This window comes from Crocuta crocuta, unplaced genomic scaffold (genome assembly GCF_008692635.1).
Source record: "Crocuta crocuta isolate KB4526 unplaced genomic scaffold, BGI_CrCroc_1.0 scaffold437, whole genome shotgun sequence".
Taxonomy (NCBI): Eukaryota; Metazoa; Chordata; class Mammalia; order Carnivora; family Hyaenidae; genus Crocuta; species Crocuta crocuta.
Genome location: NW_027531906.1, coordinates 130,315 through 202,403, shown reverse-complemented (window position 1 = coordinate 202,403; position 72,089 = coordinate 130,315). Strand labels below are relative to the sequence as shown.

Here is a 72,089-nt window from a genome sequence, read left to right as displayed (position 1 = left end):
GAGCCGAAGTTGGACACTTAACCAACTGAGCCACCCAGGTGCCCATTTCAAGTTAATATTTTGAGTAATGTTTGATATGAATCCAGTTTCATTTTTTTACATAGGAATATATATCTTTCTGAGCACCATTAAAGAGATTTTTTTTTTTCCATTGAGTATTCTTCGCATTGTTGTTAAATAGAAGCTGAATGTACATGCTTGGGTTAATTTCTGGGCTCTTGATTCTGTTCCATTGGTCAATTTATGTATTTTACTGTTAGTGTCATACTGTTTTGATGACTTTGGCATGTTGATAGTATAGTAGAGCCTGAAATCAGGTGGTGTGCTGCCTTTTGCTTTTGTCTTTCAGGATAGCTTTGGCCATTCAGCATCTTTGTTGGATCTATATAAATATAAGGCATGTTTTCCTGTGTCTGTAAAAAAAATACCATTGGAATATTGATAGAGTTGCATTTAATCTGTAGATGGCTTTTGGTAAAATGCTGACATTTTAACAATATAAATTCTTCAACTCCACAAACATGGGATAACTTTCCATTCATTCATGTTGTCTTGATTCCTTTCACCCATGTCTTGTAGTTTTCAGAGGACAGATATTTCACCTTTGTGGTTGATTTTATTTCTAAATATTTTATTTTTGATGCTATTTTGGATGGGATAGACTTCTTTTCAGAGATTTCATTATTAGTAGCTTTACTGAATTTTTTGGTTTTATCTAACAGTTTATTTTGGTTGTATCTTTATGACTTTCTACATAACATCCTGTCATCTGAAATAGACAGTTTTACTTCTTTGTTTCTAATTCTGATAAATTTTATTTCTTTCTGATTGCTGTAGCTAGGAATTCCAGTACTAAGTTGAATAAAAGGACGAAAGTGTTGAGAATGGGCGCTCATGTATTTTTCCTGATCTTAGAGGAAAACCTTTTAACTTTTCATTACTAAGTATGATGTCAGCTCTAGGTTTGTCACATATCTATCTTTATTGTGTTGAGATATATGCCTAGTCTATTGCATTATACCTTGCATCCCAGGTATAAATCCCATTTGATCATGGTGCCTCATCCAACTGAATTAATTTGCTAGTACTTTATTAGAAAATAGTGCATTTAGATTTGTTAGGGATATGGTTCCATAGTGGTCTTTTCTTGCAGTGTCCTTTCCTTGTTTTGGTATCAGGATAATGCTGACTTTGCAAATGACTTTGGGGGTATTCCATTCTCTTTTAGTTTTTTGGAAGAGTAAGGGAAGGATTCGTGTCAATTCTTATTTATTTGTTTAATTGCAGTATATTAACATAGTATTAGTTTCAGGGGTACAGTTTGATTCTGTAATTCTGTACATTACTCCATGCTCATCATGTGTGCTCCTAATCCCCTTCATCTATCCTCCTACCCTCATTCCTTAACCATCAGTTTGTTTTCTATAATGAAGAGTCTGTTTCTTAGTTTGTCTCATTTGCCATTGTTTGATTTATTTCTTAAATTCCCCTAGGAGTGAAATTGATCTATCCTCCTACCCTCATTCCTTAACCATCAGTTTGTTTTCTATAATGAAGAGTCTGTTTCTTAGTTTGTCTCATTTGCCATTGTTTGATTTATTTCTTAAATTCCCCTAGGAGTGAAATTGTATGATATTTGTCTTTTTTTTTTTTTTTTTGGACTTTTCCATTTAGCATTAAATTCTAGTTCCATTCATCTTGTTGTAAATGGCTAGATTTTATTCTTTTGATGGCTGAATAATATTTCATTATGAACATACATACCACATCGTCTTTATACTTTCATCTGTCAGTGGACTCTTGGGCTGCTTCCATAATTTGGCATTGTAACTAATGCTGCCATAAACACAGGGACACATATACCTTTATGAATTAGTTTTTCATCTTTTTTGGGTAAATACCCAGTAGTGGGATTACTGGATCATATAGTAATTGTTTTTGTTTTTTTCAGGAATCTTCACACTGTTTTCTACACTGGTTGTACCAATTTGCATTACCGCCAGCAGTGCAGGAGGGTTCCTTTTTCTCCACATCCTCTCCAATACTTGTTGTCTTTTGTGTTTTTGAGTTGATCCATTCTGGCAGTTGTGAAGTGATAGCTCATTGCGGTTTTTATTTGCAGTTCCCTGATGATTAGTCATGTTGAGCATCTTTTCATGTATCTGTTAGCCACTTGTCTGTTTTCTTTGGAGAAATGTCTGTTTATGTCTTCTGCCCCTTTTTTAATCAAGTAAGTTTTTTTTTTTTTAATGTTGAGTTGTGTTAAATGTTTTATATAGTTTGGATACTAACCCCATATTGGATATATCATTTGCAAATACCTTCTCTAATTCAGTAGGCTGTATTTTAGTTTCATGATTGTTTCCTTTGCTGTTCAGAAGATTTTGATTTTGGTGTAGTCCCAATAGTTTATTTTTGCTTTTGTTTCCCTTGCTTTGGGAGACATAACTAGAAAAATGTTGCTATGGCTGATGTCAGAGAAATTACTGTGTTCTCTTCCAGGATTTTCATAGCTTTAGGGCTCGCATTAAGATATTTAATCCACCTTGAGTCAGGAACAACTTGTGTCTCCATCTTGGTCAAATTTTGTTTCTTTTGGCTTGAATATAACACATGATTATTTTTTTCTTTTTGCTTTCAGATTATTGTAGAACAATTCTCCACCTTATGCTTCAAAGAATAAGACAATTGTAGGCTTGATCTTAAATTGGCTGTGATTTCTATAAACTCTGACTTTCCTTTTCTTCCTTAAGGACCTTGTAGAACTGTCTAAAATTGGAGGAGTCTAGGAGTTAGGATAAGCACCTGGCAGAGACAAAACCGTTTTGAACTGAAGTAATGCACATAGCTTCCCACCTCTCCCTCCACCAAACTTGGATAATAAGAACTCTGCTCTGAAATTGATTGCTTCACTATGGATCTTCACTCTTTGGAATACACTTGAAGGACTTTATTATTGGAGAAATCAGAATGATCTCAGTACCAGACTCCTTCACTTACACCATGCCCCTTAAGTTAGGTGCCAGTTTATTCTGACAGTTCTGAACTGCTTTTTCAAGGACTGAACATTCCAGCTTCTAGGTGTTTGTCAGCACTTACACTCTCTTTCTTTAATTTCAGTATTTATCATGGTGATACTGCACCACAGCGGATCTGCTTTTCCACACTTCAGGTTGAAAGATAGTTGTGAAAATTTTCCCTAGTTGACAGTTAGCTGTGAGTTAAATATTTTTCTAGCCTAAATTATGCAAAGTGCAGATTATCTTTAGGCCTAAATATGGTTTATTACAGGTTTGTATTCCCTATTGGACCTCGTTGCTCATGCCATAATTGCTTTTCTTGCTAGAGTTATAGATTTGAATTATGGTCATAATACCTAGTTATTTACAGAAATGAAGATAAAGCATGAAAGTCTGATTATCTAAAAAGAAGATTCAATAATTAGGCTGTAGAAAAGCTGAGATTGTTTATAGAGGAACTTTTGCCCAAATAAGAACTCAAAAGTTAGTTACTATCTTTAAGGTTTTACTTATTCCTTTTAAGTTAAAAAGCAGCAACAGCAAAGCTCTGAGCACTGACTCTTCCTAGCTATTTGCTGTTTTAATAATTTACTTTATGTAGCCCTAGTGTCTGGAGAGAGCTCAGGACTGTGCAGCTGTTGCTGAACTAGTATGTCTAATTTGCAATAAAACAAAAACCTCTGTTAAAATTAAGTACAAAATGGAGACTGGACTTTAGAAAACCCTGAGCAGATAAAACCACTTAAGCCACATAAGCAAAACTAAATGTAACTTATTTCATGAACATAAGTGAAACTTATTTCTTATAAGTGCCTTTGCCAACTGTAAAGAAACTTAAGTCATTTTCCTAAAAATGGTATGAGATAATCACTTTAAACCAAGCCCGTGTCACCTGGATATTCCCATTATAAATAACCAATCATTGTAATGATTAACAGCTTCTTTGATTTTTTTGAGTCATCTTGTAACTTCATGCCCCTGGGCTTCATACCCATTTTTATTTTATTTTATTTTTATTATTAATTTTACTGTTTGTTTATTTTTTTTTGAAAGAGAAAGAGAGACAGAGTACAAGCAGGGGAGGGGCAGAGAGAGAAAGAGAGACATAGAATCTGAAGCAGGTTCTGGGCTTTGAGCTATCTGCACAGAGCCTGACATGGGGCTCGAACTCATAAATGGTGAGATCATGGCCAGAGCTGAAGTCAGAAGCTTAATAGACTGAGCCACCCAGGTGCCCCCATTTTTTAATTTTAAAATCTCCCAGTTTTTGAATTGTGTTATGTGCACAAAAATCTGTTACTACTATTTTTTATACTACTAATTCTAGATTTTTGACACCTTAAAATGAGGCAGCTTCTTAAGTAAAAGGGAAAGAAATTTTCCTTAAAATTTCATCCTGCTGAAATTTCTATTGATTCCTTCCTTTTCTTCTCTTACATTTTTCTTCCCAGTTTACCTCCTATAAAAAAATTCACAAAGTCATCGTATTAAAATCAATAATTTTATTATCGTTTAAATAAAATTCAAGGTGTTATACATACTTTTCATATCAGAAAATAAATAGGCAAATGAGACAGTGTCATTGCTACTAGAACAGAAAGCATTTAGGAGCAGAGTCCAATTAACTTGTCAAAAGTCACAAAGCCAATTACAACATCTCACATTATTCAATTAGCTTAGTCCAATTTCAGAACATGATTCTACTTAAACATGTTTTCTGTAAAGCATTTTGAATTGGCTAGCACTTTCCATTCCTGATAATCTGGAGTCACTCTTATTTCTTACTAAGTTTGAAAACTTAGTAAGAAGGTTCACAGAAAAGTCAGATTCATAAATTAATTCCAGAAATAAATAGCTTTTATTCTACAAGCAAATAATGCTGACCTCTAGCCATGTGCCAAGCACTTTTTGCAGGGCTGAGGATTTAAAGGTGAGCAAAATAGACCTGATCTGATCCAACCAAGAGCTGTATTATGGTGTGAACAATCAAATAATCTCATGAATAAGTAATATGATGATACAGTTTTAAAAATAAACAAACAAAGGTGCTTTCTAGGCTATGGAGTGAGGTTATGGTGCATGAAGTGATACATGAAAGGTTTAAGAATGAAAAGGTTGGAGGGGAGGAGGAAAACTGGGCAGATGAAACATTATACTCTCTTTCAAAAAGTGGGAGACAGACAGTATGGGAATTGAAGTGGTGAAAAGAAGGCAGAGTTGTTAGAAACGGAGACATATAAAAGTAGAGCATAATGAGGCAGAGAACAGCACATTTAGGTTTTTGAAGGCCATATTAGGGATGTTCACCTCTAGATTAAGAGTATTTATTGTAGGAGTAATGGAAAGGTTTTGAAGAGGTACAAACAGGAAAATGTCAAATAAGAATTTTGTTTGTTTAAAAAAGATGAAAATGAACTGGAAAGGAGCAAAAGGGAAGAGAGAAACTAGTTATACATGTAGGGTACATGTCAAGAGAGCTGACAGCAGCATGGACCAGGATGCGGATGGCAGGGAAGACAGAACAGTGGCAGAAATCAATGATATTTGGGTATTGAAATGTCATAGATTTTTGAACAGTTGAATACTTCTCATATTTTACATATTTATGATGAAAGAGGCACTATTAGAGGTATAAATTAATATCTATCTCCACCTGGGAACATAATTGGTACTGTGTCTCATGAGTGTGAAAAATGCTTAACCCTTTTGCCTAGTAGTTTCTCATCTGGGAAATCATTCAAAAGAAAAAACCCTGAAGTACCTAGGCTTCAATGGGCAAAAAGGTTTACTAACACCCTTTTTCCTTAGTAGTAAAGGTAATTACCTACATATTTGAATACAGATGAAAGGCTAACTTAATTTTGATGTCGTTTTCTCCATTATGCCTTTCTAATTTTTAAATAATTGTTTATGGTGAACATGTTTTACTTAATAGGAAAAATTAATTTTAAGAGCCCAGTAACTCAGCAACTACCCATAGTATTAGGTCTTATTCAAACATCACACTTAACTTTTAATGCTTTACCTTCAGTCTGCAATTTTCAAGGATTGGGTGGAGGGTAAAGGAAAGTGAAGACTTAAGTAAGAAACCCTGCTGAGAATGTTTCATAATTATAAAACAGTAAGCACTGATAAATGAGTATCTCAGTTTCATGGTCCAATGGCAAGGTCTAATATATGCAGTAAATGTGTGTAGAGTATTCATGAAGGTGTGTGATTACTTAATAGTACTTTGTAAATGACCATTTGTGTCTAAAAATTAACCTCCAGTACCTCCAGGGTCAACAAGGGTAAGTAGAGCAACAGTAAGAAGGTGAGGGATATAATATTGCACAGAACATACTGCATCCCATGCATATGGTATTGTCTATACTAGGCTTTTTTATATAAGACTAGGGAGAACCACAGAATTGAAGAGTGAGCTAATAAAGTGTTAACTAACATGCTCAGAGAAATCTGGTAGCTGTAAGATAAAGTCAAGAGAACTAGTCAAGAGAACTAGAAAAGAGAGTCATAAAGTGAACTAAGTTGATATTCTAGACATGTATCATGTCCAGTTTTACCCCTTAGAACCCAGAAGAGAATTTCCTCTTCCTACAGACTTAGGGCTTTCTTGGTGTTGGGAAAATGAGTTATATGAAGTCATTTCATCCCTAACTACTTCTCAACTCTACCACATCTAGCTGTTAGGGACACTGGGGTCAACAACCAAGGAGTTCAAATGGGAAAAGGTCCATTGTATTTGTTTGTTTTTCCTTTATAGCCCTTCCCTCAATTTGCAATTATATAATCATCTTTTTTATTGTCTGAATCCTCCATTTGAAAGTAAGGACCATGGGGTCAGATATGTTTTTTAGTTTACTACTCTGTGTCCCCTAGCCCGCAGAGTGGTGCTATACTATTAATTGAGGGAATAAATGGAGTACTAGCATGTGGGAAGGTAAGAGAACCTTAGCGAGGGAGTGGGGAGAGTCTGACCTTCAAGGTCATGCAACCATCTTTCCTTGCCTGCTCTCCTGCCAAAAGAAGTGGAAAGGTCCAGGCAAAATAAAGCCAGAATCCTCCGGGGATGTGAGGACCTGAGAACAATACTGCTCTCAGGATTAGCACATTGAGAAGACAAAGTCACAGAAAGCTAGCCTGTTTAGAAAGAAAAGAACACTTGGTAACAGTCTCTCAAAGGACCAAGAACAACCAGGAACCTGTTCTTGGTGGGGTCAGGTAGAAGACAGTTTTAAGTAAAGAAAAAGTTCATCTGAGCACATCTATGCCATATAACAATGAATGTGCATGTTAAAATTACCAAATTGAAATGGTCTGAGAGGCTTTTTATCCAAAATTATACCCTAATGATTAAACAAACAGACTATAATTACAATGGTTACAGAGATCTGTGCATGTATGTGTATAGCTAAAGTGCATTATAAATGGATGACGCTGAAAAACAATACCTCTTACTTTAAGTGTACTTTTCCTTTTCTCTCATCATATCTGTATGAGAGGTCTCTAGAAAAAACAAATCAGTAAGACCAATAGATCTACCTATTTAAGGAACTGTCTCATGTGATTATGGAAGAGTTTCTAGGTCTGCCGTTGGCAAACTGGAGACACAGGAGAGCCAGTGATACAAATTCCAGTCAGAGAAGACTCTCCTTTACTTATCTTATCTTATTCTATTCAGTCTTTTAACAGAGTAGATGAAGCCCACTTACAAATGGAAAAGGCAATCATTTTTACTAAGTCTACCGATTCAAATGCTAATCTCCTCCAGCAACACACAGCCATATCCCCAACATGTTTAACACAATACCGAGGCATCCTGTAGGCCAAATTGACACATAAAACTAACCATCACACAGAACATAAAGGAAATGACTAAGATCCACTGAAATCCTATCATTTTTACATCATTTTGTAGTTTTGGAATCAATAGTTGTATTCTTTATTAGTGCAGCAGGATAAATTAAAATGTCTAGATGCCAGCACCACTAAGTAAAATGCAGCAATCCAGCCAAGTAACATTTTATAGCTGTGATATCCACAAAAGGTGGTATTTCAGGATTTAGCCAGCCTACCAGAGAGGTTTAAATTTATAAAGGTTTGCAAAAGATGACATTTAATGTTAGGATACTTAGCATGATAAACCACTAGTTTATTCTATTCACAGTAGGGAAACATATTGTAATGATTAATATACTAAAAATAGTGATTACCTTTAAAGAATGAATTTAGTTTAAAACTGGGGTTTTATAATTCATTACATTCAAATATATAAGATCTCATTCAAAGCAGCACCTTTGGAGAAAAGGTACCCTAATGAACCTAAGTGAGGGGGTTAATAAAACATAAAAGAAAATATTTCTAGCTACTGAATAATTGTCTCTCTTCTCTCTCCATTTTGAAACCAACAAAAGTTTTCTGTGTAACTTTCCTTCTCATGTCTCTTGGTTCTAGTAACTTGTAGTCATTACTTAATAGAAAATTCACTCACAAAAGATGATTTACCTTTACTTAGGATGTCAAAATAGGGAACCACAGCTCTGAAGGCAATCTGAGAAGGTACCCGGCAAGAGCAGCGCCACTGACACACAGGTGCAGTTCTATCACCAACTTGAAGGCAGGTGCGGGGAAAGCAGGATCCATGGAATCAAAGTCTGATAATGTTGTCTCCAAAAATGCTCCTGCTTTCCTGGTGGATGGATATTCCTTTCTTTGCCCCAGTCCGGATTGTTTGCCACCTGCTGTGGGTATTTAAGAGATTGGAATTAAACCAGCTTACCACTTCTAAACCAACAAGTACATAATTGGGTTTTTTTTTTTTCTCCTTCTTTTTATGCTCAATAGACTCCTTCAGACTACAGAGAAGGGACTTTGCTCTTTTGAGGGGAAAGATAATCCTCTTTCCACTTTCCCACCTCTCCCAACCTAGGGAAGGATGCACGTTGCCCAGATTGGGGCTGGCAGCTTTGTTGTGTAGAAAAAATTAAAAATAAGAGGCTTAATCTTCCCTGCTGAAAATAAGGGAAGTGACTTTCCTACCTCCTTTTCCTAGAGCATTTACTTCAGGAACCTTATAAGTTTTTTCTCTCTCTCCTGGAGATGAATATAAATGCTTCTAAATACTAAAAAAGTCAGGTCAGCTTTGTAACCCCAGATGTCTTCTTCAAGGACCTGGGAGTTGAATCTTAGGTATGTGATCATTCTTGACAACGGTATCTCAACTTCCAGTTTACCTGAGTGAGTACAAGGCCAACTTCAGAAGTTTGCTTCTCTCCAAGTTGCAAAATTATTTGTTATCATAAAGATAGGTGAAGTTTGTTATTCCTCTGAATAAAGCTAATTTATTAACACAGTCACCCCAATTACCAAGTGAATTTAGGATGAACTCTACGAGGACATTGTCTTGATGGTCTGTAAGTGCTTGGCTATATAAAATGGTGAAATTTCTGTCCTCAATCTCTTAGTGATTGCCTATGACGCAGATCACATTCTGGTATAATGCTTATTATAATTCACCAGTAATTGTGACTATGAGGAAATCTAGTTTAAAGATGAGGCCAAAATGTGAGGGAGAAAGGAGCTTAGAGAATTACAGAAAAATGGAGCTGAAGACTTGGCTGAAATATTGTTGAACATTTACACTTCCTTTAGACTTAATTCTCTGAGCCATGACATTCCCTTAATGATTCATACCAGATTAAAATAGGTATATTGTTACTTATAATTGAAGGCATTCTGTGCATTTCCCTGTTGATTAGTGGTATTGAACATCTTTTTGTTATTGCTATTGACTTTTAAGAGTTCCTTATATATTTTGGGATAACTGCTTATCAGATATATAATTTGAAAATATTTTCTCTCATTTAGTAGATTGCTTTTTCATTTTGCTGACTTCCTCTGCTGTACAGAGGTGTTTTAGATTGAGGTAGTTCCCATTTGTTTTTTGCTTTTGTTGTCTTTGCTTTGCTGTCAAATAAAAAAAAAAATCCTCACTAAGACCCTTGTTAGGGAGGTTACTATCTATATTTTCTTCTACAAGGTTTATAGTTCCAGGTCTTAAATTCATTATTTATTCATTTGGTATGGTGTAAGGTAGTGTTCCAGTTTCATTCTTTTGCACATAGTTGTCCAGTTTTCCCAGCACTGCTTATTGAAGAGCCTGTCCTTTCCCATTATATATTCTTGGCATCTTTGTCATAAACTGAACAAATAAACATGAGTTTATTTGTGGGCTTTCTTTTCTTGTCTACTGATCCATCTGTCTTTGTTTAGGACAATGCCATATATGCCATACTGTTTTGATGACTTTGTCTTTGTAGTAGAATTTGAAATTGGGGAGCATTAGGCCTCCAGCTTTTTCTCTGTCAGAACTGCTTTGGTTATTTCAGATTTTGTTATTCTAAACAGATTTTAGGATTGTTCTATTTTTGTGAAAAGTGTGACTGGAATTTTTGTCAGGATTACATTGATTCTGTAAATGGCTTTGGCTAGTATGGACATTTTAACAACATTAACTCTTTCAATCCATAAGTATATAGAATTTTTCTATTTATTAACATCTTCAGCTGTGTTATTTCCTTGGTTGAATTTATTCCCAGGTATTTTTGAAAATTCTTCTGTATTTTTTATTTAATTATAAATAGGATTGTCTTCATTCTCCTTTCTAATAGTTTGTTAATACTATATAAAAACACTAGAGTTCTGTATATTCACTTTGTATCCTGCACCTTCACTAAATTTATTTATTTGATCAAAGTGTTTTTTTGGTGTAGTCTTCAGGGTTTTTTATGTAATGGATCATATCATCCACAGAGAGTGAAAGTTTAATTCTTCCTTTCCAAATACAATGACTTTTTTGTCTTTTTCTTGGGTATTTGCTGTGGCTGGCACTTCCAATGCAATGTTGAATAAAGGCTGTGGGACTGGGCATCCCAGTCTCATTCCTGATATTAGGGGAAAGTTCACTTCTGAGTATGTTAGCTTTGGACTTCTGATGATGGCCTTTATTATGTTGAGGTGCATTCCCTCTGTACCAACTTGTTGAGGGTTTTTATCAAAAATGAATGCTTTTGTCGCATGCTTTTTCTGTGACTACCGCAATAATCATGGCTTTTATACTTCGTTTTGTTAATGGGGTGTATCATATTAATTGACTTGCAGATACTGAATCATCCTTCAATCCCTGGAACACATGACACCTGTTCTTTTTAATGTATTGCAGAATTCATGTTGCAAATATTTTATGGAGAATTTTTGCATCTGTGATCATCAGAAATACCTGCCAGTAAGTTTTTTTTCTTGTGATATTCTTGTCTAGTTTTGAAATCATGGTAAGGATGGACTTAAGAAGGATTGGAATTAACTCTTTTTGAAATGTTTCATAGAATTCACTGGTGAAGCCATCTCCTCTTGGACTTTTGTTTGTTGCAAGGTTTTTGATTATTGATTCAATTTCCATAGTAGTAATTGGTCTGTTTACACTTTCTGTTCCTTCATGATTTTTGAAAGGTAGTAAGTTTCTAAGAATTACCTATTTCTGTAGGTTGTTCAAATTGTAGCCATAGAGTTCTTTATAGTTGCCTTTTATGATGGTTATACTTACATCAGTTGTGATCTCTCTTTCATTTCTAATTTTATTTGAGTCCTCTTTTTCTCTTGGTAAGTTTACCTACAAGTTAGTGGATTTTATCTGTCAGAGAACCAGCTGCAATTTTTGTTAGTGCCTTCCTTATACTAATGTTGAGCTTTCTTTTTACTTGAGGTATAAAATTAGGTTATTTGAAAAAATAATTTTTTAGGTAGGCATTTATTGTTGAGTTTCTCTCTGAGAACTGCTTTTGATGAATTCTATTAATTTTGGTATACTGGATTTCCATTTTCATTTATCTCAAGGTATTTTATTAGATTTTTTTGCTGACCCAATAATTGTTAAGTATCCATGTTGTTTAATTTTCACTTATTTGGGTATTTTCAAATTTATTTCATTTCTTATAATTGGTTTTTAGTTTCATAGCGTTCCAGCCTGCTTAAATTTAGTAAGACTTGCTTTGTGGCATAATGAATGAGTATACTAGAGAATGACTAGGCACTTGAAAGAATGTGTTCTGGTGTTTGTTTTTAAATGGAATGTTCTGCACATATCTTTTAAATCCATCTGATATAATGTGTTATTTAAAGCCATTGTTTCCTGATTGGTTTTCTATCTGGATGATCCATTTATTGAGGTAAGAGGGATATTAAAGTTCCCAACTATTATAACATTGCTATTTCCCCCTTGAAGTCTATTTATATTTACTTTATATATTTAGATGTCACTAGGTTGAATACATACATGTTTATAAATTCTTTCTTCTTCAGTTTAGGGAAGTTTTCAAACTACTTTTTAAAGTAAATTTCCTGCCCATTTTTCTATCTTCTTCTGTGGCTCCTGCAATGTGAATGCTGGTCTGCTTGATGTCGTCCTGGTAGATCCTGCTGCATCTAGTCTGGTGTTGAACCTTGTCGTATATTTTTCAGTTCATTTATTGTATTCTTGAGCTCTGTGACATCTTGTTTGTACTTGCTTCTGGTTTTTATCTCTTTGTTGAACTTTTTGCAGTTCATCCATAATTCTCCGTATTTGGTGAGCATCTTTATTTATGTTTTTTCCTTTTTTTTTTTAAATGTAAAACACATTTCTCTGTTTCTTTTTCTGTATTGGTCTATATTCATTAGAAGAAACTGCCTTCTCTCCCAGTCTTGAACCAGGAGCCTTGTGTAGGAAATGAACCTGATCATTCAACCCTGCCTGAGTTCCTGGCTGTCTTTCAAACCTTTTTACACATCCAAACAGCCAGTTTTATTTTTAATTTTAGCTCCCAGGAGTTGAGTTGAATGTGTGCTAAAACTAGTCAGTGTTCCAGAGGGGGGTGGGAAACTTAACTTCTAGATTGAGCTTGATTGGCATTCAGGCCCTGAGGCAGCGGCAGCTTTTAAAGACACAAAAATACATCCAATTCTGTAAGACCACGACTGAAACGCCACTGGCCTCCAGAAACAAGCAATTTAGAAGTACCCATGGGGTAACAGTCATAAGAATGGAACTCCAAACAAGTGTAAAAGTTTCTTTCTGGGAACTATGATGAGGCAGAGAGAGTGCAAATAAGTTTTTCACTGGCTTCTGTTCCCTGTGAGCACCTCCAGTGCTCCTAGATGTGTGCCAGTTCTGAAGCCTGCCCCAAGCCAAAGTTCCAGGACAGGCACTTAGGCCTCTTCCATAGGTCTGTGCAGTACCCTGTGGGTGGTAGCCTGCAAAAATTGTCTCTCCGATGGTTACACTGTCATGGGACCTAGTAACACAAACCCCTATAGCCATCAGATCCTGGAGAATAGGGGGTGTTCCTAGGGTGGCAGTGCCAAAAACCAGAACACCAGACAAATAACAATATTCCTTTTAAGAGATGCTGGTGCTAAGTGACAATGGGTGAATGTGAGGATTGTACCCACCTTGAAAAGTCTCTGGAAAATTTGTAGTCAGTTCTTAGATATATGTTTAGTTAGAAGCCTATCCCTCAGATCTCAGCTACGATGATAGGGTCATAAACATCTTTCACAGAAAGACTGTGTCCTTATATATGAAGGCCTGCAGCCTTCATTCCTGGAGAGTATGCAGACTTAGTTCACCAGAGACCCACAGGTTGTTTTTCAAAGCTAGATGTTTTGGGGGAATCTCTCTCATGTGCCAGCCTTTCTAATGCACATTCCCGTGCTGAGAAACCTGTGTCTCAGCCTTTCCTACCTGCTTCCATGCATTTTTCCTGCAAAGGACATTGTTCCACATTTCATTGTAGATTGGAGGTGTCTGTGGGAGAAGGTAAGGTTAAGATCTTCATGCATCACCATCTTGAGTGAGAACCTAGAAGTAGATTTGTTAGATTGAAGGATATATAGAATCTCATAGTTTGTTGAATATACATTTTTTTAATATCAGGAATATATGAACTCTATTACTAATTCTTAACTGGGAGAATAATTCTTAAGCAACATGACTCAGTAGCCTAATAAGACCATTAGGAATAAATGTTGAGGACAGTAACATGGTAACACCATTTGCTATAATAAAAACATAAAAAAGTGAATAATGGAAACAAAGTAGCTTTTCTGCATTTAGGAAGCCTGGGTTTATACTTTTACTGGGTTTATGAAAGGTGATCCTTTCAGTGTGCAATATGCTACTTGGGAAATAGCATAATCTATTTTATCCACACCTGAGAAATTCTATTATTATATAATCTTCTCCGAAATAGCTATAATGAACTGGAATTTCAAGGTTCACTTTAACCTAAAAGCAAATGGGTGTTCATAGTGAGATCATAAAACCTAAGTCACTGCAATAGATATAAACAGAATTCTGTTCCTTACATGTAGTTTTGCGAATGAATTTTGAACACAGTTGTAAGTTAATTCTAATTTTTGTTGCACTTAACCCATCAACATATATACCCAAAGTGGGCAGAAAAACAATGAAACATCTGGCTCTGCCCAAATTAGAAATTTTGACAAACTGACAGTTGAGCAGGTGAACAGATTTGGATGTTTGAAAGAGGCCAAGTGGTTACTGGCAGAAACAAATTTATCTAAGTCATGAGAATATTAGCTTTCAGTTCTTTGGTCAACAACTGTGCATCGTGCTTTCTTAATGAGTGTGTGGAACCACAATTTTTGAGGGCTTTTGTTTGTTTTCATGTTTCCACTTGGTTCAGGAATACAGAGGAAGGAAATAAGAAGTCTATCAAGGACATACTAAGAAATGTAGAGAAAATAAAAGCTGTACTCAGTATTGAAGAATGTGTAGGATTTTAAGGGGCAGAGGTACAGATTCATTACCTCTCAATGAGGAAGAGAAAGAAAGAACTAATATCTGCAGGTAGAAATGCTAGTTAAGGTGGCTAATAGTGAAAAGACACAGTTATCTTTGTTACAGGTTCATGGTAGTGTTCTGGGGTCATTTTAATTTTTTTTTAATACTGTCTTGGTTTTAAAAGCTTTTAAAATCGTGAAATGAGCATATGCAAAAGAAACTATTAACTATATGTGATTTGTGAGTTTATTTCAAATCTCATCCTGGAGGGCAATGGTAGTATTTGAAACAGTGGCAGCATTACGTGTAAACTTCTTAGAAATGCAAATATTTTAATTATACTGAATCATACTCTCTAGGTGCAGAACCCAACAATTTAGGAGAGAGAGAAAGGGGACAGAGGATCCAAAATGGGCTCCCAAGAACCATGAGATCATGACTTGAGCTGAAGTCGGACACTTAACCAACTCAGCCACCCAGGTGCTCCAAGGTCTCTAGGTAATTTTGATGCAACTCAAGTTTGAGAACTATTGTTATAAGATATCATTAGTTCCTTTTCAAAGATGAAGCAAAAAATGTAGCTTAAACACATTTAGTAACTTTCCAAGGCCACTCAGATGGCAAAGGACAGAGGAAGGATTATAAATGAGACTTTTTGAGATCCTAAGCATGTACATTTTCTACTAAGTCACATTACATTCAATATGAATTTTTTTTTTTTTTTTTAAAGGAGCAAGTGTAAATAGCTATTATTGGGCTGATTTACAGATGGAATGTCAAAATAAATGCACAATTCCTAGAAAGGTTGTTAAATGAGGAGTTAAAGTTTCCTTATAATTACAACATATACAAGGCTCAAACTGGCTGACCTGCAGAACATCATCTAGTATGTTTCTGAAAAGTATAATTAAATTAATGGAAAACTAGCATCTTGCTGGTTTGGGCTGCTATAACACAGTAGCCTAGACTGGGTGAGTTTTATAAACTCTGACATTTTACTCTTATGCTTCCACAGTGGAAAGGGAATAGTTCACTCTCCTGCCTCTTCTCACAGAGGCACTATTACCATTCAGAAGGGCTCTACCCTCAGGACTTAACTATTTCTCAAAGGTCCTACTCTAAATACCATTACATTGGGGATTAGATTCCAACATATGAATTGGAAGGGAATGCAAACCTCCAACCCATAATAATTACTTAGTACATATTTTATATCCCTTACAGGCTGTCTCTGGGGAACGTGATATTAAGAATTGGCTTAATATTCCCTTAAAAGCCTTAAAAGCACGAAGAGAATTTATTTACATGAGTCTTGGAGACTAAAAGTTGGAGTTCAGACTCAGTGTTTCATTGATTTTTTCTCCTTTTATCACGGCCTTCATAAAAATACTAAAATGTTAGGGAAAGTATTTATGGCATTATCTTTCTTCTGGTACATTTGTGTTGGCTTGTCTCCATTCAATTGCCTTTACTTTAGAGTTATAAAATAATAGATTTAATTTATTAACTTTAGAATTCAAGTTTATTTTTTAAATGTTATTTTTGAGAGAGAGAGAGAGAGAGAGGCACGAAAGAATCCGAAACAACTCCACTCAGACAGCAGGGAACCCTCATGCGGAGCTCAGATCTAGGAGATGTTAGATCATGGCCTGAGCCAAAGTCAGTGGCTCAACCAACTGAGTCACCAGGGTGCCAGTAGCAATCAAATTTCTTAATGCAGAGTAAAAACCCGTGTAAGAAGGTATCATGGGTAAAAATTTATTTAAGTATTTAGTATTTGTTTATAGTCCATCCTGTGTTATGTAGAAGCAAAATTTGTAGAAAGTGCATTCTAAAAAATGTTTAAATTCAAGTAAAATCCTGAGTTTGGACCTTGGAAAAAGTAATTCAATCAGATTTAAAAAGTAACCACTGACATAATTCTAATCAGATTTCAGAAACTTAAATCTACTAGATAACTGAGAAATTTTATTGAGTTTTGATGCTTACCAAGATGTTCATCACCAATAACCTTAATAGCATAATTTAGTATGGATAGATTCAGAATAAAATCTATCTCACTTTTAAAGCAGTCACCCTAACTGTAGACTGTATTTCTTGATAGCATATCTATACTTTGTCTGCAGGAGTACCAAGAGCAATGACTTAGGTTTTGCATTCCCTTTGCTTTGTGGGGAAATCTATTTATAATGTAATTTTCACAAATTCTATTTTCCTTTGTTCTGCCTTTCTGATTAAAAACCTCATGTAACTGTATACAAGACCTTATTATAGTCTCCACTGTGGGATGCTTTTCCCTCCAGTTATTATGGAAAGGTCAACAGGATCTAAGGACTTAAGACTTGTGAGGTGGCAGATTGAAAAAACATGGATGGACAGGCTGTCTTCTGAAGTACTTCTCTCAAAGACTCTTTTTTGGGGTACCTGGTTGGCTCAGGTCATGATCTCACTGGTTTGTGGGATCCAGCCCTGAGCCTTGTCAGTACAGAGATTGCTTGGGATTCTCTGTCTCTCAAAATAAATAAATTTTTAAAAAGAATCTTTTCTGAACCCTGGAAATATAGTTTCCTAACTTACGCTTATTTATTTTTATCAACCAGGTGAAAGGTTTATCGACAGATATTGACCCTGCTTTCCACTGTTAGAGCTAGTGACTACTATTAAACTAAAATCATCAATTTTTTAGATGGTCTAAAGACTATATTGGCTTAAATCCTACAATTCTGTACAGGATTATCTTTTGTTTCATTTTGAAAAGACTCAGAACAATTTACTAAAAAATAATCTTGGCTCAGTTTTCATGCCTCTCGCTTGACGAATCTTAAGGATAAAGACAAATGGCTATTCTCAAAAGAATTTTATATACTCTAAAAAGTAGGGAGCACTATCAATCATTTAGTTGCATTTGAAATTTTGAATATGACAGAGAATCAGCATTACAGAATACATATGCACTATAGCTTTTTCACTGAGCCATAGCCCTCAAAGATCTGCCTAACTTGTCCTCAAACCAGGCAGAACAATTAGCATCCCTGTCATCTGTAAATATTTTTTTGTGCAATTACTATTTGCTCTGACATATAAAAGTAACATATTGAAAATGGCACATACATAGTAATCACAATTGATATTTGGCTTTGTAAGAATGGAAGCATAATACTCGTATATCTTGACCTCTTTATATGTCAGTAACTGTCTTGAATTGTTTGCATGGGCTATTTCAGGAGCTAGTTAATGACTATCTCTGAAGTAACGTCTTTCATGTAAAAACCCAAGAATAAAATAAATTAGGGAGAGTAATCAAGCGGAGTTAGGAGTCCCTAGTACTTTTGTAAAAATAACCTCCTTCTAATTTCCTCCAAACTTGAGAAAGTACTTGAAGGAATATTCTGGTCCCTTTCCAAAGGAAATTTGTACCCTCTCAACACAGAAAAAAACTTGGAAATTTATCAGTCTTGGTTTAAGATGAAATGGTAAATATCCAATTATGAAGCGAGGTCCAAAATTTTATGGTTTGCCATATTCCATACCGTGTCAGTCTCTTTAAATTGTGAACTGGGACTGTGTATAAAGAAAGTAACATGACAAATCATTATATATACAGTGTCTCTACTAGTCACCTTTCAGGTTAGTCCCTTGCATACCTGGGTTGTTTTTGTTTGTTTGTTTGCTTTTAAGAAATAAAATAGCATACATACAGTTGAAGTTCCTTATTTTCCCCTACACAAGTCAACTTTCTCCACTGCTTCCCTCAAAATGAAATCACTATTATTAAGTTAGTATACTGGTGTCGAAATTAAAATTTCTATTATATACATACATATCCATGAAAAGATACCAGTCTGCTTCCTTTGTTTTTAATGTCTGTAATGGTATTGCATTCTGCACATTACTCTAGAACATGTTTAATTAACATCATAATTTTTAATTACTCCATTAAACATTTAGAACTAGTGATTCTAACTTAGTTATTTTGGTAGCATACAGTATTACATTGATGTGTGCACTATGGTTTAATTCTCCATCCCTTCATTGGTACATATTTATGCTGCCTTGTTTTCCTCTATTACAAATAATGCTATTGGGTGCCCTGTGCATATTTTTTGAGAAGTATGAAAGGGTGCTAACAAGAGGGTGCCCATTTTATACTGGATTATTATTTTCTTACTGACTGATAAGAGTTATTTTGAGGTTTTCTACTGTCTGTACTACATGTTTGTTGTAATTTCTAGGTTACTTCTCTTCCTTTAGTTTTCTGGTCTCTTTGTACTATTGAAGTTATAAATGTTAGAGTCAGAATTACTAATCTTTTACTTTATGATTTATATCTTTTAAAAGAAAACTTCCCACTCTGGTATATATAAAAGTTCAACAAAGGCTTTAGTCTCTCTTTGAGTGTTCTTTTATTTTTATTTTTCCTAGTGATCTTTCTTTCCCTCAGCCAATAGCATATATTTTAGTCACCTTAGCTTTAGAGTAAGTCTTGATATTTGATTAAAGCAAGTCACCTCTTTAGCTCTTTAATGTAAGTGTTTGTTAGAAATCATCTGAGAAATTACAGGAAATTTTGATTATAATTGCACTGAATCTTATGACTAACTTAAAAATAATCTACATCTTTAATCATTCTTTCTATACCTAAAAGCTGTACATGTATCTTAGGATTTATTCAGGCATTTTTATTGGTCCCATGTATCTATCTGTAGTTTAAGTTTATTAACGTCTAACTAATATAGAGTAAAATAAGTCATCTGGTCAGTTTTGACAAATGTAAGTCATGTAACCACTACCTCAGAATGCAGAACATATTTATTACCTCCAAAAGTTTCGCTGCATGCATTTGTAGTTAACGTGCTCCCCACTCACTAGCCCTTGGCAACCACTAATTTGGTATCTCTTTCTTGAGTTTCTCCTTTCCCAGAATATCATATACATGGAATCATACTTTGACTTTTTCCACTTAGCATCATACTTTAAGATACATCTGTGTTGTTCTACAGAAGAAAAAATGCACTCCTTTTGCACTAAACATTATTTCATTGAATGGACATACTATGATTATTTATCCATGCACATGCAGATCACTTCTAGTTGAGATAAGTATTAATAAAGCAGTCATAAATATTGACTCACAGGCATGATATGGACATACTTCACATTTTTCTTGGGTAAGACCTAATATTTATTGGATTGCTCATTCATTTAGTAAGATTATTTATAAAAACTCATTAGTATTCATGACTTGTACCCCAACCCTTGCCACCGCAGTCAGGAGGGGATACTCAGGTGTATGAACAGATTCAACTACTGTGGGGCACAGGAAAAAAGGCAATGGTTTGAAATAACAACTCAAATGACTCTAAAAATTTGCTATCTAGCAGGGAAATAGCTGGAACTCTGTCCAGAGTTGGAAAGGCTAGCAAGTACCACACTTTACTTCCCCCATCCATTTGGGTAGATAAAAGCAGGGTCTGGGATCTCTCACCAGCCTGCTGCATTAGTAGGTTCTGAGCACCTAGCCTATACCAGCCTAGCCATTTAACCATGAGGGCTCCAGTGAGGCACAGAGTAGGACTTCCCTGGACAATGCTCACTATGGCCCTAGCTGTCTCACCACAGCTCTAGCTATCTCACTGACATGACACAGGCACACAGCACAACAAAACGCTCTAGGCCTGTACCATTTCAATTCCAGAAACCACACCAGGGCACTCCTAGTATAGGGTGCTCTGAGACCTCACAGCCCACATGTGTTTCAGCTCCCACCTCCACACCGGTCCGAGCACTCAGGGATTTACCGGCTCCAGCTATTTCACCAGTGCTCAGTGAGATAGCACTCGCCAGACTGGGTTGCAAGCACCCACTAGGTGTGATGAGTAACAAAGGGGCCCTCAGCCTACACTGCCTCAGCTCAGGATACCCCACTGCATAGAGCACCCCAGGGCCCCCCTTCTTGTACCCATTCAGCTTCAGCTGTCTGTCCTGCCATGGCACCCTCTGCACACAGGACCTGGGGACCATCATGGCTTGTGCCCACTTCAGCTCCAGCTATCCCAGCGGGATGACTACCTCAGGACCCCCAGCCCATGCCAGCTATAACTCCAACTAGACAGCTAAAGATGTCAAAAGCACACAGTTGACACAGAGGAAATCCCTACACATGACATTTTTTTTTGAATTTTAGGAGATACACCTGTTGTGGCTAGGTCATAAGAAAAAAAGTGAGAATATAAAAGAATATGCTCTGAACAAAAGAACTAAAAGCAGTAAAGGTAGTAGAATAATCAGTTATAGAGGTAGCATTAAGAATAAAAGACACTAATTAAAAACATATAAAGTGAGGGAGGGGCAAGATGGCAGAGAAGTAGGGAGCTCCATACATTTTGCCTGCACCCATCTCTCAAACAGAGAAGGCCTGAAGTCGTAGGACACTGAGCCACAGGAGTTTGGGAAGACAAAGAGACCGAGTACACTGGGAAGGCAACCTCATAAGTGCGTGAGTGCGAACTGGGGAAGATAAAAGCAGGACATGACCCAGAGATACGGAGGGAGGGGAGGGAACCTGGCTTGCATGCAACTGCAGTGAGTGATTAACCTGAGAGCAGTGGTGAGCTGCTGCGAGTCCAGGGGAAAGGAAAGAAAAGCTGAGATTGCTCACAGAACCGTCCCTGGAGAAGAGAAAAAAAACAAAAAAATCCCTCAGCTTGGAAAGAGAGTGTTTTTTATTTTAGCTCTGGCTGGGGTGCTGACTTTAAACTAGGTGCCCTGGCCTCAGAAGGCGCCAGGAAAAACTGCACTGCTGTGTGCCTGGCACCATCCATGGCGGCGGCAGCAGCGGCCGGGTGAGGCGGCAGCAATGCCTGCAGCGGCTGCACCAGCAGCCCGCCGAAGCAGCGCTGGTGCCAGCGGCACGCACACAGGCGGCCCAGTGAAGCTGCCGCGGCGGCACGCTGCAGCGACAGGACTCTTCTGACCTGAAGTTGCTATGTTCGTCAACGCACTCCGGTTGTATTGCTGCTTGACCCGGGCGGATCTGAGGCTGCAACGCTTCCTCCACCCCCCATTCAACCCCTGGCAACAGGGAAGCAGTGACCTGTGGGACCATTCAGGGCAGTATAACAAAGCCCATGGACTGGGACCTGGAAACGAGCAGGGCGTGGGGCATAGAACTCAGCCCACATTGGCTACATCCTCAGCACAGGGAGATCTGACCCAAATAAAGTGATATGCAATGCTTGGTTCAGAAGGAACTGGAGCTACACCATTCTACTCCCCACAACCACCAAGGTGGGGCCTCAGGGAGCAGCCAGCAGATACATTGGAGACAAGACCTGCCTACACCAAACCACGCCCATCCCCTCCAGATAGCTGTTTTGTTGGTGTTGTTGATTTTTTTACCTGAGCCTGGGTTTGCATGTTTATTGGTTTTGTCTGTGTATTTGTGTACCTTTGTTCCCTCTGTGGTTGTCTGTTTTGTTTTTGTTTTTTCCCAGGGCTACCTCAAGAAACAAGCCAAACTACACATGGTGGAGAGTCCCAAATACCACTACCAGTAGGGAAACAAAATAACCAAACGCTCAATAAGAGAAACCAAGAGACAGCATCCAAAGAACACTCCCCGAACAGACAGGCCCAGAACAGTCAAAAAGCCCTCTCTAATACAGCAGAACTCACAGGGGCAAAGTGTACAACAAGCTTTTAAAATTAACAAGAGATAAAAAGCTAACCAAAATGATGAAATGGAAGAACTCCATAGAAATTCCAGGAAGAAATGACAGCTAGAGAACTGCTCAAAACAGACACAAGCAACATAACTGAACAAGAATTTAGAACAATAATCATAAAATTAATCGTCGGCTTGAAAAAAGCATGGAGAACATCAGAGAAACTATGGCTACAAACAACATGGAGCTTAAATATAGTTATGATGAATTAAAAAATGCATTAAATGAGATACATAATAAACTGGAGGTGTCCAATGCACAGATTGAAGAGGCAGAAAGGAGAGTAAGTGATTTAGAAGACATTATTATAGAAACAGAAGAAACTGAGAAAAAGAGAGAGAAACTGATCCAGGAACATGAAAGAAGAGTTCGAAAGCTCAGGGATACAATCAAATGGAACAATATCCGTATCATAGGAATCCCAGAAGAGGAAGAGTAAGGGAAGGTGCTGAAGGAGTCCTGGAACAAATTATAGCAGAGAACTGCCCCAACCTGGAGAGGGAAGTAGACGTTGAAATTCAAGAGGCACAGAGAACTCCCCTCAGACGTAACTTGAATTGATCTTCTGCACGACATATCAGTGAAACTGGCAAAATATAAGGACAAAGAGAGAATTTTGAAAGCAGCTAGGGAGAAAAGGTCCCTAACATACAAAGGGAAACCTATCAGAGTGGTGACAGACCTATCTAATGAAACTTGGCAGGCCAGGAAAGTAATGGCAGATCTTCAAAATGATGAACAGAAAAAAATATGCAGCCAAGAATCCTCTATCCAGCAAGCCTGTCATTCAGAATAGAAAGATAAAAGTCTTTCCAATAAACAAAAATTGAAAGAATCTGTCACCACTAAACCAGTCCTACAAGAAATCCTGAGGGGGACTCCCTGAGGGAAATGTTGCAAGGAAGGCAAGATATCAGAGACACGGCCACAAGCATGAATCCAACAAAGGACAATATGACTCTAAAACCCATATATTTCAATAATAACACTGAATGTAAATAGGCTGAATGCTCTAATCAAAAGACATAGGGTAGCAGAATGGATAAAAAAAATCCATCTATCTGCTGTCTACAAGAAACACATTTTAGGCTGTAAGGTACCTTCAGATTAAACATAAGGGGATGGAGAAATATATATCATGCTACTGGAAGTCAAAAGAAAGCTGGAGTAGCTATACTTATATCAGACAAACTGGACTTTAAAGACAATAACAAGGGATAAAGAAGAGCATTATATACTAATTACAGGGTCTATCATTCAGGAAGAACTAACAATTATAAATGTCTATGCGCTGAATATGGAAGCACATAAATATTTACAACAATCTCAAACAAAAACAATTTTAAAGATACGAAAGTGCTAATAGCAGGGGACTTTAATACTCCACTTACAGCAATTGATAGATGAACCAGACAGAAAATCACTAAAGGAACAACGGACATGAATGACACATTGGACCAGATGGATCTGACAGATATATTTAGAATTCTACATCCTGAGGCCATGGAATTCACTTTCTTCTCAAGTGGGCATGGCACATTCTCCAAGGTATATCACATACTGGGACATAAAGCAGCCCTCAATAAATATAAAAGAATGGAGATCATAACATGCACACTTTCAGATCACAATGCTATGAAACTAGAAATCAATAACAGGAGAAAGTCTGGAAAACCTCCAAAAACACAGAGGTTAAAGAACACCCTACTAAAGAATGAATGGGCCAAAAAATAAAAAAAGAATGAATAGGCCAATCAGGCAATTAGAGAAGAAATGAAAAAATATATGGAAACAAATGAAAATGAAAAGACAATAATCCAAACCCTATGGGATACAGCAAAGTCAGTCCTAAGAGGAAAGTACATTGCACTCCAGGCCTATTTCAAGAAATTAGAAAAAGCGCAAGTGCAAAATCTAACAGCTCACCTAAAGGAAGTAGAGGGAGAGCAACAAGAGCACCCCAAACCCAGTACAAGAAGAGAAATAGTAAAAATCAGAGCAGAAATAAACAACATCGGAACCAAAGAAACAAATGAACAGATCAATGAAACAGAGTTCGTTTTTTGAAAAAATAAACAAAATTGACAAACCTCTGAAGTCACTCAAATAGGCAAAATCATGCATGAAAATGGACTCATTACAACCAACCCCTCAGAAATACACGCAATTATCAGGGAATACTATGAAAAATTATATGCCAACAAATTGGACAACTTAGAAGAAATGGACAAATTCTTAAACACACACTCACTACCAAAATTCACAGGGGAAGAGAGAGAAAATCTGAACAGACCCATAACGAGTGAAGAAATCAAATCAGTGATCAAAAATCTCCCAACAAATAAGAGCCCTAGACCTGATGGCTTCCCTGGGGAATTCTACTAGACATTTAAAACAGAATTAATACCCATTCTTCTCAAGCTATTCCAAAAAATAGAAATCAAAGGAAAACTTCCAGTCTCATTTTATGAAGCCAGCATCACTCTGATTCCCCATCCAGACAGAGATCTAGCAAAAAAAGAGAACTAGGGGCCAATATCCTTGATGAATACGGATGCAAAAATCCTCAACAAGATACTTGCAAATCAAATCCAGCAGCACATAAAAAGAATTATCCACCAAAATCAAGTGGGATTACAGGGATTACAAGTGGATTACAGGGCTGGTTCAATATTCAAAAATCAATCAATGTGATACATCACATCAAGAAAAGATAAAAACCATATCATCCTGTCGATAGATGCAGAAAAAGCATTTGACAAAATACAACATCTCTTCTCAATATAGACCCTCGAGAAGGTTGGGATAGAAGGAACTTACTTAAACATCATAAAAGCCATCTATGAGAAGCCCTCAGGTAACATCATCCTCAACGGGGAAAAACTGAGAGCTTTCCCCCTGAGATCAGGAACACGACAGGGATGTCCACTCTCACCACTGTTGTTTAACATAGTGCTGGAAGTCCTAGCATCAGCCATCAGACAACAAAAGGAAATCAAAGGCATCAGAATTGGCAAAGAGGAAGTCAAACTTTCACTCTTCGCAGATGACATGATACTCTACATCGAAAACCCGACAGACTCCACCAGAAGCCTACTGGAACTGATCTACAAGTACAGAAAAGTTGCAGGATACAAAATCAATGTACAAAAATCGGTTGCATTTTAATACACCAACAATGAAGCAACAGAAATCAAGAAACTGATCCCATTCACAACTACACAAAAAACCATAAAATACCTAGGAATAAACTTAACCAAGGATACAAGAGATCTGTATGATGAAAACTATAGAAAACTTATGAAGGAATTTAAAGAAGACATAAAGAAATGGAAAAACATTCCATGCTCATGGATCAGAAGAATAAATATTGTTAAAATGTCATTATTAACCAAAGCAATCTACACATTCAATGCAATCCCAATCAAAATTGCACCAGCATACTTCTCAAAACTAGAACAAACTATCCTCAAATTTGTATGGAAGCACAAAAGACCACGAAGAGCCAAAGTAATATTGAAGAAAACCAAAATGGGAGTATCATCATCCCGGACTTGAGCCTCTACTACAAAGCTGTCATCATCAAGACAGCATTATATTGGCACAAAAACAGACACATAGACTAATGGAATAGAATTGAGAACCTAGAACTGGACCCAAAAGTATACAGCCAACTAATCTTTGACAAAGCAGGAAAGAGTATCCAATGGAAAAAAGACAGCCTCTTTAACAGATGGTGCTCGGAGAACTGGACAGCAACATGCAGAAGAATGAAACTAGATCATTTTCTCACACCATACCCAAAAACAAACTCAAAATGGATAAAGGACCTGCCTGTGAGACAGGAAACCATCAAAACCCTAGAGGAGAAAGCAGGAAACAACCTCCTTGACCTCCACCGCAGCAGTTTCTTACTTGACACATCCCCGAAGGCAAGGGAATGAAGAGTAAAAATAAACTATTGGGACCTCATTAAGATTAAGAGCTTCTGCATGGCAAAGGAAACAATCCACAAAACTAATAAACAACCAATGGAATGGGAAAAGATAGTTGCAAATGACAAAGCAGATAAAGGGTTAATATCCAAAATCGGTAAGGAACTCACCAAACTACACGCCCGAAAAACAAACAACCCAGTGAAGAAATGGGCAGAAGATAGGAACAGACACTTCTCCAAAGAGGACATCCAGATGGCCAACAGACACATGAAACGATGCTCAGCATCCCTCCTCATCAGGGAAATACAAATCAAAACCACACTGAGATACCACCTCACACCAGTCAGAGTGGCTAAAATGAGCAAATCAGAGAACTCTAGATGCTGGCTAGGATGTGGAGAAACGGGCACCCTCCTACACTGTTGGTGGGAATGTAAACTGGTACAGCCCCTCTGGAAAACAGTGTGGAGGTTCCTCAGGAAACTAACAATAGAACTCCCCTATGACCCAGCAATAGCACTGCTAGGAATTTACCCAAGGGATATAGGAGTACTGATGCTTAGGAGCACATGTACCCCAATGTTCATAGCAGCACTCTCCACAATAGCTAAAACATGGAAAGAGCCTAAGTGTTCATCAATGGATGAATGGATCAAGAAGATGTGGTTTATCTATACGATGGAATACTACATGGCAATGAGAAAGAATGAAATCTGGCCATGTGTAGCCACATGGATTGAAATAGAGGATGTTATGCTGAGCAAAATAAGGCAGAAAAGGACAAATATCATATGTTTGCACGTATAGGAGGAGTAGGAGGAACTTAACAGAGTACTGTTTTAGAGAAGGGGGGAAATATTAGGGGAGAGGAAGAGGGGGAAACCATGAGAGACTCTTGAATGCTGAGAACAGACTGAGGTCTGATGGGTGCAGGAGGGAGAAGGGGTGATGTGCATGGAGGAGGGCACTTGTGATGATGAGCACTGGGTGTTATATGGAAACCAACTTGACAATAAACTATTTGTAAAAAGAAAAAAAACCTTTAGGAAACTCCAATGAAATAAATTTCAAATAAAAATAAAAACATATAAAATGTGCCAACATATACATAAAATGTGGTACAGTGCAGTGAAAATTTAGTGCGTTTAGAATAGGTTCACAATTAGGTGACCATAAACTTAAAATAAACTATTACATACATAGGATGTTACATATGAACCTCACTGTAAACACAAAAAAGCCCTTAAGAGATACACTAAAAATAAAAGGAAGCCACATACAATATTGACTATTCCTTCTTTTGTGACTAAAGAGACACACTATGAAAACCAGTATACAACTTACCAATTGGGAATAAATACATACCAATCAGTAGTTAATGTAAATCACCTAAATGCTCGAAACAAAAGACACACATGACAGAATATATGTTTTTAAAAGAAACATCTGTATTTCTAACATGCCTATAAGAGCCTCACTTCAGACCTGAAAACACAAGCAGAATGAAAGCAAAGAAATGGAAAAAGATGCAAATAGAAAAAAGAAAAACCTCCAACAGCCCTAGGTAACATTGGTTTTATCAGAAAAAATAGAGTTTAAAACAAAGACTCTTGACAAGAGGCAATGGTATTACATAATGATAATTATGTAATTACCAAGTAATATTCCAATTACTTGGAAAGGGGTCTATCCCAGAAGAGAATATAATATTTATAGATATCTAATATCTATGTACCCAACATTGGAGTACCTAAATATATAATGCAAATATTAATAAACATAAAAGGAAAAAAGACCATAATATAGTAATAGTAAGACTCTAAAACTCTACCTAGATCAAAGGATAAATCATCCAGACAGTACATCATTAAGGAAACAATGGCTTTGGTAGGCACATTAGCCCACATGGACTTCACAAATAAATATATACAAAACATTCGAACAAAAATAGCAGAATATACTTCTTTTCAAGTCCACATAGATCATTTCCTAGGAGAAATCACATATTAGGCCACAAAACAAGTTTCAGTATATTTCAAAAGACTGAAATCCTATCAAGCATCATTTCTCACCACAACATTATGAAACTATATAGCAACCCATGGAAGCTAAAAGACATGTTGGTCAACAACCAATGGATCAGGGGTGCCTGGGTAGTTCAATTGGTTAAGCATCCAGCTCTTCATTTCAGCTCCGTCATGATCTCACAGTTTGTGAGATGGGGCCCTGCATCAGGCGCTATGCTGACAATTGTGGAGCTCTGTTGGGATTCTCTTTCTCCTTTTCTCTCTGCCCCTCCCCTTCCATGTGCTCTCTCTCAAAATAAGTAAATAAACATTCAAAGAAAAAGTCAATGGGTTGATGAAACAATATATGGAGGTGAATGAAAATGGAAAAAAAATGGCCCCAAATTTTGGGGCTATAGGAAAAGGAGTTCTAGGAAGTTAATAGCAATACAAGCCTACCTTAAAAAACAAGAAAAATGTCAAATTTTTGACATTTGAAATTATCAAATCTAACCATCCATTTAAAGGGAGCAGATAAAGAAAAAGCCCAAAGCAGATAAAAGGAATGAAAAATAAATATCACAGAAGAAATAAATAAAATAGAGACTAAAAAGAATAGAAATAATCCATGAAACCAAGAGACAGTTCTTTGAAAAGATGGTTTAATAAACCTTTACCCAGACCTTTAATAAAAGAGAGAGATGTCTCAAATAAAATGATATATGAAAAAGAGGAGTAGCATCAAACACCACAAAAACACAAATGATTATAAGAGACTACTATGAAAAATTTTATGCCAACAAATTTGACAACCTAGAAGAAATGGATAAATTCCTAAAACATGCATTCTTCCAAAGGTGAATCAGGAAGAAATAGATAATCTGAACAAACTAATTACTAGGAACAAAACTGAATCAGTAATCAAAAAACTCCCAACAAACAAAGTCCAGGACCAGATGACTGCGCAGTTGAATTCTACCAAACATTTTGAGGAAAATTAATATCCACTCTTCTTAAACCAGAACAAAATATCCAGAAGTAAATATTGATTCCGTATTCATATTATGAGGCCAGCATTACCCTGATATAAAAACCAGGTAAAGAAGTTATAAAAAAAAGAAAGAAATAAAGAAAAGAAAAGAAAATGACAAGCAAATATCCCTGATAAACAGAGATACTACAATGCTCAGCAAAATACCAGCAAACCACTTGGAACAAAACACTAACAAAACAAAACAGAACAAAGGGGGATTTATTCCAGGGAAGAAAGATGTTTCTCCATATCCACACATCCATCACATTAAAACTGAAGGATAAAAAAATATATATCAAAATTTAATAATTCATAATCTCAACAAAGTGGGTTTAGAGATAACATACTTCAATATAACAAAAACCGTATGTGACAAACCCACAGTTTACATCACAGCTAATGGTGAAAATCTGAAAGGTTTTCTCTTAGACCATCTCAGGTTTTCTCTACACCATCCAGTCTCACCAATTTTATTCAGTGTAGTATTGGAAGTCCTAGCTATGGTAATCAGACAAAATTTACTCTTTGCAAAGAACAGGGTACCATATATAGAAAACTCTAATGCATCCACCAAAAATTCAGTAAATTTTTAGGGTACAAAATTAATGCACAGAAACCTGCTACATTTTTTAAAGTTTTTTTATCACCTGGTGCTCATCACAACAAGTGTACTGCTTAATCCCATCATCTGTTTTTACCCAACTCCTTACTCAGCTCCTCTCTGGTAACTATCAGTTTGTTCTCCGCAGTTAAGATTCCATTTCTTTGTTTGTCTTTCTCACACCAGTCAGAATGGCTAATATACCAATAAAATTCAACAATAATAGCATTGCAGAAAGAGAAATTAAGATAGCAATTCTGTTTGTTTATAATTGTACCAAAAATATTAAAATATATAGGAATAAACTTACACAAGGAAGTGAAACCCGTCTTGTGAAAAGTATAAAATATTCATACAAAAAACCGAAGATGATACTAACATGTAAAGATATTCCATCCTAATGGATTGGAAAAGATATTGTTAAAATGTCCATACTACCCAAAGTCATCTACAGATACAATGTAATCCCTGTCAGTATACCAATAATATTTTTCATAGAAGTAGAACAAATAATCCTAAAATTTGTATGCAACCACGGAAGACTTGAAAAGCCAATGTGATCTTGATAAAAGATCAAACCTGCAGATACCCAATCTCAGACTTCAAGATATATCATAAAGCTATACTACTCAAATCAATATGATACTGGCTTAGTAGACACCTAGATCAATGAAGCAGGGTATAGAGGACTAGAGTAAACCCACATTTATATGATCTGTTAGTATACAACAAAAGAGGAAATAATATGGGGAGAAGGAGTCTCTTCTATAAGTGGTATTGGGAAAACTGGACCACTTCTAAAACCATACAAAAAATAAATTCAAAATACATTGTTGGATTCAGTTTGCAAATATTTTATTGCATCACAGATCCTGGCCTGTAGTCCACAGTGAGACCTAAAACCATAAAACAAACTCCTAAGAGGGGGAAAAACCCATTAATACTTTGGATAACAGCTTTAGCAACATTTTCTAAACATGTCTCCTCAGTCAAGAGAAACAAAAGCAAAAATAAATCATTGAGACTACACCAAAATAAAAAGGTTTTGCACAGTCAAGGACTCCAGCAACAAAATTAAAAGGGAATCTATCGAATGAGAAGAGGTATTTGCAAAGGACATATTTGATAAGGGCTTAATATTTAAAATATCTAAAAACTCATTGCCAAGGAGTATTCCTTTGTATATATAAACCACATCTTCTTTATCCGTTAATCAGTTGATGGACATTTACGCTCTTTCCATAATCTAGCTATTATTGAAAGTACTTCTAGGAGAAAGAATGAAATCATGCCATTTGCAGCAATGTGGATGGAACTGGAGGGTGTTATGTTAAGTGAAACAAGTCAGTCAGAGAGAGACAGATACCATGTTTTCACTCAAATGTGGAAACTTAACAGAAGACCATCAGGGAAAGAAGAGGAAAAAATAGTTACAAACAGAGAAGGAGGGAGGCAAACCATAAGAGACCATTAAATACAGAGAACAAACTGAGAGTTGATGGTGGGGGGTGGAAGAGAGAGAAAAATGGGCGATAGGCATTGAGGAGGGCCCTTGTTGGGATGAGCACTGGGTGTTGTATAGAAGTGATGAATCACAGCAATCTGCACCCAAAACCAAGAGCACACTGTACACACTATATGTTAGCCAATTTGACAATAGATTTTATAAAAATTAAAAATTTAACACACAAGAACTAATTAGTCCAATTAAAAATAGACAAAGAACTTAAAAGACATTTTTTTAAAGGAAGGCATACAGATGGCCAACAGAGATATGAACAGGTGCTTGACACCACTCATCCAACAGGGGAATGCATCAAAACCACAAATGAGATATCACCTCACACAGTCAGAATGGCTAGTACCAGGAAGAAATAATAAGATTAGGGGAGAATGTAGAGAAAAAAGAACTTTATCCACTGTTGGTGGGAAGGTCAAATAATACAACCACTGTGGAAAACAGTAAGTAGTTTCCTCAAATATTTAAAAGTAGTAATACCACACAATCCAGAAATTGCACTAATGGATGTTTATCCAAGGAAAATGAAAACACTAGTTAAAAATGGGGTGCATTCTAAGGAGTGAATCTGAGAGATGAATGGATAAAGAAAAAGTGATATAGATATAGATATAGAAAGTGATACACACACACACACACACTGGAATAGTACTCATCCATAAATGAAAATTAGGTATTGCCATTTGTGACAACAAGGATAGAGTTAGAAGGTATTATGCTAAGTGAAATAAGATGAGGACAAATATATTATTTTACTTATATGTGGATCCCAAAACAAACCAGAATGAACAAATAAACCAAGAAAAAGGTATAGATCAGTGGGGAATAAGTTTAGGAATTCCCTGGGCTTACACCAATGGGTTAACAAGGCATAATGAATTAGAAAGCCTTAGGTTGCTCACTCTCAACTTTGGGTAAACAAGATTAGGTGCATAGGTATGGGGCGGGGGGCAAAGTTCCCAAAAAGAACAACAGTATTCAGGGCAAAAGCAACCCCCAATTTAGTACTATAGCAGAAAACTTCTTTCACAGGAAGAAAGGACCAAATTATGTAAACAGGTAATTAGGACCATAGACTGCTACAGGGCTAAGTTGCCTGGAGAGGAGATAATTAACAAAAGAAAGGTCCCTTGCTGACCCTGTAGTTACTTAGTCTGTCATTCTTGTCCTCTAGACCAGTTTAGGTAAGTAAGCAGAGATAGTTCCTCATGTCTGCTGTAAACAACCTTTGGCCCAGCCCCAGAACCATGATTTTGCTTTGTATTAACCCAAAGCCCTAACCCTGTAAATCGTCAAGACCCCCTTTCCCTCATGTCCATGAGTTAACATTCACAGTATGTCTCTTTGTGCACGTATATCACCATATTTGTAAGCCTTCTGATCCTAATAAAAGTGGAGCAAGGACCTTTAATCGAGGCTCTTGCCTTTTCCTGGACATTAGCCATCTCTCCCATTTTAACCCTGCATCCACTTTCTTGCTGGACAAGAAAGAACATTAGACTTAAAGTCTATGACACAGACCTTGAAATACAGAGAACAATCTGGTGGTTTCCAGAAGGGAAGGTGGGGAGGAATGCACAAAATGGGTAAAGAGGAGTGAGAGATACAGGCTTTCAGTATGGAATGAAAAAGTCATGGGATGATACATAGAGCATAGCAAATCTAGTTAATGGCATAATAATATAATGTTATGGTATACTGTTGTGAACATTGCTTAACTTACAGAGTTGTTGAATTACTATGTTGTATACTTGAAACTGGTATAACATTGTGTAGCAACTACTTCGATGAAAAAGAACAAAAACAAGGTAAGAGTATTCACTCTGACCACTCCTATTCAATATATGACTGGAAATCCTTACAGAGAAGTCAGAAAGAAAAAAGAAATCAAAAGTGCCAGAATTGTATAGGAAGAAGTAAAACTATCACAATCTGCAGATGATACTAAAGTTCACACCTAAAAACTCTTATATCTCAACAAATTCAGTAAAGTTGCAGGAGACAAAAATATCATAAAAAGCAGTAGTATTTCTACACACTAACAATATGTGAAAATTAATTAAAATTATTCCGTTTACCACAGTATAAATAAATCAATAAAATCCTTATTAACAAAATTAACCAAAGAAGTGAAAAATCACTACTCTTGAAACTTGAAGATACTGATGGAAGAAGTCAAAGACACACACACACAAAAATGACTGGTATTCTCTGTTCATGGATTGGAAGAATTAGTATTATTAAAATATAATACTACTAAAAACAATCTCTATCAAGATTTCAAGGGCAACTTTACAGGAATAAAAAACACACTTTTAAAATAAAATGGTACCATGATAACCCTGAATAGCCAAAGTAATCCTGACAAGTTAAAAACAGGAGACATCAAACCTCTTGATTTTAAGCTAGACCATCAGACTATAATCTATTAAAACAGTACGGTCCTGGTATAATAACAGACAAAGAGATCAATGGAACAGAATTAAGAGTGCAGAAATAAACCCAAGCATACACAGTCAATCAATATTTAATAATGGAGCCAATACAGTTCAATGGAGAAAAGATAGTCTCTTTAATAAATGGTGCTGAGAAAATTAGGTATTCACATGTGAAAGAATAAAACTAAACCCCCATCTATTACCACTCACAAAAATTAAAATGACTTAAACATAAAACCTGAGACCATGAAATTCCTAGAAGAAGGCAGGAAAAATGTTCTTTGCTATTGGTCTTGGCAATGATTCTTTGGATGTGGCATGTAAAGCATGAGCAACAAAATAAAAATCAGCAGGATTACATCAAACTAAAAGCTCTTGCATAGCAAAAGAGATTAGCAACAAAGTGAAAAGACAACCTAGTGAAGGGAAAAATGTATTTGCAAACTAAATACCTTGAGAGGTTGTTAATATCTAAAATATACTAAAAATTCATGCAAATTAAAATTAAAAAGCAAACAAATAACCTCATTAGCCAATCTAAATGGGCAAAAGACCTAACCATACATGTTTCCAGAGATGACTTGCAAAAGGCCACCATGTACAAGAAAAGATACTGACTATCAGTAATCATGAGGGAAGTACAAATTACAAATATTATGAGATATCACCTCATGCTCATAACAATGGTCATCATAGCTCTTCCACCACTGCACCCACAATAGTTAAGGCGGTCACTGCAGACAACCAGGCTGGGGGCCACCCTATCCACCAGCGTACTCACACCAATCGCAGTTCATTCACAGAGGAGGGTTCATGCAGCTCACACAGGGGACACCCTCAGAGCAGCCAGTGCTTATGACCTGGTGGCATTGTGCTCCAGGGCCACAAAGGAGGTCTTACATATAAGGCCACTACTTTCAAGACAAACAAATGCATCTGGCCTACTTAATGGAAACAAACAGACAATCAGACAAATTGGGAGACAAAGAAACATGTTCCAAACAAATGACAAATCCTGAGAAAAAGACCTAAACTAACTCAGAAGTTCAAAAAAGAGAAAATATCATAGCTGAAAAGCATATTAAGTGAAATAAAAAATAAGCTAGAAGAAAATAAGAGATTAGAGAAAACAGAAGAATGGATCAGCAGAGTGAAAGACAGGAGATAGAGTGAAAATCCTCATGCTGAACAGAAAAAAATATATAATAGGTTAATGGACATTGGGAACAACACTAAGCATACTAACTTTTGCATTATAAGGGTCCCAACAGAGGAGGACAGGGAACAAGACAGAATGAGCAGCTATAAACCTCTCTAACCTGAGGAAGGGAACACACATTCAGGTCTAGGAAGCAGAGGGAACCCCAAAAAAGATGAACCCCAAGAGGTCTACACAAAGACATATAATAATTAAAATGTCAAAAAGCAAAGATAAAATCTTGAAAGTATCAAGAGAAAAGCAAATATTTATGTACAATTGAAATCTCACTGACTGCGAGACAATTTTTCAGCAGAAACTTTGCAGGCCATAGGGGAATGACATGATATACTCAAAGTGCTGAAAGGAAAAATTGTACAATCAAAAATACTTCACCTTGTAAGACTGTCATTCAGAATTAAAAGTGAGATAAAGGAGTTGATATCCACTAAACTGGCCTTATACGAAATGTTAAAGTGTTTTCTTTCAGCAAAGAAAAGGTCATAACTAGAAGTAAACATTTCTCAGCCATAAAAAATGAAATCTCTCCATTTTCAAAGACATGGATGGAACTAGAGAGTATTATGCTAAGCAAAGTAAATCTGAGAAAGACAAACACTATGTGATTTCACTCAGTAGTATAATTTAAGAAACAAAACAAATTAGCAAAGAGGAAAAAAAGAGAGAGGGAAACCAAGAAAGAGACTCTTAACTATAGAGAGGAAAGTAGTGGTTCCTAGAGGCGTGGTAGTGGGTAGATGGGTTAAATAGGTGATGAGGATTGAGGAGTACACTTGTAATGAGCATTGGGTATTATATTGAACTGATGAGTCACTATATTATATACCTGAAACTAATATTACACTGCATGTTAATAAGAATTTAAATAACATATTCAAAAATTAAAGAAAGAGTAACACATACTCTTTTCAAACCATTGCAAAAAAAACACAAGAAGAATGAAAGCTTCCAAACTCTTTCTATAAGGCCAATATTACACTGATAATAAAACCAGAAAAGATACTATCAATAAAGAGAAAACTACAGACCAGTACCCTGATGAAGACAGATGTAAAATCTCCAAAATAAGAACAAACCAAATGAAAAACTGTAAAAGAATCATTCACCATAATCAAGTGGAATTCCAGGGAAAAAGGATGCTCCAATAGTCACAAATCTATCAAAATGATTCATCACATTTGCAAAATGAAGAATAAAAACCATATGGTCATCTCAATAGATGCAGAGAAAGCATTTCACAAAATTCAACATCCATCCATGATAAAAATTCTCAGTAAAGTGGGTTTAGAAGGAACATACCTCAACATAGCAAAAGCCATATATGATAAGCCTATATTTAATTAACATCATACTCAATGGTAAAAATCTAAAAGCTTTTCCTCTAAGATGTGGAATGAGACAAGAATGTCTACTCTTCTAGTTTTATGGAGTCTGGTGTTGGAAGTCATAGCCCCAGCAATCAGAATAAAAAGAAAAAATAAAGGCATCAAATCAGTAAGGAAGAAGCCAGACATCCCTCAGAGGGCAGGAATATGGTCCCTGCCCTCCCTCTGACACAGCCTCCCAGATTGGGCAGGGCACCAGCGCACCTGGGACAACTCAAGTTCGGCCAACTTGTGCTGAGGGACCTGTCTCTCTCCATCCCAGCCCAGGGTCTAACCTGGCCCCATGATATTCCCTGGCCATTCTGTGTGATATGCACACAAACATTCTTTCTCCCCCTCCTACAGCTTAGTATGAACCTTACTTCTTATTTGCTTGATTTGTCATCTTTGTTCATTTTATTTGGGGGTTGGATGAGCCAAAGGGTCAGAAATCTGCATTTTGTGCCTATTACTTGACATTATGGTTATGGTATTTGTATGATTTGGGACTTTTCTATGCTGGTTGTATTTATATTAAACCCCTGGTTGGTGTAAAAAACAAAAACAAACAAACAAACAAAACCAGCCATCCAGATGCCCCGTCAGTAACTTTGAATGGCAAGTGATGCTAACTATACCCTTACCATAATGAGCATGTTTCATTTCATAATGCATGTAATTGTGCATTCACTATATTGTATAACTGACATATCAACTCTATACCTCACATATACATATATATGTGTGTGTATATATATATACAGAAGAAATAACAAAGGCTGGTGAAGAGGTGGAGAAAATAAATTCTTATACACTTTTGTTGGAATCATAAATTGGTACAGCCACTATGAAAAGTAGTATAGATGATCTTCAAAATGTAAAAACCAAATTACTACATGATCCAGTAATTCTACTTCAAGTAATATAACCAAAGTAAATGAAAACACAAGCTGAAAAAAGATATCTACTTCCCCATGGTCATAGCATTATTTACATGGAGACAACTTAAGTGTCTATAGTAGATGAATGTATAAAGAAGTTGTTGTATATATGCAACATTACTCAGCTATTAAAAAAAACAACAAGAGAGGAGGGGCAAGANAAAAAAAAAAAAAAAAAAAAAAAAAAAAAAAAACAACAAAAAAACCCATTTGTGCTAATGTAGATGGATCCTGACAGCATTGTTGTAAATGAAATGTTAGAGAAAGACAAATACTGCGTGATTCCTCTTATATGTAGAATCAAAAAACCAAAAATTCACAGAAAAAGAGATTGTGTTTGGGGTTAGCACAGGCAAAGGGGGTGTATAGGAAGAGGAATGAGAGAAAGGTGGCCAAAGTGTATAAACCTCCAGGTAAAATATAGATAAGTGGGGCATCTGAGTGGTTCAGTCGGTTAAGCATCTGGTTCTTGATTTCAGCTCAGGTCATGATTTCATGGTTTTTGAGTTTGAGCGCTGAGCTGGGCTCTGTGCTGACAATATGGAGCCTGCTTGAGATTCATATTCTCTCTCCTCCCCCCCTCTCTCCCCACCTCTCTGCTCTTCCCCCACTCTCAATATAAATAAACTTAAAAAACTTAAAAATTAATAAACTATAAGTAACAGGTATATAATGTGCAGCATGATGGCTGTATGTCACATGATATAAGTATGAAAGTTATTAAAATACTAAATCCTGATAGTTTTCTTCAAAGGGAAATTTTTTTTCTTTTTTCTGTTTTCTTGTATTTAGAGGAGATGATGGAGGTCAGTAAGCTTATTGTGATAATCACTTCACAATATATGTAAATAAAATCATTATAGCTGTATAGCCTATACAGTGATGTATCTTAATTGTATCTCAGTAAAATTGGAGGAATAAAAGAGAAATTCCATGAGACCATGAAGCAGATTTACTCCTATGTGGGAAAGGAGGAAGAAGGAAGGTGGGGCAAGAAAGGCATTAAGACTAGGGTAGAGGACAGAGTTGTTTTGTTTTTTTTTTTTTGTTTGTTTTTTTTTTAGGTTCATTTGTTTCTTTTGAAAGAGAGAGAGAGAGAATTAGTGGGGGAGGAACAGAGAGAGAGGGAAAGAGAGAGAATCCCAAGGAGGCCCCATGCTCTATGCTGAGACTAACTATGAGATCATGAGCTGAGCCAAAATCAAGAGTTGGTTGCTTCACCAGTTGAGCTACCCAGGCACGCTGACTAGAGCAGAATTTCAAGATAATTTTGACAAAGTTGAGAAAGACTCTTGAAGCCTATGTGCCCATTACCATAATCCTGTATCTTTCAGGAGTGTCTTTCTCAATATACCTGCCAACCTCCATAATGAGCTGGAAGGAGACTGTCAGAAGTATGGCCTTGGCACTAACTCAGTGGTGAATTTCAGAGAAAATCACTGGAGAGCAGTTAATTATATTTCCTATGGTGGAAGATGAGAGGCATATTTTCATCTTTACCACATTCTTTTTTTTTTTTTTTTGACAAACAAAGCAGTAATCTGGTGAAGCAAAAGAAGGTATCAGATCTTTCTAGCTTCTCTTTAATGTAGTTGATTGAAGATGACACACTCTGGCAGTTCAAGAAGGCTTTACTCACATTTAACCTATGAGAAAAGAGAGTGTTGTCCTCATCCTGTAGACAGCGTAGATTTCCCCACTGTGGCACCACAAATTGCCAAAATGCAATATTGCACTGTTTCAGCTCTAAGAGTATCTAGAACACCCTGGATCCCAAAACAGGAGTGACTAAACCATGAAGACATGACAGTAAGTCCATCTTCAATGAGCTTCTGTAGACCTCAGTTTCAGTCACCGCATTTGATTACTTTCTGGTCATAGGGATATAGTATAATTTGTATCCTAAACTGATACAGTTTGCTTGTCTGCTGCTCCCACTGTGTAGTATCTTACTATTGCCCTTGACAGCATCAATTTAAAATTTTTTTCATGAATATTATTTTTGTACCAGTATTAAAATATAGGTTTCAACCTGTACAGAAGTAACAAAATGTCAAAAAACACATACCTATCTTACTTTGAATGTAAATGGCCTATACCCTCCAATAAAAAGACATAAGGTGAGTGAATGGATAAGAAAGCAATACCATCTGTGTACTGCCTACAAAAGACTCACATTTATCATCCAGACAGGAAAAAAAAAAGCTAGGGTAACAATATTTGTATTAGACCAAATAGACTTTAAAACAAAGACTGTAACAAGAGATAAAGGGCACTAAACAATCATAAAGGGAATGTTACAATAGGAAAGTAAAACAATTATAAGTATTTGTGAGCCCAACATGGGAACACCCCAAAACATAAAGCAACTATTAACATAATAAAAAGAAAAATATTGGCAGTGATATAATAATAGTAGAGAATTTTAACACCCCACTTAAATCAATGGGTAGAGAATCCAGACCAAAAATTAATAAAGAAACGGTGGCTGTGAATGACACAATGGACCAGATCTAATAGATAGGTTAAGAACATTCTGTCCCAAAATAGCAGTAAACACATTCTTTTCAAGTACATATAGAACATTCTCTAGGATAGATCACATTTGCCACAAAAACAAAGAAAAAAAAAACCCAAATCTCAACAAATTAAAACAGATTGAAATCATATCGTGCATCTTTCCCAAGCACCATGGTATGAAACTAGAAATCAATCACAAGAAGTCTAGGCAGAATACAAACACATAAAGGCTGAATAATGTACTTCTAAAAAACTAGAGGGTCAACCAAGACACCAACAAGGAAATATAAAAATACAAGGTCCAGATACAATGGTCCAAGATCTTTGGCATACAGCAAAAGCTTTTCTAAGAGGGAAGATGGTAGCAATACAGATCTACCCGAAGAATCAAGACAAATCTTAAACAACCTAACCTTATATCTAAAGGGTCTAGAAAAGGAAGGAAGCCTAAAGACAAAAGAAGGAGGAAATTAAACAGATTAGAACAGAAAGAAATAAAATAGAGACCAAAATAAACTGAATGGAATGGATCCATTAAGCCAGGAGCTGGCTCTTTGAAAAGATCAACAAAATCTATAAACCTTAAGACAGACTAGAAAGGAAGGAAAGGAAGGAAGAAGGAAAGAAGGAAGGAAAGAAGGAAGGAAAGAAGAAAATTCAGATAAAACATGAAATGGAGGAGAAAAGTAACAAGCAATACCAGAGACATACAAAGGATTCTGAGAGAATATTATGAAAAATTATATGCCAACAAATTGGACAGTCTAGAAGAAACAGATATATTCCTAGAAACATACAACCTTCTCAAACTGAATCAGAAAGAAATTTGTAGTAGACTGATTATTGGCAATGAAACTGAATCAATAATATAAAAACTCCCAGCAAAAAAAGTATAGGATCAGATGGCTTCATTAGTGACTTCTACCAAATATTTTAAGAAGATTTAATACCTATTCTTCAGAAATTAATGATACCTATTCCAGAAAATACAAGAGGAAGGAAAGCTTCCAAATTCATACTAGAAGGTTGGCATTACCCTGATACCAAAACCAGATAAAGACTACCAAAAAAAAAAAAAGAAAAGAAAGATTTATATATGCTTTGTTATAACATTCTTCTGTGTAATTTCCTTGTCACCATAACATATTTGTAACCACTTTAGAAATATGAACGACATTCCTTCAATTTACATTGAATCTCTAAACTGGTGGGACTGTGGGACCTTATTTCATACTGCCATGGTCTTGATTTAAGTAACTATAGATCTCTGTCTTATGTTTTCAGGCTTCCAGAAGCCTTATAGTCTTTTTCTTCAGGTGCCTTTTTTTTTTTTTTTTGTCCTAAAATATTATCCTTCAAAGAGAGATTTGTTGGAGATGGTGGATTTGCTTCACACTGTTTAATGCAAGGTCTCTGCCCAGGAGAACTGCCTGGTGATTGCTTAGCAGTAATCCCGTAAGTCTTCAATTAAATTCGGTAAATAAAACAAAGGAAAGCAACAACAACAACAAAAACCCTTCTGCCTAGGCTTCCTGAGTATTTTTGCATTGCACATCTGAATAAAACTAATGAACTTCACAGAAATACTCCTATTTATTTTGTGCTTTGAAATACTGCTTTAATACAACAGAACAAAATTACCACATTATTTTTATTGGAAAATATTATCTCATATCCCAAATCATCCACTTTTCCATATGTAGTTAATCATCCAGTTAAAAAAAAAAGATTTTTGTTAAGGTAAAAACTATACCCATCGAATTTGAATTTTTGAATCATTGAAAAATATTTTGAAAAGTGTTGGAAGTAATAAAAATGAGCTCTTTTACTCGTGGTCTTATTGTCTTATTACCTATCCTTTTTGAATCCATAGTTCTGTTTCTTTTTTTTTTTTAATTTATTTATTTTTGAGGGAAAGAAAGGGTGAAAGAACATCTGAAGTGGGCTCTGTGCTGACAGCACAAAGGTGAAGTCAGATGCTCAACTACTGAGTCACCCAGGTGCCCCCATAGTTCTGTTTCTTTTTTTCTTTTTTTGGTATTTTTTTAATGTTTATTTATTTTTGAAAGAGAGAGACAGAGCCTGAGCTGGGGAGGGGCAGAGAGAGAAATACACACAAAATCCAAAGCAGGCACCAGGCTCTGAGTTGTTAGCACAGTGAGCCGCTTAACTGACAGAACCAGGTGCCCCACCTACCCCCTCCATAGCTCTGTTTCTTGAGCTAAACTGATGCTAATACTTAATTAGGGAATTGCTTTATTTTTTACTTTAAATATGATATATTCTACTGCCTAAGATAGCTTCTTGTAGCCACCTTTAATGATTCTGTTATACACATGAATATTATACTTGGTTTGGAGATCTGTCAAGCACAGGATAAATGGCATTTTTCCATCTGACTAATATTTGCACACAGTGGAACATTTTTTAAGCTCTAATGGAAGCTTCAGGTAAAAACACCATATTCTTAATCAGAGGTGTGTATATCAGGGTACTGAAGCAAGAACAGACAAAGTAACATGTTTAGGATTAGTATAGAAGAAATCAGGGTCAAAAAATGCATAGTTTCAGGTCCACCAGGGACATATATTAAGGAAATTGCAAAAGCTACTATCCAGAAAAGTAACTGCGGCTAGAGAACAGAATACAGTCAGCTATCAAGAACCGCTTGCACGGTTTGATTGCAAGGAAGCTTGCTATATTAAGTTTAGTGATTACCTTTTTGATTAGGATGATTCCAATTTGGTTATTCCAGTTTTTAGTGGCATTTACATATCACTTTTTAAAAGTAATCCTTGGTTACTGAATTTGAATCAGTTATTTTTTCAGACTTATTTTAAAGGTGTTCTAGTCTAACTTTTACTTCTCCCTACCAGTCATTTTGTAAGCCAATCATCTTAAGTAATGAGAGCAGACTTCTTAATCGGCGCTATTCTTCAATCCTGACAATACCGTTGACAATGCAATAATGCCAAAATGATAGGGCTTCAATTTAACCTTATATTCAGACTTCACATTAAAATAATGGTGTGTCTAGAGATCTATGTGTCCATTATAACCAGGATAGATCTATACTTAAGTGCCATAGGCTTTGAAAAACAGAAGCAGTTGGAGTCATTTTGTAAAGGACTGTGCTACAAGTCAAAATTCCCTTAGTGGCCCAGAAAATTAATACAGATTCATAATCAGTGCTTCTTAATCAGTTTCTCCAGAGCCATAGGTGTAGGTGTCCATGATAAATGAGAGCTCCTTCACATTGGCTATATTAATCATATATGGGACAGAATAAAGTGGGTCAACAAATTTATTTTAGAGCCTATATTTATGTGAACAATTCCTAAATATTCTTCATGCAGTGTAGAAGAAATCAGTTGTTATTTCTCATTTGAAATAACTATTTTCTTATGAAATTTTGTGATCAGGTAACTCATACCAACAGAAATAAGTATCATGAAATCCTCAATTTGCATACTACTGCCATATCAGCATCCCATGACTTGGGTACAAAGTTAATTGTATAATTTAGTAAACCTTCCAAAATTTTAGTGAAATAGATACAACAAAATCAATACCTGGCAAGGTAGGTGTCATTGGTCATTTGAGTCACATGCTGCTTTTTCCTGACATGAATATATACCAACAGTGTTTATATTCCTAGGCAGGAATCTTTGGCTGATTGGTTTAATGTCAGCATTTTCTTTAGAAAAAGGGTGTGATCAATACAAGAGACATTGTCCTAGCATAGATATCTCAATTCTAAGAATAACAAAAGGATTTTTTCTTACTGCCTTTGTTTCAAACAAAAGTATTCCTTAAAAAAAATTTTTTTTTAATTTTACAGAGAGAGAGAGAGAGAGAGCACGTGTGTACACACACATGATTTGGGAGAAGGGCAGAGAGAGAGAAACCCTATGTGGGGTTTGATTAAATGATCATGAGATCATGACCTGAAATGAAATCAAGAGTGAGATGTTCAACTGACCCAGCCACTCAGGCACCCCTTAAAGAAAAGTATTCTTAATTCATAAGATTAAGCACCTATGAGTTTTCAGGCATTTTGTTAGGTTCTGACAATACATATAAAATGACTATTATTTTTAAGTGGCTTATGGAAGTAAGATCCAGAAATAAGATCATCAAGTACTTAGACAATTACAATACAATGGCAGTGTATTAAGACTACGGATTAGGTGGTTAAGCATCCAACTTCGGCTCAGGTCATTATCTCACGTTTTGTGGGTTCCAGCCCCGCGTCAGGCTCTGTGCTGACTGCCGGCTTGGAGCCTGGAGCCTGTTTCGGATTCTGTGTGTCTCTCTCTCTCTGACCCTCCCTAGCTCACACTCTCTCTCTCTCTCTCTCTCTCAGAGATAAATATTAAAAAAAAAGACTACAGATTAGGTACAATAAAAACTGGGATGGGGTGAATAAGGGAAGTTTCGGGAGTAAGAAAGTGCTACATGAGCTAAGTTATGAAAAACTAATGGGGGCCATCTACAAAAAGAGAGGGTTGTATGAATGGTATGTGCCAAGTTAGAAGGAAGCACACCTACAAAATCAAAGTTGAGAGAAAATGCGGTACAATAGAAAATCTAAAAGTTGGTTACTGTAAAAGAAGATGGACATCCTGAAATCTTTAATAAGTGTCTTGAAGGTGTTGATCTTACAGCAAGAAAACACTAAACATCCTAATTATAACTGGAATATCTCAAAAAGATTTTCTCTAGGTCTTCCTAGAAAAAGTCTCAAGAGCAAAAGAAAGGCTTTCACTTAGAATATAAAGGTTCTCTGGTTTCTTTTTAGGAGTTTTTTCCCCCCAAAACTGGGGAGAGTCAACAGGTGCCCACAACAAGGATTTCAAAGATATGCAGTTATGTAGAGTTGATATCATGAATAAGGGTGAATTTTAATTCTAGCATATGAAATGACTTTTGAATCTCACTCACATATTAAGTGTTAGGACTCACAAAATTCTTTGAGAGTTTCCAGTACATGTAATATTTTCATTTCTAGTCTACTCAAGGATTTATTGAACACTTTTGCAGTAAGTACTACCAAGGACAGGGATACAAAATGACACAGTATATGGAAGTATCTCCTCAGAGAAGGTTAGCAGCAAGAGAAGAATCGTACATAATATATGGAATAAAATACACGAGAAATGAGTAATTGCTATAAGAAACTTTGGAAGACTTAAAGAAGTTACATTTGAATTTAACCTTGGGGATTTTGAAAGACAAATGTTGGGACCAAAAGCAATCTTAGGACCTTAAACAGAGACTCCAAGGCTGAGTAACTCTTATTTTCTATGTAGCAGCCTGAATTGTATGAAACATTAAACTAATAATATTGCCCTTCTACAGAAGAAAGAGAAAAGACACACAAGGATACTTTTTCAAATCCTAGATGGCTAAGTTTTTCAAGTTCCTCTGTGTTCATTAGAGACAAAATTTTATTTCTAGTTTTAGATAGAGATAAAACCCTAAACTGAAAATATGGCATTACTCAGAGATGCTTGCCTAAAATACTTGTGAGCTGATTCTACTTCTAATCCCCATGGTTATGTGAAAAATTAAGACCATTAGGCTCTACATAATGAAGACAGCCTTCACAACTTGCGACTATTTTGATGGATTATAAAATGTATCCTTGCTTCAGGTGGCATTACCTACTGCAGAATTTACATTCTATGCTCTTAAATTGGAAATACATTCATGGACATGAATTTTAACATCTTAAGTGGAAAATGGCATTTCTATGTGGATCTGTGAATATTCTGTAATGTTCAATTCTTGTTGTCATAAACTTTCTATCAGAACATTTAAGAAAACATTTGCATTAGAAAACATTATTTTATTCAATGACATATATGAATATGGTCTATTTTGAGCTATTATAAATGTTAGATTTCATTAGAGAAACTTCACATAACCACTCTATTTATGAAATGCACTGTTCAAAATATCTAAGGAATTACCAATTTTGTTGTTGTTGTCGAAAGGTTCAACAATACTGTGATAGAAGCAGAAATGTATTAGGTCTTTTGATTCAAAATTTAACTAGTAAGTCACTAAGAATGTACTTTTAGTCATTTTAGATTTTTAAATATTAAACTGAGGACCACATTCACCATTACGAACAGAGAACAGCTATATTTAAGGATTCTTATTTAGCTTGCTTGCAGAAAGAACAAAGGTGTCAGGCATATGAACCACAGCAAAGAGATTTTGCAAAATATCTCTTCAATAATAAAAGAGAATCTCTTTAAAATAAAAGAATATCTTGCATGGGAATAGCACTCTATTTTTACACAGAACTGCACAATATTTATTATTCTCTTTGATCCGGTCAACAATACTACAAGAATGCAAGGCAGAAGCTACTATTCATTTTTGTATTAAAAATGAAAAAATGGAATTAAAAAATTAAATGAGATAAAGTGAATCACCCTAGGATTAATTCTTAGTAAGCTATATTTACTGGTACTAGAAATCTGCAGTGTTGTCTTAATAGCATGTTTATTTTTAAATCACCCATATTTCCTCAGCTTCTATGTTTGCTTGCCTTTAACAGCCTGCATCTGTGACTCTGGAGACTGCCACAGGGCTATAGGAACTACTCTGCCTGCATCAAAAACAAAATGTTAGGATTTTATATCTCTCCTGAGATGGTTCAGAGTCACTGACTAGGCAGAGAGTCTAGCCCAGCTCCCTTACTTGAGTCCAGGACAAACTGAGGTGTAATTTATACTCTAGAGTTCCCTGTAAGTCAGAGAGATCTTAGCAGTTTCTCTGTAATCACAGCCCTGGATTTTTCCACTTCTTAGTCCTTTGGCCAGCTCTTACTTGTTACCGGTTACTGTTGGGAGCACTTCCTTAATAAATTACTTGCACAGAAATTCACATCTCAGAGGTTTGATATTTTGCTTGTTGGTTCTTTGTTTGTATTTTTTCCTCCAGAATCCAGACCAGGAAATAAACTAAGGAAGTTGAGAAATGTAAAGTTTAAATATCTAGTATAAGAAGGCATATTTCATATATGAGGAAAATAAAAATCATACTTAAGCATCATTTTTCTTTCAGTTGTTTCATGACAAAAGAGTGGAATATAAGTATTGATGCTTTTACTTTGCCATAAATTTACTTTCCTTTAATTTAAATCCCAGTTAGTTAGGATATAGTGTAATAATTGTTTCAAGAGTAGAATTTAGTGATTTATTTCTTACATACAACACCCAGTGCTCATCCCAACAAGTGGCCTCCTTAATGACTATCATCCATCTAGCCCATCACCTGCCCCTCCCTCTGTCAACCCTCAGTTTGTCCTGTGTATTTAAGAGTCTCTGAACCTTTCTGAGCCTGTATTTTCATCTGTACACTGGGAGATAATAGCAACTGCTCACACTGTTGCATATAGGTATTGTGAGGATAAAATAAATAGAAAAATATTTTATCAACTGTAAAATGTTCAACAGAGGTTCTCAAAATGTAAAAAATAAAACATAGATTCCCAGGTTCAACAAACCTTCTCCTCAAATGCACAATTCTCATTTAGGGAAGAATTCAGGAACCTGCATTTTTAACAAACACCCTAGTTGATTTAATGGAAGACTGTCCAAGCTATATACTTTGAGAAACCTTGAACTGTTGATGAAATGGTGTCATCATCATCTACAAAGAATAGTCTTAATCTCCTTATGAGTTCTCCGTATAAAATCTAATGTTTTGGTATAGTGTTTTAACATTATTAATTTATTTTCCCCATTATCTTCCCCTTACTTCTTAGCTGACACTGGAAAAATTTTTATAATTTACTCAAGGAAGTAATATGAATCAAATCTAACAAAAAGACTAAATGAGCACACCAGAAAACACTTGAAAATGACCAGGAGGAAGTTCTTAAAAATTAGCTTTGAATTATTTTTCATACAGATAGTGCCTATTAATGAGTCATTAATATTAAAAAGTTTAGTGAAAAATAACATTGTGCCAGTTCAAAACATGAATTCACCTATAGCACTCTTCAAGCCATGAACATCATTACCCAAATTAGATAAGAAACATGCAAAGCTTGAAGTAATTATAATTTCTAAGTTTTGGATCTTGTGGAACTATTGTAGTTCAAATGCATTCAGAGAATGTACACTGATGCAGAGATTATCAGTTAGATATAATACTGTCTATTATTGCCAATTGGTGCTTTCTGCCTTTAAAACGTACTCAAGAGAAGCAGGCTTCAGTTTAGCTGACTTCAATTCTATGTATCTAAATGCCAAAATACTATATAAAATAATTTAAATGTCTATTTTCAAACATATACTTCTATTTTCTTACATTTATGCAGGATACCAATTATTCTAGTTAGCAAACTTTGTACTGCTAAACTGCAAAACAGCAACTTAGCTTCTTTTAAGAGAAATAAATGTAGTATATACTTTCTTGGCATATTAAGTGATTTCATGCTCTGTCCATTCTGATGGCTCCCAAATTTTTATCTCCAGCACAGAATCCTCCTCAACTCTGGATTTCCATAACTAACTGCCTAAATAATGTGTGTTATACTCATCTCAAAATTAACAAGTCCAACTAAATTCTTGACATACCCCTTAGTATGCCCCTTCATCCCAGTCCTATACATCATTCTACCAGTTGCTCATGACCAATGAGTAACTAAAAAGCCAAAAATAATAAGTGTGGACTCTTAAGTTATTCACCTCTTTATCTCATACTCAGTATCTAATTTGTCTCATTGTAGTGATTTGTTGAAATATGTTAAACATACCATGCCATTTCCCAAAACTTTTCAGTGACTCTTCATTAAATGAAGATGTGCTCTAATAAGCAAAAGATGCATTTGTAATCTCCATAAGAAACGAATAGAACATGACCCAAAACAAGAGAAAACAAATAACTATATTATAAATGTAAACTTGTCTATATCAGCAACTACAGAGTGATAAATGGTATTATACACTGATATAATTTTATAGACAGAAAATCTGTATATATCTGTAAACATAAGTATATAATAAGTACATTAATCTGTATATATCTGTAAACATAATAAGTATCTAGATATTAGACTTGTACAATATATTTTTGTATACCAGAAACAAGTATTTGGAAACTGAAAAAAAATGTGTGTAATGGCATCAAATACTCTATCCAATACATGAACATAAATTTAAGAAATGTAAAAAACTTTTATACTTACAACTACAAAAATTTGCTGCATGAAGAGAGCATCTAAATAAATGGAAAAGTATTTTATGTTCATGGATTGGAAGATTCAATATTGTTAATATGTTAATTTTCCTCAAACTGATTGCAGATTTACTATAATCCCACTCCAAGCTTCAGCAAGACTTTCTTTTGTAAATATTAACAGAGTAAAACTTACAGGGATGTGCAAGGGACTTAGTCAAAATAATGCTAAAAAAGAGAAATAATTGAGGGTCTTATACTACATGATTTCAATCTGTAAAGCTACAAGAATGAGGTTGACACAATGGTACTTGTATAGATCAATAAACAGAATGGACTCCAGCAAGAGACCACAAATTATTTTCAATATAGATGGAAAAGTCATTTAAAAGGACAAATAAAGTATTTTAATTAAATGTCTCTGGAACAACTTTTTGTGTTTGTATATATGCTTATACACATATAAACATACATATGTATATAGGTAGAAAATAAAATTTGACCCCCTAACTTTGCTTACTTTATTCATAAAAATTAGTATTTTACCTACATTGGAAAACTATGTGTGTATATATACACATTTATATATATGTATATATATATGTTTATATATGTATATATTTACATACACTAGAAATAAAACTTAAGTGAATGTTTTTTCTCTTTCAAGAAGGCAAAGTTTCTTAATACAGAAAAGCTATCATAAAAGAAAACACGTAAAAATAGTAATATACCAAATTTAACACATTAGTGATTTGAAGATATCATATAGGAAAGTAAAAATGCAAGCTGTAGAGTGGACATCACATGAGATATATGATATGAAACAAAAAATTGATATGTAACATATATAGCAAACCTCTACCAATTAGGAGAACACACACACACACAAATTCTATGGCCAAAGAGCATATGAAAATTTGGTCAACATGAATACTTATCAGTATTTTGTTTGAAAAACAAAGCCACAATGAATAATGTTAGAATGTGTGATATTAAAAATTTTGATGAGACTGGGTGTTGGCAGGAATGTATAACAAAGCCAATTTTCATAAATTGCTGGTAGTATTGTAAAATGCTCCAGCCTTTTGATCAACTACTGATTTCTTTCAAATTTACACATAAACATGCTCTATGGCACAACAAATCAACTTCTAGGAGCTAGAGAAATAAATCTTCTTGTCTACAAAAGACATGTACAATAATTTTCATAGCAGTTCAATTCATAATAGTCTACAGCTAGAAATAACCCAAATGCCCACAATAGGAGAAAACATATATGAACTTCGCATACTCATAACAAAGGAAGACTCCTCAGCAATACTTAAGGACTATCGATACATACTAATATATAGATGAATTTTAATTTTTTAAAATATCTTATTTATGCTTGAGAGAGAGAGACAGAGACAGACACAAGCAGCAGAGGGGCAGAGAGAAAGAGAGACACAGAATCCGAAAGCAGGCTCCAGGCTCTGAGCTGTCAGCAAATAGCCCCACGTGGGACTCGAACTCATGAACTGTGAGACCATGACCTGAACCTAAGTCAGATGTTCAACTAACTGAGCTACCCAGGTGCCCCAATACATAGATGAGCTTTAAAAACATGTTGGTGAAAGAAGACATAGAAGAGTACATATTACATGATTTCATTTTAAGATGTTCAGTAATACACAAAATTAATTTGTGATGACAGAAATTAGGAGCTACTGGCCCAAGTCACAAGGTGCTTTCTAGAGTGATGGATTCTTTCTCTTGTTTTGGGTAATGGTCATATCATGTTTATATTTCTCAAAATTCCTTTTACTGATTTTAAATTATAACTCAAAATACTACTTTTAAAAACAAAAAATGAGATCTAGAATTATCATCAAGTATATAAAAACAGCTCTAGAATTAAGTGTCAGATCATAATACTCTTTATAAACTCTTAAGAAGACAAATAAGATTGGTAGCTGTACACTTTGGAAGAATTCTGAGGTACTTCTTCCACCAGCTTATTGTCTGATTTTTTTGAGCACATTTCAGTCAAAATAGGGATCGATTGATTTTCTTTGGAAGTATTTAGGATATGGCCCTCAGAATTAACTGAATTTAAGTCTTTGATTACTTTAAGTACATTGGTAGATTCTCACCGTAATACCACAGAGAAATTTCCAGTAATTTATCTCAAACAACAGCAGCAGCAAACCAAAAACCAAACCAAACCAAACCAAAAAAACCCCATCAGTTTCAGTTAGGTAAAAAATACCCAAACTGAAATTAAGTCAGACTCAAATTCTTTTGAAGCTTTTCTGAGCTATGATCTCCTGGTTCATATCTAAAATTTGGATTTAAAAAGCATTTAAATATTTAGCAATCTACACAGGTATCTTAGCTTGGAATTATTCCTCAGCTTCTGGGTACTAATTTGTAGGGATCAACATATATTTTCCATCTCTGACACTTGTATAACTCTTGAAATTTCTTGTTATTCTTTATGTGGACCAACCGACCAACCAACCAACCAATCAACCAACAAACCAGTCTGATGCAATGGGGAAAAAATACATGATCATTCACAATATTTTTCTGATAGGTGCTGCACAACAATTGTTAATAATAGATATCGTTTCCTTACTCAACTCTTTTCTACTTAGAATGGAAATAAAATGCTTTACATCTTTGCAATCTGAGGCACTGATTCTCTGGATAGGATTGGTAATAATTATTGCAGCCAGCTCTAATACATTGCAAATGTCATTGTTCCCCAAAACTCTTTTCTCAAGAGACAAACACTGTTGATTTAGCTGCTTGTCAGTAGTTTTTCATGGCTTTTGTCAAGTTTTATAATATCTCAATCACATTTCAAGGGCTAACGAGTTTTCATCTCTCCTGGATTTCTTACACACATTATTTCAGAGCCTCTGAGGTTCAATATATCTTACAAACATAAGTCTTTTCCTGTTTCTTGATGACAATTAATGGCTAGGACAATTGATGAAATAGAATTCAAATTTAACATCAACTGAATTCATTGACTGATACCAAATCTTCTTTTTCTCTCCCTTTCCCTAGGTTCTTCACATCCTGAGATGTGTTTGACTATTGCTAAGAGTCTCAACAAATCTTCAGGCTAAAGACCTCTAATCTAGAAATGATGTGGGGATCAACAAACTCAACTTTAACCCTATCAACAAAGGAGAGTGTGGAAGAAGAGAGAGAGAGAGAATAATACACAGACTCATTCTTTTATTCCCTACCAACTTGTGACTGTTGCCTTTGCTGAAATATACCAGATTGAGAAAATTGACTGATTGTATCCCCAAAGAAAACATGGTTTGCTTAACATACAGGGAAGAAGCGGCGATCAAGAATTGGTCAGCGCCTACTAACCCTACACAGAACTGTCAAGAACGTGCAGTGCAAACCTTATTTTTCCTTTTTTCTTTTTAATTCCTCAGGAACTCTGGGAATAAGAGAACCATAGAAATGATACTGGTGTACTACCTCACACTCTTTCTTGAATTGCCATGCAAATCTGTTCATCAAAATTATAGAGTAAAATTTAAATCATTAAATTAAATCATACAATCAGACCTAATCACCTAGGCCATATAATCACAGTTGAAGCATTTTAAACATACCCAAGGTGAACTAATTTAAAAACTTGGTGCTTTTTGGGGGATATATTAACACTTTCATATTTGGAGGACACAGCAACTCCTTACTCTCATTCTTATTAAATATTTATATGCATAACATCAGTGTTTTGAAAATACTCTGTGTGTTATAAAGCCAATATATGGTTTCTCCAAAAGGAAACCATTAAAATAATTGTATATTGAAATGAGGGTTATGGATTTTTAAATTAATTTAACTCCACATATTTACTATTTATAGAAATGGGCACCTGAGTGAAAACAGAGATAGGAATCCAGAAGACTGATGGTGACCAGGATGAAGGTGCCATCAGGCATGTACTGAAATGAGTGGACTCAAGATATACATTGAAGCCAAAGAAATTGCTCATGAATATAACATAGAAAATGGGGGAAAGAACATTCCTGAACCAAGGAGAGGGAAAACTGGGTGTGCCTGGGTGGCTCAGTTGGTTAAATGTCCAAATCTGAATTTCAGTTCAAGTCATGATCTCATGGTTTGTGAGTTTGAGCCCTTTGTCGGGCTCTGTGCTGACAGTGCAAAGTCTGCTTGGGATTTTGTCTCTCCCTCTCTCTGTCCCTCTACTTGCTCTCTCTAAAATTAAACACAGGTTTAAAAATTTTTAAAAAATGGGAAAACTAAAACAAACAAAAACATTTTGGATGTTATACATTTATAAGCTCTGAAGAAAGATTTTTTTTTCCAGATCACTTCATCCCACAAAGAAAACTTCAGCAGGCTACAGGCAGTTCATTAAAGACTGGCATAATCATAGCTTAGTCTGAAGTACATAGATTAGAGACCTGGATTCAGCTGTGTGACCTTGAGGACACCATCTTATCACTCACAGCCTTGTTTCCTCATCTTTAACACAGGTCAAGGATAATGTCTCTACAAAGCTTTTGTAAAGGTCAAAAGAGATAATACATGGAAAAAATGCCATTTGATGGAAGTTAAAGTTGTATTGTGTCTTTTAACTTTTCTGTGTGTTTCTTATCATAATGTCATATCTAAACAGAGCCTTTTATAGAGTTCAGTTTATTTTGATGTAGATTTCAATGATATTAAGATCTATAATATACAAAAATTGTATATATTATTTATTATTAATATTAATTTAAATGATGTATAATTGTTTTATATTAATTATATAACTATATATAATTATTTGTGCGGGCATATACAAAGTATCAAAAGCTAAAACTAAGAAACTTACCCAAGACTTTATTTTTAGGTATAATACTGCTGCAAAGTTTCATGATGAATAAGGAATATGGCAGCAAAGATAGCTCTTTTTTAGACTTATTTATTCTTTTCAATGCTAGGTTGGTTAATGCCTAAAGCTTTGTAGCTAAAGTCTCTGGAGCAGGTCAGTTTTCTGATTTTTTTCCTCTCTGGAATCTTTCCAAGGAGAAAGGCAAAGGCCTTGATCGAACAGCATTTTTCACACTGGCCGGCTCATTCATTTGAATCAGTAGCACTATTTAAGTAAGAATCCAGACAGTGAAAACAGCAGGAGGCTCCTTGAAGGATGCTTCCAGTTGGGAAGATTTTTTTCTGTTTATGTTCAAAAGCATCATGTTAGTATCTCTCTTAGTACTTTCCATTCTCCTTATAATATACATGTGCATGTGTGTCATATCACACACATACACATATATATTTATATATATTTATTTTCATTATATAGCACATGTATTATTATATAAATTTATGTTAATATGCTTTATGTATACCATCACTTTGTAAGTTATTGCTTTCTGTAATAACCTAGCACCTGGCAAGTCAAATTTATTTCATATGAAACAAAGAATTAATGATTACATGGATGGCTAGATAAATGGATAAAATGTTTAGGCAAAACTCTAAATAGTTGAAAAAAATAAGATGAATTTGTTATTTTCATAGTAGGCATATTTATGTAACAGTTACCTCTCTTTAACTTCATATTTAAAAGAGTTTTTATAGCATTCACATTCATTTATTCATTTAATAAATATTTTTAAATAAATTTTTTAAATGTTTATTTTTGAAAGAGAAAGCGCATGTGAGCTGGGAAGGGACAGAGAAAGAAGGGGACAGAGAATCTGAAGTGGGATCTGTGTTGACAGCCAAAAGCCCGATGCAGGGCTCGAACTCACGAACCCTGAGATCATGACCTGAGCTGAAATAAGACTTAATCAACTGAGCTACCCAGGCACCTTCAATATTTTTAAATAACTGCTTTGTCCAAGGTACTCTGCTAGATATTGACAATACAATAGTAAAAATAAAACCAGTTTATCCCATCATAAGTATCATCTTTCAAGATATGCCCTTGAACTAGAGAGTAGATTCATAGCTGATTTGCAAAATAAGTTAATCAAAGCTAACCTTTGCTGTCCTCCCTCACCTCTTTCAAACCTTCCCATCACTGCTCCTTAAGGGTTGGGAGCCTACTCTGATATTTTCATAGTCACCTTGCAATTGCAGTATTTACTGATATGTTTGAAAGTTTTGCAGAGACTACCTTCTCTCCAAGAATACAAATAGAGAAAATAAACTTTTTTCAAACTTTACAGACATTACTTATTTTCTTAAAGTACTGGAGACAGCAGATGACGTAAACTAAATCATTTCATTATCTCCTATGCCAGGTAGATGATTTCTGAAGAGTAGTATATTAGGTGGAATACGTTTTATTGGATACTTAGAAGAAATATACTACACATTTTCCTATTGAAGGAATGAAGTCATAATGATTTAATATTAATAAGGATAAAATGTACATGGTTAAATTTTATAGTACCTCCTCTAATAGACCATAAAATTAAAAGTTATTTGTCTGAGGTGGCCAGGAGTTAGTCAAGTGAGGAGGTTGTATGGTAAGCAAATTATCTTAATTCTTTCTGGCCTAAAAACAAGTTCTGTGGACTGATTCAAATTTTATCTAAGATTTTTTTTAACTTCCATTGTTTTTATGACATTGTTGTTACCAACCAAACATCTTTAAAAAAATATGTGAACCAAAAATTAAGGCAGAAAAAGACCAAAAAGCCATAAAATCTTAAATCAAAGTGGGCATAAATGAAAAGGGAGTGGAGGCAGAATGATTATATTGAAAATATCTTGGGGGCACCTGGGTGGCTCAGACAGTTAAACAGCCGGCTTCAGCTGTTCAGGTCATGATCTCCCAGTTCTTGAGCTTGAGCCCCAGGTCAGGCTGTGTTCTGACAGCTCAGAGCCTGGAGCCTGCTCTGGTTTCTGTTTCTCCCTTTCTCTCTGCCCTTCTCTCTCTCATGCTCTGTCTGTCTCAAAAATAAGTAATAAAAAACATTTAAAAATTAAAAAAAAACATTTCTTGGAGCCACGGTTTCAGAGAATAGAGACTTATGTCTTGACTTAGTAGTTTTCCTAACGGTTTTATTCTAATCACAAAATCTCTAAACTTTTGTTACCTCACTTCCTCATAAGAGCTGTGACAGCATTCACGGTATACTATCTCAGAGAATTACTGCAAGGGTAAATAGGATAAAGGAGATAAATAGATATAAACATGTGTTGGTAAACTTCATAGAACTAATAATTATATATACCTTCAAGAAAGTGGCCATGTGGGCAAGTGAGAGCTGGTACAGAAGCTCAAAGATAAAAAAAGTTTCTAAGAGTGGTGACTAAGTGGCTCAGTCGATTAAGTGTTTCTGACTCTTGGTCAGCTCAGGTCATGGCATAGGGCTCAGTGCTGCTGGTGCAGAGCCTGCTTGGGATTCTCTCTCTCTTCCTCTCTCTCTGCCCCTCCCCTGCTCTCTCTCTCTCAAAATAAACAAATTTTTTAAAAAATTAAAACTTTTCAAAGGTTTTAAGAAAGAGCTAAGAGTTAAATTGTGTCCCCCAACCCTCACTTCCCATGTGGAAGTCTCAATTTCCAGTACTTTCAAATGTGACCTTATCTGGAAATAGGGTTAGGGCAGGTGTGATTAGGTAAGATGAAGTCATACCAGAGTAAGGAGAGCTACGACTGCTGTCCTTATCAAAAGGGAAAATCTGGGCACAGATAGATGGGCATACATACAAGTGAGATGGCAGGAAGAGACAGGGAAAAGGGCAGCCATCTGCAAGCCCAGGAGAGAGACCTCAAAAGGTGCCTACCCCACACCCCTCAGAAGGAACCAGTTCTGTGGACGCTTTCATTTCTGACTTCTAGCTTCCAAAACTGTGAGACATAAACTTATGTTGTTTACACTATATGTTAAACTAGATGTTTAAACCTATGTTGTTTAGGGTTGCAAGGTACAAAACTTCACATTTAACTTTCCAGACTTCTCTACAGACTGTAATTAGTTTTGGGGTCAAATTCTGACCATGACAATATAAAAAGTGCTCCATTGGCTGGAGCTTATAGAAAAGTATGGTCTTCTCATCAACAAAAGACAAATCATTCAACGTTTACCTGTGCCAGTTTGTGGTGCTTTGTTGAAGCAGCCTGAACAGACAGATAAAAACAGAAAAGCCTCGGCCATTTTATGGTGTGAGGAAAGTAACCAAAGAATTGGAAGAGACAATCCTTAGATTTTGTTTTCATACCATGCCTAAAAACCTGGGATGGTCATGACCGTCACTCAAGAACACAGACTGACTGCAGTACTTTGAACATGACATAGCAGCTAAAGTGGTCCCACATTAATTTCTGCTTAAGCTAACGACTGTGCTGTAACAACAGAAAAGTTAAAGAAGCAGTAACTTAAGAATAATGATACAAAAAGAGAGATTCACAAATATGAACAAAGAAAAAGAAAATTTTGACATTAGTATATTTTACAGAAAGTGGAAACTGTTACTATTGTAAAAAGTGTCTTGGAGAGAAAATCCATTCCTCTGCCCTATTCCCATTGCAAGTTGCTTACCATGGTGCCCCAGCTGAGACATTTGTCCTTCTCTTTCTTCCTTTTGTCTCTCTCTCTCTCTCTCTCCCTCTGTCTCTTTTGACATATGAATTAAACAGCATACTCATATAACCTTGCCATTCTTCCATCATGACCATAAAAGGTGATTGCAGACAGCAGGTGGATAGAGCCAGTAACAGTAGCTAATGATTGCTGGCTCACTCAAATTACCTTTCTATGAATAATAGTAAAACTGGAAAAATAAAGGTCATATCTTTTCCCATGAGGACACTTACATCACTGATGGTAGACCCATCTCAGCATTTCTTGACTGTCATCAGTAATGAAAAGTGGCAGCACCAGTTACATATGGTAATTCCAATCTAAAGAGTCATTGAATGATGCATTTGCTTCCCATCAAGGCACCCAGTGCAGCGTTATAGGAAGTTAGAGTTTGTTATTCCCTCATACATCAAAGTCGGCTTGCCAGTATTATATTTATTGACCTGTCCAACTCTTTTTACATGATTGATCACTTTTGCCACCCAAGGGTTTTCCCTGTTGCCCTGTCAGAGCAAAGTTCTCAACAGTGCTTTAAAAATTTAAAGTCCCTTTTACATTTTCCCTGGGAAAATTTGTAATTTCACAGAAACTAGGGACATCTAGTATTGGAACAGACACTGCCTGTGCTACTCAACAGGCCTTCTCCCCCTCATTAGCATCAAAGAAAATCCCTATTTTGTTTAGGACTGCATGGTACACACCTTCACATTTAATTTTCCAGACTTCTTTACAGATTATGAGTTGTTTTGTGATCTAATTCTGACCACAATGATATAAGAAGTGCTCAATTAACTGGATCTTCCAGAAAAGTATCATTTTTGTCATGAACAAAGGACAAATCATTCAACATTTCCTTTGCCTTTCACTGGGCCTACTTCCCTTTTCCTGGTATGCAAACATAATACATTGCAGCAAAACAATCTTGTGAACACGGAAATGGAACCACTCAGTAAAGTTGCTGATGTGAGGTCCCTATGGCATTTCCAGGAACCAAACAATGAGCTTGGAATGGTCACCTCTGAACTCCTCAAGTGAGAAAAATTGCTCCCTATTACATTTAAGTCACTGGCATTTATTTGAGTTTTCTACTATAGGCAGATGAATACAATATTAAAGAGTTCACAGACTCCATGTATAGGTAAAACCATTTTAGAATAGCTGGGCTTTGTAATGATATGTTTTTCAGAGCAACAATTATTTCTACCAAATCAATTTCAAGATCAAAATATTATATTTTAAGAATTATAACTTGTAGACTTTAGAAAACATTGTATATGTAGAGAACTAGGTCTGTTTTCCTCTTTCCTTCTATAATTAAATATGTCACAAAAATCTGACATCTTAATATAGATGGCATAGAAAATGTCAGGTCTCCCTACCTTCGACATGATACCAATGCACTATACTGGGCTTCCTTCCCTCCAGGTTCCAAGTCCCTCTCCAGTAATAATTTAATCCCCAGAGAGGTTCATCATGATGAATTCAAGTGTGAAAGGTGAGAGGGAGGGAAAAAAGAACCAACAGACAATAAGGTATCGACTTCCTCGGTTTCAGGAATTCACACTAATAAATCTCAGCAACACAGGAATGTCCTGCATATTATATTATACTATGTATAGTACATAATATATAATGCATAATATATAATATAGTGATAATGTATTTATGTACTTAGTTTATGGAAATACATCTCTTCTCTGTCATAGTGCTTTATTTTCCTAATTAGTTCACATATGTTCAGTGGCACAAACCCAAGGAAATAAGCCATAGGCATTTGTTGATAAAAATAACTATACCTTGACTTCTCCACTCATAAACATCTCCAAAAGATATTTTCTGATTCTGACATCTCAAAGATGACTACAACAGATTTTTTCCCCCTAATGTACGTATTGATGAGCAAAGTTACCACTATCCATTTTATTACATCTCTGAAAGAAAAAACTAATTTTAAGTGCTGATCATGTAAGTGCTGATCATTAAATATCTATGTATAATTTAGAGATGATGATCTTCATTTGAATTTCTTTTTAAGATTTATGGGAAAATGAACTTTATTCAACTTAGAAAGAATGCTCTAGCCACAGAGTTTCTGGAAAATAATTGATATATTAATGATAAGGAGATGAGACCAAAGAGATAGTTAAGTCTCTGAATGACTAAGATCTAGAACCTAAATCTATTCTGTATCTTACTTATCAGTATCTTTGGGCATCCAGCAATATTAGATACACATAGAAATAATCCAAAAGAAAGTACAGTCACCATCATGGAAGCACAAAATTCTCTAAGGCTTATGATAAAATAATTTGTTGATTCTATTATGCCCTTCTATGAGTTTTGCTTCTCTTTAAGTAGCTACTGATTATACAGGAGAATCTATACAAACTTAGGCAGAAAATGAAATTTACACTTGATTTCTCCCAATACCTCACCCATTCAATGCTGTGGTCTCATTTTATGCTTTGCTTAGAAAAGTAAAGCCTGAAATCCATTCTGTCCCATACCTATTTTTTTAAAACACATACTTTCAACCCTTCTTTCCAGTTAATGTAAAAATGGTTGATAGTTTCTAAAATGTTCCTTTCTGAGGGGTCCTTAAATTTTAATAATGACTAAGGTCTAGACAGAACTGACGGAAAGGTATTTCAGGCAAGGACCCTGAAGTGGCTCAGGCCCGATGCGTGGTTAGGTAATCACTTTCAATATGGAGAGTAAAGTAAAGGGAGGGGGAAGAACATTTTGCTAGCTTAATACTTATCATTCAACTCAGAGAGAAATGAAGACAGAGATTTTACTCAATGTCCATAACATGTATTTATCATCTATTGTTGTGTAACACATTGCTTTCAAACTTAGAAATTTAAAACGATTTATTATTTTTTCACAGGTTAACTGACACCCTGAGTAATCTCTCTAAGGGATTTCCATGAAGTTGTAATCAGACGGCAGTGAGACTGGAGCTGTTCAAAGGCTTAAATTAGCTCATGTTCAAAATGGGTCACTAATATGGTGGTAATTGATGCTTATTGTCCACTAGGTACGCTTGTTCACTGAAGAACTTACACATGCCCTTTCTATGTGTATAGGACTTCTTGTAGCAAGATGCTTGGTTACCCAAGGAGGGTCCCAAAAATAAGTATTCCAGGAGACCCAGGAAGAAGCTGTAAAGCTTATGACTTAGTCTCAGATGTGACAGAATATCACTTCTGCTACCTTTTACTGGTTAAATATCCCAGAGGTCAAGATAAACTTTTAACTCTATTTTTGGATGGAGGAGTGTCAAAGTAACATTGACAAGAGCATATAAGATGAAATATACTTAAAGATCATCTTCTGAAAATGCAATCTCCACATCTTCTCTGACAAGATGGTCATTGCTTCACAGTTTCCATTCTCTCATTTGTTTATAAAATCCTGGATTTCCAGGATTATAATGGGGTCCATAGCTACTTCACCAGAAACAGTATTTTCTAGTGTTTGTTTGGGTGGATTTTGTTGTTCTTGTTATTGTTTTCTTTTCATTTTTTTTAAGCTCACTATAAGACATTAGATCATGTTCCAGGCAAGGAATGTGAATTGAAGGGATATATGCATGTTCCAGACCTGTTCTTAAAAGTGAGGCTGCTTGCTGTCTATGGACTTCTCTTACCCTGTTTCCTGTAACTTGAAATTGACAAAGATCAGAGCAACAGTGAAAGCCCCATTTTGATAACAGCAGTGTATCCCTACCAGCCTTGAGCTTCCAATCTTGGAATAAATCCATAGGAGAAAAGTAAAATACCTATCTTAATTAAGTCGTTGTATCTATGGGTCTTTCATTACAGTAGTTTGTGCCAAGTGTAGATATTGTACCCTCATATGCCATTTCCCAAATCCCTGGAGTAATTGTACATTATTATGGGGCTATTTTTCTGATTGGTGCTTAAGTCTTTTAATGTAGCACACAGTGATATAGTGGGTAATGGAAAGTGTTACTAAAGTATGAAGTAAATTACATATATGCTTACTCTTTTTTTATGTTTATGTTTATTTTTTTGTTGTTGAAAGAAAGTAGAGGGAGGGGCAGAGAGAGAAGGAAACAAAGGATCCAAAGCAGACTCCAGGCTCTGAGCTGTCAGCAGACTGCCCAATACAGGTCTAGAACTCAGAAACCATGAGCTAATGACCTGAGCCAAAGTCAGACACCTAACTAACTAAGCCACCCAGGTGCCCCCCATGCATGCTTACTCTAAAAAGAAGTGAGAATGTGCTTTATCATGGATTATGTTTTGCCTTTTTTTCACCAATAATAACTTTAAAATTTTATTGCAGTTAAGTTTTCCCAGAGGGTATAGATAAGTGTCGTTTGTGTAGGCAAGAAGAGAAAGGGGCTAAAATGGGAATTATTTTCCATAATAATTCTTAAACTTGAAGATAAATATCAATTTTAGGAACTAAAAGCTATGATTTTGTTTCAACTCTATACAATTATTATTGCTGGTTCTGTTTAAAAATCTTTGAAAGAGGGGCGCCTGGGTGGCTTAGTCGGTTAAGCGTCCGACTTTCACTTAGGTCATGATCTCGCGGTTCGTGGGTTCGAGCCCCGCGTCGGGCTCTGTGCTGACTGCCAGCTCAGAGCCTGGAGCCTGTTTCAGAGTCTGTCACTCCCTCTCTCTCTGACCCTCCCCTGCTCACGCTGTCTGTCTCTCTCTCTCTCCTAGAAATAAATAAAACATAAAAAAAAAAAAATTAAAAAAAAAATAAAAATCTTTGAAAGAAACTCTGCTTATGTATAATTTTCACAATTACAATTTTCTTTGGTAAAGCTAAAATGCTATATATATATTTGTAATTTGCTAATATTTCACCTGCACTTTAATTTTTCCCCATACAACTTCTCATTTTCTCTGTCAAGGGTTTTAGAAGGTGAAGAGCTTTCTCTTTTTAAAAAAACTGTTTATTTGTTTATTATTTATTTGAGAAGAGCTTTCTTGACTCCACTATTGAGGAAAAGAAATCTGTTTATTTGTAACTGTTGGACAATGCATTGTAAAGACACCAGTCTAAATTTTAACTTAGGGCACTGAGGCCATAAATATTTCAGTTCAATATGAGAATATTTTAAAATAGGGGATTTCAGGGGCATTTGGGTGGCTCAGTCTGTTAAGCTTCTGACTTTGGCTCAGGTCATGATCTCAGGGTTGGTGGGTTCGAGCCCTACATTGGGCTCTGTGCTGACAGCTCAGAGCCTGGGGCCTGCTTCGGAATCTGCAGCTCTTTCTTTCTCTGCCCCTCCCCTACTCGCCCTCTGTCTCTCTCTTTCTCAAAAATAAATAAGCATTAAAAATTAAAAAAAAAAATAGGGAATTTCAAGAGAACTGCTTTATTCCTTGGACTTCTGAGTATACACCAAATTAACAAAGAAGGATAACTATATGCATTCCATTCTGTATGGTGCCTATACCTACTCTGATTTTCCCTATGATAAACATAAAAGCTAGCTAGCTCACAATAAATTATACTTATTACTTGTGGCCAAAGCACGTAACTTAGTTTACTCCAGATTAGAGAGGTAGGGCAGGATGTCCAACCATAACGCTGACAAGTTGTAGAGCAATGGCACGGATCCTGGGGAGGTTGCAAAATTGGGACTACTTTTTTGTGATCTATTCTTCTTCTCTCATCTTTCCCCTTCCAACACTGTTAAGGTTTGAGACACTTTCATTCTTTTCCGTTACCAGGGTTTTCTTTCTTGATTGAGAGTTTGCTTGTTTGTTTTACAGCTTTATTGTGCTATAATTGATATACAAAGAAATGCACATATTCATTATGTATAATTTGATGAATTTAGATTAATATGCAAACATTCATGACACCATGAGCACAACTAAGATAAGAGACATATCCAGCACCTGCCAGAGTTCCTGTGGATTCCTTTTTCTTCTTTTAATAGTAAGAACCCTTAACATTAGATCTATCCTCTTAAAAATTTTGAAATATATAATACTGTCAAGCTTGCTCTCCAAAACTTTTGTCAAGAACTATGCATGGAAAGTGTATTCCCTTTGGGAATAAATGTCATAGGATACACATTTTTTTCCAGGAGGAATTAATAGATACTGATCCATCATTTCCTAATGTTCAGAGTTGTTACTGAGAAAGCCCTCCCCTGGCATTTTTAATCACTGAACCACTCATAAATACTTCAAGCTCTGAGAACTTAAGGTCAGGACCCAAGCTGCTTCTACAAAAAAAGGTGGGAAAAAAGCTTAGAAAAAACAAACTTTTTGTAGTTCGTCCTATTATAAAAACCAGAATCTATAAATTGTTAGCTGAATAATGGGAACGTTTGGGGATACTCTTCTCCTTATTTCCTGATACCTATGTATCTCGGATAAAGTTCACGTGTCATCACCTTTATTTAATTTTTAATAAAAATACTTACTGTCAAAGACTTATCCTTACTTTCCTAAACATTTTTTCCTGAGCTGAATTTTCCTGTATTTAGAAAGGTATTATTTAGTAGTTTGAAATAGAAGTAAAATACATTAGAAAACAGAAACCAAAATACTAAAGTACTTCTAGGACTCCTTTCTGCTCTTCCTAAGTCCCTATTTAAATAAAGAATGTCACAGGAATTGCTCTTAGAATTGTCTCTTCTTCCATCTACAATGTCACAGTAAATTTGTTCTCTTTCGAAATTTGGAGGTGTCCAGCATTCTAGGAAGTGAGAGGTAATAGTCTTTCCTATTTCCAACCCTGATAATTGCTGATGGATCAGCTGTGTTACCTCATGGTTGTTCTTTCCTTACACAGTCTATTAACTTGCCGTTCCAGGCCTAGCAATCTGTAACTAACTGTAGAAGCCACTACATGTACAGGGATTAAGTGTTATCTTTCAAGGTCAGTGTGTAGTTCTACTTTTAGAATTTCTTCTTTCAGTTCAGTTGTATTTTATCTGATCATCTGGGAGAAGGGGAACTGACTGAGATTCATCTCGTGTTTTTAATGATTAATATTTATTCCCCATTTATATGCTCGTCTTTCTATGTCTATAGACTAGTTTTTAAAAATAAGTGTGTTTTCCCTTTGGTGCTTTCCTTGCTGTGGCTACAGAAAACTATTTGCTTTACCTGGTTTCTGCAAGAAAATGTAGCCAAAGTTAGAAAAATTTTATCTGGGCAAACTGCACACAAAGTATATCATTTTATAGTCCCATAATCCTCTAGAGAAACTGAAAACATGGTATTAATTAAGACTGAGTTAGTTTTTACACTGAGTCAAAATTTGGGAAATATATTTTATCAGCCTTAACAGTTGAAAAACTTCACTATCTATGATATACCTGCCTTAAGCAATCACCAATTTAGGTTCAGAGTTTGCAGAAGTTTTGCCAACTCTGTGCCTAAAACTTATTTTGTTCTTATTGTATGTGAAGTTAGCTTATCCTACTGGAAAAGAGAACATTTAAAGTATCAAGGGAAGAATAATTGATTATCTTTTAGTAAAAAGCACATATAATTGGGAAAAGCATTTTCATGATGTGTACTGGGCTGGTTTTTATGCGTTTTATAAAGATAATTTTTTTTCTTTGCATGAGAGTTTCTTGCAGTATTGTTACTAAAACCATCTCATGGCAGTTCCTACATTAAAAGAATATTATATGATTATTTTTGGGTACATTTTTCAAGAGTTCAATTTTTAATGGCAAACCAAAATGGAAAGGCTTTCAAATACATACGCCAAAATGTAGAAAATGTGTATTAAAGTAAAACTACTTGCAAAAATCACAGAAGTCCACTTAGGGAAAACAAACCAGTGGTGATATACCACTGTCTAGAATTCCAAATACAGACCCTAAGATAATCACTTGTGGCTTATAAGAGTCAATACGATTACTTCCTTTGAACCATTATCCAGAGAAGAAAAGAGAAATACTTTACTCCTGTCAGCTCCTAATGGAGCAGAAAGCTTGAGCTTGATACTGGGTTGTGAAGCAAGAAATGTTCTCTGTAATTGTGACAACTAAAGCAGTTACCTTTTCACAATTCTAAAAGAGTAACAGAAATAATATAATAAGATATTGTGTAACATTATTAATAATTATTTCTACCATTAATGAAAATGCCAGTAAGAAATGGAAATCCTGTTTTTACTTCTTCTAGGCCAAAACTCCCTACTTAAGTCATTTTTCTCCCTTATCAGCTAACCGCAAAACAAGTGACCTTGAAATGTGAAACGGTAGTTTCAAGCATGGAAGAGAAGGGAGATCTAAGAAAAGAGAATTGTGCCTTTTAGATAAATACATGTCAGTAGGGGACTTAGCTTAGGAAAGAACAAGTTTTTATTAATCAGTGCAACTTCAAAACACAGTATTCATTTTTTCTTTATGTTATTCACTGAAAGTTGAGCATCTACTCAAACATAGCATGGTTACAAATGATAGAAATACCTGGAAGTAGTGATATAAGCTGATATCTTCTTATGATTACTGGCCCTGCCACTAATTCTGTATCACTGGATATAAATGCCTTTTTCAGCATAACCTCTCCACTGTCTTTTTAGGGAGAAATATCTCAATTTGGTTATGTGATTTGGTTCCTTCATGTGATTCTGGAACGCACCAACAAGAGGCTTAAATTACAGGTATAGTTCTATTTGGGTACACTTTGATAATAAAGAATCCAAGCAGATGAATGAATACTTAAGAATCCTTTGGCACAATTCTGACCTCTCTACCTTAGTTCAGGCATTCTTATTCATGATATAGGAGGGAAAATTGCCTTGAAAACTCTCGAGGTCACTGACCCCTCTGAAGCTAATAACAAAAACTAGTGAAATGCTCACAGATACAGAAAAGATCCTCATCTCACAGATGATACAACTGCCCTAAAATACTTCTTTTAGAAAGCTTATGTTTCCTGTTTAAACTCTTTAGCTGGAAAGGATTTCAGAAAGGTCTCTAACTTCTCTCATCATTGTTTTCCAAATATACTTCTATAAGCCTAAGTTCCCACAGTCAAAGCCTGGATTTATGCACAGGGTGAACAAGGCTTTCACCCATGTGCTGAGACCTGACAGATTCTGTGACAACATCATAAGCAGAAACTGGCCAATCAATCATTGCAAGGCCTCTTGATAGTTTGGCCATTTATGAAGAAATGAAAACAGACGTAAGATAGGCAACTCATTCTAAAATCCATATTTGAGAAAATAGTTCTGATGTGTGTTTCATTTGAAACAGAAAGTTTTTTAAATGATTTCCCCCCTGCCATGACATTTTATGTAAACTAGGAATTTAACAGTTTTTCCCCAAAGTTAAGTGGATCTGAATTGATACTGCCTTATCTGATTCTTCTTGTTAATCTATTTTATTCAATACTCCTATGAAGCAACAACTCTATGAGTTTCAGGGACACAGTGGGGGGGGGGGGGAAAAGAAAATGGGATAAATAATGAGGAAGACAACAAGCAATAAACAGATAACTAAATATCATATAATTCTAGATAGAGATGAGTTCAGATAGAGATTTCACACAGAGACGGTAAAAAATAAATCAAGGCAATGGAATGTGTACTGTGTGTGTACATGTGTGCACACAATGTTTTTTTGAGAAAGCATTACTCAAGCAAAGACATCAATGAAGAAAAGGAGCCAGCCATGCGAAGATCTGAGTGAGGTGTATTATAGGCAGAGGGAATAGCAAATGCAAACAACAAACCAAGTTCACATTGTTTGAAGGTTAAGTTAAATACAACCTATTTCCTTGATAACTAAGTCTACATAAATAACACGAACCCAGTAAAATTGTATAAGATTCTGAAAGTGAAACTAGTTTCTGTCTCCCTGGTTATGAAGTCACACCACACTAGGAAGCCAAATGAGGGAAAACATGGTATCAGGAGCAATGTGCCTTACAACTTAACATGATATTGTTTTTAATGTGTTGATGGAAAAACCAGGTTGTCTTTCTTTAGTAACAGCTCTTTCATTACTACATATTTGGCTCTAGACATTTTTCCCAATCTGTCATTCTCTGTCTGAAAATGAAACCCCTGAAGGATTCAACACAATTAATCTGTTTTTTTCTCCCATTAATCTATTGAGTTATTAAAAAGGCACAGTGTTCCCCTTCAGTTAAAATAAAGCATTTATGTTACTTGGGAAGAAGTCTTTGACACTGACTGTCACTGTATAAATAATAGATATATCACTCCAGAAAGCAGTCAAAAGAGCAAATTGACATTTTCCTCTTATCAGGTTTGGATGCAAGACCAAAATGGAATTGTGTGCATATAATTACATGTTACAGAGCAGTTAATGTATTCACTATTATTCTCTGAGTTTTTAAAGGACCAAATGTCTATTCTCTGAATTTACTGGAATTAAGATTTACACATTCCTGTAGTCAAAATGATTTGGAATCACAACAGGAATAAAATAGATGTTCAGAAATAATACTTACAGCTTCATAATTAAAATCTCTGCTAAGGGAGTGCTCTTTGAAACATGCATATTGGTGTTTGGCCAAGGAAAAACTCCTGATGGCAATAAGTGGGTGTTTCTAAAGCTGATTTCAAATAGAGTTTTGAAAAGATGGCTGTAAACATTAGGAACTATATTGTTTAGAAGCAATTTAAAAACTACCTTGGAAATAATGTATATGTACTAGGTAGACTGGGAGTTTTTAAAGATTGATGTATGTATAAAATGATAACTTGAAGGAAAATTTATGGTTACAGTGTATATATAAAAATTAAAAATCTCATTCTCAAAGAAACATTACAGTGTAATTTCAGGAAGATTCCAAAGTGTTTAAATAGGAGAACAATAAAATTTGTTTTTTTTTTCCCCAAATCAGCTAGAAATTTTTTTAAAAGAATATTCCCCTTCACTTTATTCCTTCCTAATAAATTTCACGTACTCTAGTACATTTCATAGAAACAGTTTCTAAAAGATTTTCTCTCCAGAGAACATAAGGATCCCAAGCCAGAGGGAGAAAAATAGTGAGATACAAATACAGGATAACTTGGGGGGAAGCTTAACAGTTTCTTTCCTTTTTTCCTCTTTTCCCTTCTGGCAGTAAGAGTGGGAACCACTGTGGGAAAATTGGAATGGGCTCACATACTTGCTAGTGGGTATATTTACATACAGTAAAGTGCTTAGAGGTAACCTAGAGGCGAATTTGAGCCTCAGAGCTGAGCAGAGGGACAAAGTCTACTTTATTACACTAACTGGAAGGATAGCAAATAAGCTTAGCAATCTATCAAGAGGACATGTACTCCATCCTCTTGGAGGATGATGGTGAGGAAAAGTTGACTGTTGCTAGACAAGTCAAGTTTTTATTTCCGTGCCACACACAACCTGTGCAGGCTGACTTGAGGGGAATTGTTTGTATAGTTTAAAAGAGAGAGGAGGTGCTGTGTTAAATATAGGTCTTAATGTCATTTAATATTTTTTCTGCAAAATACAGTTAGCCATTTATCATGATTACTCTGCAATCTTTTTCGATCACTCTGAAGACTCCTGGTTACTGATTCTGGGCCCAGTGTGACGTTTATATGAGCATACAGAAGAATATCACTAGAAGATGAGAAAGGGGATGTAGATGCCTATGGATCACTACAAATATAGAGAAAAGCACAGTGTGGACCAAAAGGGAAATGCCAGAGACCTTTCCCATCATTCAGGGCCCACATGATTCCCTAAAGCCAACCACCATTGGCAGAGATTTCCATCTTCAAGTCACCCTTAAGATGCAGGCTGCTGCTCCCCTTCTTTGTGGTTAGCAAGAATCTGGGGTATGGATGAGGGAGTCTTTTCTTGTTTAACATTAAATGGTGCTTTATACACTAAGAATCAAACTCAGCTCTCTTTGGGTTTTTAAAAAACGATTGAACTGGTCAGAGAGGACATCAGTCTGCTGAAATCACCAAAATAATGGAAAATCCCCAATGATGCTACCTGACTTATACGCTGAAGTTGAAGTTTATACATGCCTGTGAGCCTCTGTCTTCTAATGATCAGTAAAGTGCTTTTGTTTCCGTAAACATACTAAGGTGCTAACAAAATAAGAATTCCCCCAATGATCAATTATTACCTTAAGTCTCTAGGTAATCTTTAGAACCAGGATGGATGACATTTTTTTCTGGTGAAAAAAGGACATTGTAGTGATGTCATCTGATGGACTGCAGTTGATACATTATCTGGCCTACAGGTCAGAACTGGATAGAAGGGTTGATTTCAATCCAACTTGAAACATTAACCAAGGTTTATGAAGTCCAAAGCTACATCTGAATCACAATTTAGGGTAATTGCAGTGCTTTGTTTACCTTTCATCCAGCAAGGGAGAATACAGGTAAGCCAAAAGAATCTATCAGAACACTTTCCAGTCAATAAACAGAGCAAAATAATGGGTATGTTGAAAATCCGAGTTTGAGTCCTGAGTTTGGGTTTGTTGAAAATCTGAGTTTGAATTACTTATTCTCTTCCTTTGGATCACAGTATAGTGTATAATTTTACATACGATGGTTTAAGTGGAAGATCCCAAGATGGATTGTGTGTATTTTATTTTCTGTTTTGTTTTAGATTAGATCTGTCTCCCTCTTACCTCCTTTTCTCTCTTTTCCTCTCTTCCCCCCACATAACTGATAAAAGCATTATCAGAGACAAGGTGTGATTAATTATCAACCCCAAATCCCAGTATCTGCATGTGGTGATGCTGGCTTGGGAGAGTGCTGTTGAGCATAGCACTTACAGATAAAGTTTTCGCAGTACATTAGCTTCTGTTACCAAAAGCTGTTGATTAACTCCTCAGCAAATCATTGTTCCCTCTCCCCTCTTTTCCATCTTTCAGTAACAATGTCAAAGGGCATAATGATTGAAGTGGGGCTTGGAGAAAAGTTTGAGCCATCTGAGCAATGTGTAGCACAGAATTTGTTAAAGGCAATAGGACACATTCCTTAAATCAACAAAGTGAATTCCTCTCAAAATATTGGGCTTGTTTTTGGTACTGACTGTAAAACCTGCAATGTGAGAGTTAAGTGAATACCCCATTGTTTTTCTTTACTTTATCAAACGTTCTCTAAATTAAATACAGGGGACAAGGTTAACTTATGAGTAAGGTACGATTAAATGAATGTATATGTGTGGGTTTTCTCAAGCTCTGAGATCTGTTTGTCAATTGTGTCATCTGTAAGAGAATAATCTAGGAAGCCATGTGGTCCCATTGCATTAACTAGACAAATAAATAAGGTATCCAGAAAGGAAGCACATTCACTCCCTCTAGATTACTAAATTTCTTGTGATGTAAGGCATCATTTCAAAGATCGGCAGCTAAGAACCATAAAGTAGTATATAATTTCGCAGATTTTGGTGATCTGAGATCCCCCCATAAATTGCCCATAGTTTGCTCTTTTGATGGCTCCTCTAGGAAGTGGAGCCAGCATTAATACTTATGCACAGGGATAGGGACTCCCTTTCCCATTATAGACGTGCCTAAGATTTAGGCGATGAATCAGGCCAACACACAATACTCCATTACTTTCTACAGTAGGATTTTAGGGGCCATCTTTTTTAAATGCATCACTTTATAAATCTTCTTTCCATAAGATAAAAGTTGTAAACTAGTGGTCCCTGGGATAAACTTAACTGACAGAATAGCTGATTCATTTTTTTAAATTAAGCCCTTTATTTTTAGCTAATTGTAGACTCATATACAGTTGTGAGAAATAAGAGATGGATCAATCTTATATATCTTTAACCCAGGTTTCCCCATAGTCACATGTTGCAAAACAACAGATTGCTTTGCTGGTTAAATGTCTGACTCTTGGTCTTGGCTCAGGGCAGGATCTCATTGTGTCTGAGTTAGAGCTCCACAATGCCTGGGATTCTCCTTCTCCCCGCCCCCCCGGCCTCTACCCCTCTCTCTGCCCCTACCATGATAGTTCTGTATTTCTCTCTAAAAATAAATAAATAATGTTAAAATATTAACATAACAGTATGGATTTAAATCCTCTCAAAATTGGGCCTGCATCCTACACATAACATTGGGCTAGAACTGCACAGCATTTTTATTAGCCAACATACGTTCTTCATTGTGTAACAGACCCCACCTATTCCAGGTGTTTCCTTAACAGCTAGTCCAGCTCATGTGTTCATGTTTCTATGGATGTCC

General features: G+C 35.7%; 1 long non-coding RNA gene across 1 annotated transcript; it reads left to right on the top strand.

Annotated features, from left to right (window-relative positions):
- The first annotated feature begins 15,218 nt into the window (after positions 1-15,218).
- On the top strand, positions 15,219-52,655 carry LOC144240302 (uncharacterized). The gene is made up of 2 exons (XR_013337672.1): positions 15,219-15,357; positions 52,421-52,655. It is a non-coding gene; the product is annotated as an uncharacterized LOC144240302 (long non-coding RNA).
- Positions 52,656-72,089: the final 19,434 nt, after the last annotated feature.